The 72089-nt window shown below is 40.1% G+C and overlaps 2 protein-coding genes and 2 pseudogenes across 3 annotated transcripts; 3 read left to right on the top strand and 1 right to left on the bottom strand.

Annotated features, from left to right (window-relative positions):
- Nucleotides 1–397, top strand: part of LOC132890331 (uncharacterized) — a 1093-nt pseudogene extending 696 nt beyond the window's left edge.
- Nucleotides 398–24802: 24405 nt separating this feature from the next.
- LOC132890330 (uncharacterized) lies at nt 24803–28968 on the top strand. Its single transcript, XM_060927140.1, has 3 exons — nt 24803–24853; nt 24960–25307; nt 28607–28968. Exons 1-3 carry the CDS (start codon nt 24811–24813, stop codon nt 28966–28968), a joined length of 753 nt encoding a protein of 250 aa, XP_060783123.1. The 5' UTR covers nt 24803–24810.
- An 11832-nt stretch (nt 28969–40800) lies between these two features.
- Nucleotides 40801–42761, bottom strand: LOC132889994 (uncharacterized). 2 transcript variants are annotated; one of them, XM_060926795.1, is made up of 6 exons: nt 42719–42761; nt 42170–42550; nt 41868–41984; nt 41681–41770; nt 41555–41598; nt 40801–41218 (listed from the first exon to the last, which is right to left on the bottom strand). In XM_060926795.1, exons 1-6 carry the CDS (start codon nt 42759–42761, stop codon nt 41072–41074), a joined length of 822 nt encoding a protein of 273 aa, XP_060782778.1. In that variant the 3' UTR covers nt 40801–41071. The 2 variants fall into 2 exon arrangements, 1 of the variants encoding a protein (XP_060782778.1); XR_009655127.1 differs by lacking the exons at nt 41681–41770; nt 41868–41984; nt 42170–42550; nt 42719–42761 and having other exon boundaries at nt 41135–41218; nt 41561–41598.
- Nucleotides 42762–48251: 5490 nt separating this feature from the next.
- LOC132890329 (uncharacterized) lies at nt 48252–59094 on the top strand (annotated as a pseudogene).
- The last annotated feature ends 12995 nt before the right edge of the window (nt 59095–72089 follow it).

Raw genomic sequence — 72089 nt, 5'->3', positions numbered from 1 at the left:
TGCAGCCCACCTGGTCTACAACCTCCCTCATTTCTCCTACATTACCCCTCTGCTTGTCACCCTTCAGTGGCTACCTGTCACAGCTCACATCAGATTTAAAATGTTGGTGTGAGCTTACCAGGCAGTCAAGAGGATGGATCCAGCATACCTTTAGAGACTAATCCGACTCTACATGCCAGCCAGATCCCTACGCACCACTACTACTGGTCACCTGGCCTCTCCTCCTCTCTGCTCCTGGTCATCCTGCTCAAGACTGCTGTCTGTACTGGTTCCTCATTGGTGGAATGGCCTTCACATTGAGGTCAGAACTGCTGACTCCCTGACCACCTTCAAGTGCAGACTGAAGTACCACCTCTTCAGGCTGGACCTCTCCCCTACTTCCCTTTCCGCTGTGTAATTGCATCGTGGTCTTGGCTAACTCACGCTGTGGGGTTAGCCATTGGAGTTTTATTTTTCTCTATTTAGTTGTACTTTGTCAGCTTGTTTGTATGGTTGAATTGTTCTCCTTGGCTGTTTGCTGATTATTGTTACTTCAACAGAATATTACACTAGGTGTTATTCTGTCACTTGTTCAGTTGGTACTAGAACTTTCTTGTTTAGAAGTTCAGCATTTCTTGTACCTGACTTTTGCACTCATTGTACATTGCTCTAGAAAAGAAAGTCTGCTAAATGTCATGCAATGTCATTTAATGGAATATATTGGCCTTAAGGGAGCAAAAGCAGTTCCCTGACTTCAGCAGAGAGAAGAGTCAATTGTTGGGATGGCTGAGAGCCTTCATTCTCTTTCTGGCTTTGGTCCAGTACCACTTAGTGTCAATAGACTGGGGGTCAGGGAGCTTGGTGCAGATGATGCACTCGGCTGATCGCACCACTCTCTAGAGAGCCCATCTATCCTGCTTGGTGCCATTCCCAAACCAGGTGGATATATTTCCCATTAGGATGCTCTCAATGGTGCAGGAGTGAAAGTTCCTCAGCACCCTCAGTGGAAGATGGAAATCTCTGAGACGTCTTAGGTAGGACAGATACAAGTGGGCCTTCTTAACCAGGACATTGATGTGGCAGGACCAAGACAGGTTTTGAGTGATGTGAATGCCTAGGTATCAAAAACTATCCACTCTCTCCACTGGGGTCCCATTGATGTCGAGGGGCTTGTAGTTCCTCACCTGTTATGTGCAGAAGTCCCTGATCAGCTCCTTTGTCTTGCTGGTGTTTAGGAGGAGGTTGTTGTCCTGGTACCAGTTCTCCAGGTTTCTGACATCCTCCAGGTAGGCCTTCTCATTGTTATTGGAGATCAGGCTTACCATAACAGTGTCATCAGCAAACTTGACAATGGTGGTGGAGTCTGATGAGGTTACACAGTCATCTGTATACAGAGAGTACAACCCCGATTCCAAAAAAATTGGGACAAAGTACAAATTGTAAATAAAAATGGAATGCAATAATTTACAAATCTCAAAAACTGATATTGTATTCACAGTAGAACATAAACAACATATCAAATGTCGAAAGTGAGACATTTTGAAATTTCATGCCAAATATTGGCTCATTTGAAATTTCATGACAGCAACACATCTCAAAAAAGTTGGGACAAGGGCAATAAGAGGCTGGAAAAGTTAAAGGTACAAAAAATGAACAGTTGGAGGACCAAATTGCAACTCATTAGGTCAATTGGCAATAGGTCATTAACATGACTGGGTATAAAAAGAGCATCTTGGAGTGGTAGTGGGTCTTAGAAGTAAAGATGGGAAGAGGATCACCAATCCCCCTAATTCTGCGCCGACAAATAGTGGAGCAATATCAGAAAGGAGTTCAACAGTGTAAAATTGCAAAGAGTTTGAACATATCATCATCTACAGTGTATAATATCATCAAAAGATTCAGAGAATCTGGAAGAATCTCTGTGCGTAAGGGTCAAAGGCGGAAAACCATACTGGGTGCCCATGATGTTCGGGCCCTTAGACGGCACTGCATCATATACAGGCATGCTTCTGTATTGGAAATCACAAAATGGGCTCAGGAATATTTCCAGAGAACATTATCTGTGAACCCAATTCACCATGCCATCCGCCGTTGCCAGCTAAAACTGTATAGTTCAAAGAAGAAGCCATATCTAAACACGATCCAGAAGCGCAGACGTCTTCTCTGGGCCAAGGCTCATTTAAAATGGACTGTGGCAAAGTGGAAAACTGTTCTGTGGTCAGACGAATCAAAATTTGAAGTTCTTTATGGAACTCAGGGACGCCGTGTCATTCGGACTAAAGAGGAGAAGGACGACCCAAGTTGTTATCAGCGCTCAGTTCAGAAGCCTGCATCTCTGATGGTATGGGGTTGCATTAGTGCATGTGGCATGGGCAGCTTACACATCTGGAAAGACACCATCAATGCTGAAAGATATATCCAGGTTTTAGAGCAACATATGCTCCCATCCAGACGACGTCTCTTTCAGGGAACACCTTGCATTTTCCAACATGACAATGCCAAACCACATACTGCATCAATTACAGCATCATGGCTGCATAGAAGAAGGGTCTGGGTACTGAACTGGTCAGCCTGCAGTCCAGATCTTTCACCCATAGAAAACATTTGGCATGTCATAAAACGGAAGATACAACAAAAAAGACCTAAGACAGTTGAGCACCTAGAATCCTACATTAGACAAGAATGGGTTAACATTCCTATCCCTAAACTTAAGCAACTTGTCTCCTCAGTCCCCAGACGTTTACAGACTGTTGTAAAGAGAAAAGGGGATGTCTCACAGTGGTAAACATGGCCTTGTCCCAACTTTTTTGAGACGTGTTGTTGTCATGAAATTTAAAATCACCTATTTTTTTCTCTTTAAATGATATATTTTCTCAGTTTAAACATTTGATATGTCATCTATGTTCTATTCTGAATAAAATATGGAATTTTGAAACTTCCACATCATTGCATTCCGTTTTTATTTACAATTTGTACTTTGTCCCAACTTTTTTGGAATCGGGGTTGTACAGCAGGGGACTCAGAACACAGCCCTGAGGGTTCCAGTGCTGAGGGTGATTGGGGGAGAGACACGGTTCCCCATCCTTACTGCTTGTGGCCTATCTAAAAGGAAGTTGAGGATCCACTCATACAGTAATGGGCTGAGTCCCTGATTCTTCAACTTGATTGGATGCTTCAACTTTGAGGGAATTATTGTGTTGAATGCTGAACTACAGTCTGTGAGCATCTTAACATAATTCCCCTTCCCTTTCCCTTCCCATCAGCTGTGGATGGGGGCTTTGTTGTTAGGCTCCTATTCGTGCTGAGCTGTGGGAGCCCAACCAAGGGGCTGCTCATGCCCAAAAAAAAAAAAAAAGGGGAGACAGAGGCATGGTGGTGTAGTGGTTAGCACTGTTGCCTCACAGCAAGAAGGTTCTGGCTTCGAGCCTAGTGGCTGATGGGGGCCTTTCTGTGTGGAGTTTGCATGTTCTCCCCGTGTCTGTGTGGGTTTCCTCTGGGTGCTCTGGTTTCCCCCCACAGTTCAAAGATATACGGTTAGGTTAACCTTAGGCTGAGGTGCCCTTGAGTGAGATACCTACCCCCCCCCCCCCCCCAACTGCTCCCTGGGCACTGTTAGCATGGCTGCCCACTTCTCTGGGTGTGTGTGTGTGTGTGTGTGTGTGTGTGTGTGTGTGTGTGTGTGTGTGTGTGTGTGTGTGTGTGCTCATTGCTCATGTGTGTGCATGTGTGTGTGTGTTCACTGCTTCAGATGGGTTAAATGGAGAGAGGAATTTCATAAGTGTACATATGTGTGATGAAAGTTGTTGTTCTTCTTCTTCTTCTTGAGGGGAGCAGCTTGCAGTCTCAACCCATCACCCATCATGGCTGAACTCCATTCGAGGTCCCACTGGTCTTCCCGGAGCTGTCTGAGCTGCACCACCTGGCATGTGCTGAAGTCCACTGGTTAAGAGAAAGTTAACAAAAAGCGAACCACCAATGCACTTCAAACTCAGAATTAAAGATCCAAACAGTACTGGCTGCAGTGGGAAACATAATTGTGTTATTTTTCATCAGGAAGCTTACTTTTCAAGCAAAGTCCATTTGTTCGGGCCTGACGTGAACTTTTCAATTGCAAATTTGTTCAGCATACTTTATTTTTCTGCCCATACAATAATATATTTTTAAATGATCTTGGATTAATAACTGTAGCAAATGACTCTAATGACTCTTTATGGGTGAGATCAAGTATTTTATTCTTATGAAGCTAAAAATAAGGTTGACAAAATGGTTTTTAATCTGTAACTTTTTGTTATGGCTGTTTAACCATGTTTAATATTAATTCCATTCTTAAAATATATTGCACAAAATGATAAAAGATAATTTCGTCACAATTATTTGAACAATCATCTTGAATCGAGGTCATAATGTTTCAGCAACAAAAAGTTTCTGTTTCCACGTTATTATTTAGTGGATTAGTTTACCAAATAAACAGGAGAACAAGTTACTGAACTTACAGGACGGCTCACCCTTTATTTATTTACAACTGATGAGTTCTGTATTGCACGATCAAAGTTGACAGGAGAATGTCAGGGTGTCTGTGTGTGAGCTGAAGCTTAACCACAAGTGGGTCATGCAGTAAGACAGCGAGCTGAAGTGCACGTTAGTCTACAGAGAAATGGTTAAAGCACAAACTTTGGTTTGGGCCTTTTAGTTCCAATGAAGGGAAATTGTAAAGCTCCAGCTTACAAAGACATTCTGTACAATTGTGTGATTAAAACGTTGTGGTAACAGTTTGGGGAAGAACCGCATCTGGGTGTGATGGTGAGGTGTTCATGTACAGTACCTTTGATGATATAATAGTGTTCCTAGGAGCCATTTTAACAAGTTAAAGGCCATTAGTGTTCCTAAGAAGCCTTAAAGAAGTCACTACAAGTTCTCTCATCCACTGCTGCTGACTGTGAGCAACCTCTCTCTCTCTCTTTATCTACAGTATCTACCCATCTCTCTCTATCCATCTCTCCCTCTGTCCATCTACCCATATCTCTCTCCCTCTCTCTCTCCACCTACCCAAATCTCTCTCTCTCTCTCTCTCTCTCTCTCTAATGTTTATTAGGGAAACTGAATCAAGCACATAAAGTCTTGTGTTAGAAGTAGTATTATTCAGCTTTCCATTAAAATAATGGCACAGAACAATCGGCTCCAGTCAGCATCAAGAGTAACAGCGTTCAGACCAAAACCAGGTGAGTCGAGTCAAATTTCATCAGTCAGTATGTATTTACAGATTTTTTTTATTGTCCTACAACAACAACAACAACAACAACAACAACAATACTCTTTGTTTTAATGCCAGTTTTCAGATGTTCATAGAAAAATGATTATTATATTTATATAGACTTAAATATGGATTTTGAAATAACTTCACTGTCACTGATATTAACTGATATTAATTTATATTAGTGTAACCTTTTTACACAATTTATCATTAAAATGAATCCATTAAGCTTTAGGCATGTCTAATACCTGTTTTTTTTTTTTTTTTTCCTGAATTATGATCACAAACATGTGCAAAATGTCTGTGTGGATGTGGGTGGAGTTTTATTCAGGCCTTAATGTGGCTCCTCCTTCAGCACTGTGTAACACTAACCAATCACAATCTCTCTCTCTCTCTCTCTCTCTCTCCCCACCCCGTCTCAGCAACACCATGATACCAAAGACTCAGAACTGATAAACTAAAATGATCTTTCATCATCTACAGCATGTGCTGCAGGTTTCAAAGCGTTTTTTATGCGCTTTAATGAATTATGATCAGAGAAGTAAAAATAGTCACTGAAGTGAATTTGACAGTGTTTCATACACAAATATATTATTTCCTAATAGTTTGCTGAATCAAATTATGCAAATTAATCTAAATGTATTCAGGGTAAATATACACACTGCAGTGGAGGCAGAAATCTTTACATTTAGTTTTAAAATTATTAACAAAGTGGTCTTTATTTCAGTTATGCAAAGTTTGTGTGTGTGTTTGTGTGTGTGTGGGTGGGTGGGTGTGCACGCGTGTGTGTAAGGTGTTAGTCTGTGTGTATGTGGTTTTGTAGCTCTGTTTGTCTCTTTGCTCCTTCACACACTGCAGGCCGCTCTGACCGCCCGAGTCGCTTTTCTCACAAACACCATCAGGTTCTCGCCTCTCAAACTTTCCACAGGAAGTGCGGTTATTTATTTTTTTTCTCTCAGACCACGCTGTTGTTTTTCAGACACGATGCAAAATTAGAAACATCTTCATAGCCTTCATATAGATGTGTGATATTGTAACTCCTCTCTTCTAAAGCACCAGATTTCACTTTAATCTGCTCTAAACACACAGCAGCATGGTCACGGTGTTTATAAGCCGTCAGAATGTTATTTACACACTCAGTTACTCAGATTCACTTCATCCTCATGATGATGAGCTTAAAAATGGAGTTTTATTTACATCATTATTGTCAATTTACACATTACATAGCTCTGTGTGTGTGTGTGTGTGTGTGTGTGTGTGTGTGTGTGTGTGTGTGTGTGTGTGTGTGTCATTTGCTGCAGGCAGATTTTTTTTTTTTTGCTAATTTTATTGTTTTGCTGTTCAGTATAAATCTGTGTGCTCGAGTAAACAGGAAGGTACAGCGAGCAAAACCCACACTGACTGTTCCACACCACTCTCAGCTTTAACTTTCCACACCAGACCTGTGTGTGCATTCTGTGTGTGCTGAGGGACAGTGAAGGGGAACGAGCTTCTTATGAGGCCCAGAGCTGTGAAAGGTCACATGTCTGACTTGTTTATAGAGCCGAGTGCAAAAGTTTGCATCCCCTAAGGTTTTTGAATCTCTGTTTTACCAATTATATGCAAATATATTGGATCTTAACACATTTCCAAATAAAATAAACTCCAAAATTAAAAATAAAATTTGGATTCATCCTACAAGAAGAAAATAATCCAAAACAAGGGAAAATAAACAACAGTAAAGGATCCTTTAAGTGTCAGAATCCAGTTATTCAGAACAGAAGAAAGAGGCCTTAAAGGCAAAACCGGGCAGTTCAGTGATTAGAGAAGATTTATATCACACGCTGGAAAAGAAATGCAAACTTCTGAACAGATATTCAGGGGTTTTTTGCCACTTTTTAATTTTTTTAATTTTTAAAAATTTTCTCCCCAGTTTGGCCCACAAATTCCCACCCAAAGGCCATCAGCTAAAATCAGTTGTCGTGCTGAGAGATGTTAATATTAAACACACTGCTGATCCCCAACATGTCTGTTCATGTCTCAGTGAAAAACAGACACTCAAAAGTTTTCACCCCCTCCACGTGTCAGGCCGAGATCCAGCAGCAGCTCAGCACCCTGCAATGAACTTCCTGATTTGAGGCTTGTGGGCGGAGCTTCTTATAATCCACCAGATCAAAAGATTTTCACTTTTTCACTCATCAGCTGCCGAGTCGCCGCAGGACACAAACATCTTCAGGAACATTTATCAGGAACGTTGTCCTTGTGACCACCATCTCTTCTTTATTTATGTTTTTTGGAAAAAAAAAACTCTTAAGAGGAGAACTGGACTAACATTACATTTGCTCATGCTGGAACTTTTCTGTGGTGCAAGAGGAATTAAAAAAAAAACAGGATGTGCTTTTAAAGGAAAATAAACAACATCCGAGTGGAAACAGGAACTCTGCTTCATCACTGTGGATTGTACTGAACTGTATTGAACTGTATTTCTTTTTTTTTCCTTTCACATTGTTATCTATATGTACAGACCACATTGTCTTGTGCTATCTGAACTGAAAATACAAATTGGTATGGATTTATCTTGACTTGACTTAAAGCCACAGCCCTGCCCTGTAACCACAGACTAAACCCAGAGTAACTCTAAATAATCCCCTCATTTATCCCAATCATCATGAGGTCTATGTGGTAAAACACACTCATTGTATTTCTTTCTGACATCTTTTTATTTGAGGTAATGTTTCTGTAAGAGAATTCTTCTTCTTCATTTTCATCTCTAACTCTCTTCTTTACTCAAACTCATCAGTGCTCACTCTCTTTAACCCTTTGCTTGTCAGAGTTTCACTCTATGCACACTGACACCCCATACTGGCTCCATCTAGTGACACAGCATTTGTTTTTGTCTTATTACTTGTTACTTTTTGCAGCCAGAGCCCTCTTTTAGGCCCTATTGGGCCCTTTCACGTGATGTCATCATAACTGTAGATTTGTTTACGTGGCCATATTGCTGGGCAAGCTTTGTGTTTGACAAAGACTGGTAGAAGTGTACACGAGTGATACGGTAGTAACCCCAATTTCATAAACATTGACAAATAAATTTATAGAAGTTACATCTAAAAGAACAACGCCAGAGACCTGTAGTGCTTTTGGATGTAATAACAGACTTCGAGTCTGACAATTTTAAGGTTGACTGCCTTTCACATTTTTCAAGTGTAGGTCATGAAAATAATTTTCCCTGACACCAGTTATTTTTGTTTAGTGACTGAAAGCGACTGAATTTGAATCACAGACTTCTAATTGTATTAGTTTTGTTTAATAGAACAATTAATTAATTTATCTCCACGTGGCCCGAAATTCTCTGCTATTTTTTCCTGCTTCACCATGACGCAATTCAAGATACTACATCATGCATCACGTGGGTTTGCGCAAGGCATCGTCGGATACAAATTTGAAACAGGAGAGAAAAATGAAGGACGTGAGTGTGGAAATGAAACGTGAAAGACCGACTACGGTAACAGAAAGCGAAAAGAAAAGACATTATGTTATATATGTAGGAAAGGAAACGCAGGACCAAACTAATAAATATCGGTGGTCAGCGAGCACTTCGGTGTGATCAGCTGTTCATTTAGTGACAGAATGATGGAACTGTCAGTGCACACTCAAAGTAAACCTGTAGATGGCAGTAATGCAACACTGTGGATGCCAGCTGCTGTAAAACCCACAAGAAGAAGAAGAAGGTAAACCTGCGCATGCGCACACGGACTTCCTCTGTCTGCTTGACTGTGCAATTTCATGCACATTATTTGCTTGGGAAGCCCCTCAAATTAAATAACTTCCCAGCCACAGAATGGTCTGATATTTTTGTGAGAGATTGCAGAAATAAACATATATCACAGTGACCAAATTTCAGAGGGAATTCCATTTCACTGTTTTTATGAAATTGAAAGGCCATTTCATTTTGAGCCTGGTTTATGTTTTCACCACTTCCCGGTGAACCAGAATGATGAGAAAAATGGTGAGCTGCAGTTAAACAGGAAGACTGGATGCCACAAAACATTCCCGTGTGTGTGAATAACATTTTATATCACGTTAGTATGAAAGCTCTGTTCAACATTAAAATGTAGATCTGAATGTGGACTTTTGTTTGAACGTGATATATTTTATTAGGGGCGGCACAGTGGTGTAGTGGTTAGCGCTGTCGCCTCACAGCAAGAAGGTCTGGGTTTGAGCCCCGTGGCCGGCGAGGGCCTTTCTGTGAGGAGTTTGCATGTTCTCCCCGTGTCCACGTGGGTTTCCTCTGGGTGCTCCGGTTTCCCCCACAGTCCAAAGACATGCAGGTTAGGTTAACTGGTGACTCTAAATTGACCGTAGGTGTGAATGTGAGTGTGAATGGTTGTCTGTGTCTATGTGTCAGCCCTGTGATGACCTGGCGACTTGTCCAGGGTGTACCCCGCCTTTCGCCCGTAGTCAGCTGGGATAGGCTCCAGCTTGCCTGCGACCCTGTCGAACAGGATAAAGTGGCAACAGATAATGAGATGAGATAAATAAAAGCAGCTCACCACATAAAATATACACCATGGAATGCCACTAAAAATATGAATTAAATTTGCTTTTTTTTCAATTGCTGAAGAAAATTAAATCACTTTCTTGAATGACTTTTAAAGCCCAGATGAATCTTTTTCATGGATTCATTTATTGTAATTTACTTACATTTAGTGCCATTTATAAAGCATGTGTATTGAATACCTTTCGGCATATTTAGACCTCGCTTATTAACTTTATAACTGAACACCAGCCTTCAGTCACTTTAACAACTGATCTATTTCAGATGTTTTAATTGAATCATAATTTACAACTGAGGCAGCATGGTGGTGTAGTGGTTAGCACTGTTGCCTCACAGCAAGAAGGTTCTGGGTTCAAGCCCAGTGGCTGACGAGGGCTTTTCTGTGTGGAGTTTGCATGTTCTCCCCGTGTCTGTGTGGGTTTCCTCCGGGTGCTCCAGTTTCCTCCACAGTCCAAAGACATGCAGGCTAGACTAACTGGTGGCATAGAGGGATTAGTAGTTGACCTTTACTCTGATGATGGCTCCAAATGGGAAGAACTCCATACAGCCAATTGTCATCCATATTGTAGTCCAGGTTGTTGATGAACAGTTCAACTCCCTACAGAACAGAAGGTAAAATCAACATCCAGTGTGTTAATTAAATTCATCAAAAAGCTTGGAATTTGAGCACAAGACCTGGTCCAAAGCATAAAGTTGATAGTTTATAGTGAAGTGAAGGGAAAAGTGTAAAAAGTGTGAGTCATGGTGACAGTATGAGAGAGAGAGAGAGAGAGAGAGAGAGAGCAGAAATGTGTGAGTTTGAGATCAGAGAGAAGAGCAGTGAGGAGTGAAAGTGTGTCGCTGTCCGTGGTGTTGAAACTCTTGTGACACAATGCACTGGTTGCCAGATCATCATAAACCACAGAACCTCAGTCAGCTACAAACACACAACATGGGGTTGGGTGGGGTTTAAACTGTACTGCAGCCAGCCACTAGAGGGCCTTAGAGACATGGATTTACTTTTGAAGACCTGTCACAGTGTCCACCTATAAGGTAGATACAGTCACTGCTGAGATTCTAGAACATTACAAGGCACCTGACAACACAAAATCAGCAGTTTAATCCTCCTGTGTTTCTTTTCATCAATAAACTCACATAACTTTGCCTCATTTGGGGTCATGAACAAACTTGCAAAATGTCAACACTCTCATGTGTCGTTGAATATCTGTACAGTTTGTCCTGATGTTGTTGTTTTGACTGAGTCTGACTGCACCTGCTCAGGGGGTTAAAAGAGTTTCCCCAAGATTCTTTCTTCAATACTGAAACAGACTTTCTCTGTCAGAGCGGCTCAAAAGGACACAAAGACCAGGACGCAATAATATACTGGATATCAAAGTGAACCCAAGTATCGCGTTTCATTTAATAGATCAAATGGTTCTTATAGTACAGACTGGTTGATGTTTAAGTCCCAAGTGTGCCAGTTTACTCAGAGCTGATCGCTACTGTTCAACAATTTCTATTCAGTGATGGTAAATAAAAACTCCAGGGTTCCAGATTTACTTGCTGTTCTGTATCATTGTCTTTGGTGTGTGACAATAACAGTGATTTAAATTGTAAAATTAAGATTTATAGTGGTAGTGGGTACCATGCCACAATACTTAGTGGGAGGGGGGAGGGGAGTGAATGGTTTTATTTTTGAACTGAAAGTGGTCCCTGGCTGCAAAAAGTAACAATGAAGAAGGAACATAAAAGAAATATTGTGTCACTAGATGGAGTCAGTGCAGTGTGACAGGGTTCATAGAGGAAAACTCTGACATGGAAAGGATTAAGGAGCGTGAGAACTGATGAGTTAGAGTCACAGAAGAGGACTGAAGAAGAAGAAGAAGAAGAAGAAGAATGCACTTATAAAATCTGAAACAAAAATGATCCCTCATTCCTCACAGGACTGCAGTAAATAAAAAGTTATGATGTCAAGACAAATCCATCTTTATTACCATAAGAAACTGTATTTTCACTATTTTCACTTTTTCAGTAAGATGACAGCTTGCCTGTGACCCTGTAGGACAGGATAAGCGGCTACAGATAATGGATGGATGGATGGATGGATGGATGGATGGACTTGTCCTGCCTTCAGGACTCCACCACAAGACAGTCCATGTGTTCTGTCCATACAGTATCAATAACACTGTGAAAACACAGTGACAGGTTTAAGACAAGAAGAAATCCAGCTCAATACGGTACACAGACATGCAGAGGATTCACTGTTACCAGCCTGAAGTTGATTATTTTCCTATGACAGCACAGCCCAAAGTGTTTTATTCCTCTTACACCACAGCAAATTTCCAATGATAACATCAGCCCAGTTCTCCTATTTATAGTATTTACAAAACATGAATAAAGAAGAGACGGAGGTCACAGCGACGAGTGTTCCTGAGAAATGGCACCTGCAGATGTTTGATGAGATCAGGACAAGTGAAGAAGGATCTTTCTGCCCTGAGGATTATGATCTGGTGGATTATAAGAAGCTCCGCCCACTAACCTCGAATCAGGAAGTTCAGGGCGGGGTGTTGAGCTGCTGCTGAATCTCGGCCTGACACATGAAGGGGTGAGAACTTTTAGTGTCTGTTTTTCACTCACACATGAACAGACATGTTGGGCATCAGCAGTGTGTTTAATATTAACACCTTAAAGTAACAGCATTATAATGGATTACGGCTGCTGGCTGGTGGGTGGAGACTGAGAGGTGACCAAACTGAGGGTTAAAACAAACTAACTAACAAACAAACTAATAAATGAAAAAAATAACCTTTCCCTTTCAGTATGTAATATATGTAAATATTCTCTAATAACTGATATACCCATCATATTTTGCCTTAATAACCTCTTTCTTATCTTTTATTTATTTATTTTTTATCTCTTTAGATATATTTTTGCATTGAAATGGTAAAAACAGATTCTTATATTTCACATCCAAAAACCTAGAGGGATGCAAACTTTTGCACTCGGCTCTATGCACAAGTCAGACGTGAATTTTCACAGCTCTGGGCCTCATAAGAAGCTCGTTCCCCTTCACTGTCCCTCAGCACACACAGAATGCACACACAGGTCTGGTGTGGGAAGTTAAAGCTGAGAGTGGTGTGGAACAGTCAGTGTGGGTTTTGCTCGCTGTGCCTTCCTGTTTACCCGAGCACACACATTTATACTGAACAGCAAACTAATAAAATGAGCAAAAATAAAGTAAACAAACATTTTTGCCTTGCAAACACACAGTTTTGCATATTGACAAAATATTGATAAGTAAAACCAGAACTATAAAATTAATGTGGATGAAATAAACTTCATGTCAATAAATATACAGAATGAATGTGCAATTAGTTGTCCATTAGAAACACTGATGTCTCTGTGATCAATTAAAACTGATCCATATACAGCTGTGGTCAGAAGTTTACATTCCCTCATCATGGACATGAATATCAGGGCAATATTGGGCTTCCAGTGATTTATTTGAACTTTTCTTTTTCTGTTCACGGAAATCATTGAAAGCTTAATATTGCTATTACATTCATGTCCATGATGAGTGTATGTAAACTTTTGACTGCAGTTGTACCTTCTGCAAGGCCTCTACACACACTCACACACACACACACACACACACACAGAGTGACACAATGTGTAAACAGACAACAGTGATGTTTTCATCATCATCATCATCATCATGAGGATGAAGTGAATCTGAGTAACTGAGTGTGTCAATAACATTCTATCTGACGGCTTATAAACTCCGTGACCATGCTGCTGTGTGTTTAGAGCAGATTAAAGTGAAATCTGGTGCTTTAGAAGAGAGGAGTTACAATTTCACACATTTATAGAAAGGCTATGAAGATGATTCTAATTCTGTATCGTGTCTGAAAAACAACAGCGTGGCCTGAGAGAGAAAAAAATAACCGCACATCCTGTGGAAAGTTTGAGAGGTGAGAACCTGCAGGCCGCTCTGACCGCCTGAGTCGCTTTTCTCAGAAACACCATCAGAGATGAAACACTCAGAGCTGCAGTGTGTCAAAGAGCAAAGAGATAAACAGAGCTACAAAACCACACACACACACTTTACACACAGAAATAAAGACCAGTTTGTTCATCTTTGTGAGAAAACCTGTATTCATGCATGTATTTAACCTCCATCCAAATATTACATCATAATATATTTGTCTATAAAACGCGATCAAATTCACTGAGCACCGAATTCTTTTTATTTCGCTTCTCTGATCCTGATTCATTAAAACTCATTTACAGAAAACCTGCACCACATGGTCTATCTCCTGACAGTTCATTTTAATATTTCAGTTTTGAGTCTTCAGTATGAAAGAGTGGGTGAGATCCGGGGTGGAGCGAGAGAGAGAGAGAGAGAGAGAGAGAGAGAGAGAGAGAGAATTTGATTGGTTCGAGTCACAGAGTGGTGAAGGAGGAGCCGCATTAAGACCTGAATAAAACTCCAGCCGTATCAACACAAAAGTCTCACATCTCCTCATGATCATAATTCAGAAAAAGAGGGATGAGATTTTCCTAAATCTTTGGTCGTTGGTCAAAGTCAGGAATCAGTCGAGGAAGAAGGAGCTTGTAGAGGTTTGTAAGGGTTTTTCAAGGATTCTTTAGAATATTAAGAGCTTTTATCTTCATAAAAGTGCTGCTACTAGGAACCCTTACTGAGAGACAAATACTCAGCTGGACTTTGACACTCTATACACTATATGGCCAAAAGTATGTGGACACCCTCCCATCACATCCATGTGTAGTTTTCTCTAAGCTGTTACCACAAAGTTGGAAGCACACAATTGTACAGAATGTCTTTGTACGCTGCTATAGGATTTACAATTTCCCTTCACTGGAGCTCAGAGGCCCAAAGACCTCGAGTGTCCTGTACAGAGCCCTGACTGAACTCAACCCCACTGAACTGAACCTCAGGCCTCTTCACCAACACCAGTGCCTGATCTCAGTGATGCTCTTGCAGCTGAATGAACACAAATCCCCACAGCCACACCCTCAAATCTAGTGGAAAGCCTTCCAGAAGAGTGGAGGTTATTATAATAGCAAAGAAGGAATAAATCTAGAATGTGATGATTGGGTGTCCACATACTTTTGCTCCTTTGTGTATGTGGACAGCTGACCATCACACACATTTCATATGTGGTTCTTCCCCAAACTGCTGGAAGGCAGAAGCACAGAATTGTCCAGGATGCCTTTCTCTGCTGGAGCACTAACATTTCCCTTCACTGGAACTAAGAGGCCCAAACCTGTTCCAGCCTGACAATGCCCCCGTGCACAAAGTAAGGCCAAAAAAAGGCTGAAGTTGGCCTTGAAGAACTCTAGTGTCCTTCACAGAGTCCATTGAACACCTCTGGAGTGAATTTAATGCTGAATGAGCGCCAGGTCTTTTTGCTGAACATCAGTGCCCGACCTCACTCACTCTCCTGTGGCTGAATGCCCCGGGGTTCGGAATGGGATGTGAAACACATACGGGTGTGATGGTCGGATGTCTGAGTACTTTTGGACACACTGTGTGGAACGCCTTAAGGATGTCAGGAGGAGGATCTCAATAATAAGCGCAGAAGCTTATGGGCCTCAGGTTGACCTCAAGGTCATGAGGTTTAATTCCCCAGGAAGTCTCGTGAATTTTACCTGCAGCTGAATCTACAGGATGAAATGTACACAGTGCAGGATGTGTTAATTATTTACACAGGTAAAGATACAACTTCCCTTTATAATCACTATATTTAATTTACTTTTAATTTAGCCAGACAAAGTGGTTTACGAGAGGCAGAACGCAGAGAGCCATTAAAGGAGAACACGGAAAGATCACAGAAAGGTTCGGCCAACAAACAAAGTGCAAGATAAAGTTAGAAAATACAGAAACTTCAGATTTCAGAAACATCGTGAAAACTTCAGAATAAAACCTTGAATTAGAACTCTAATCTATTTTTGAACAATAAAATATATTTGTAAAAGCAAGAAAACAAACAAAAAAACAAAAACATTCCTTTTATAATTAAAATATTTATGTCATGGCCCGTGATAGCAGATGGAGTTCAGGAACTTGTTCTTCTCTTTTATATTCTACTTTGATTCACCAGTTTATTCAGTGAACTGATTTACTAATGAACCAGCATTTCATAATAAATAAATAAATAAATAGATTTCTTTTGTCTGATATTCTCTGTCGTATTTTTATCTCCTTCACTCTTCTTATTGAATATCAGGACTCGGTGTCACAGGGCTGCAGTGGTTATCATTGTCTCCTCACAGCGAGAAGGTTCTGGGTTTGAACCTCACGGCCTTCCTGTGTGGAGTTTGTACGTTCTTCTCGTACCTGAGAAGGTTCCCTCTGGGTGCTCTGGTTTCCTCCCACAGTCCAAAGACATGTATTGAGGTCAGCTGGCTTCTCTAAATGATCCCCAGGTGTGAATGTGAGTGTGATTGGGCGTCTGTCTCTCTGTGTGAACCCTGAGATACAGTAGATTAGTGACCTGTCCAAGGTGAAGCCCATCTCTCACCCAGAGTCAGCTGGGATCAGCTCCAGCTTCCCTCCCGACCCTGAGGGATAAACTCTGTAAATAACGGATGGAACGGAAATACTTTTACTGAAGTCTTTAAAAATGATAGAAATGTGATCTAAATTTAATCACAAGACTCATTCATGACAATCATTATTTTTTTAAATTATTAAACTTGCCTTTATAAAGCTCAGTTACATATGAGAGTATTAGTCACTGCATTATGATGCAAAAAAACAAAAACAAATAAACAACAACAACAATACGCACAGGGGAAAAAATAGTGATTGGTCACAGGGTTGCAAAAGAGAGAAAAGTTCAATCAAACAGGAATTGATTTGCTCAATATCCTGACATGAAAACAGAAATAAAAAGAGGATTGTAGGCCTCATTTCCTCATCCTTGAAGAGGATGTTGAAAGAGTTGTGAAGCGTGTGTTCAAATACCTTGAGGAGGGGCCACAGTCTACTATCTACTGCTTTGCTTTCTAGTCTAGATTTGTGTCTCAAAAAAAAAAAAATAAAAATACCCTGGAAGTCTGTGATGTCAGAGATGTGATGTGATGTCACACCATCAGTCTTTGCCCAAAGTGAGCAGTGCTCAGTTTGACCGTCGATCAGTGCAGCGAGAGGAGACATGCTGTACACAGAGCTCACACTGAAGATGATCACACTGATGTGGATCACAGTGATGCTTTTTAATCAAACTCGTAAGTGTGGATGGTTCATTATGTTTCTGCTCATCAGTGTGCTGCTGTAATAAGGATTACTGACACAAAAACAGTCTGTGATCTTAATATTACGGGGTTGTGTCTGGATGAAGAGCTGTTTTAAGGGAAATCAGAATTTTTTAAATCTTAAATTGTTCCTATGAAAGATTTTTCTCTTTGAAATTTGATGATAAAACATAGAAGCAATACACATTTCTGTGCAACACAAACATAAACACACTTTACACATCTCCTCTCTGACCTCCAGTCGCTGGTTACACTGGAAATTCAGTTTATTCAGCACATTGCATTGAGCTTTATAATGTCAGTAAGATTTAATGCTCATGTGATCTCATGTTACTCACAATATTACACCAATCTCTGTGAATTACTGGAAGAAAAAAAAATTATTTTATTTTTTGCTCATGTTTCATTCTTTAATCATTTATATTAGATTCTGCACAGATAAATGATCTCAATCAGCCGAACCCAGTGATCGCTGCTGGTGTTGGTGAGAACGTGACTCTGCGCTGCTTTAAAAAGCGAGAGGATAACCCTGGAACCATCATTTGGTTCAAGCAAAAAATTGGACAGGAGCCTTCCCTAATGGTCACAGTTCAACATGAACCCAAATATAAAGATGAGTTCAAGCCACCAAAATTCAGCATCGAGAAAGAAGAAAAAACGGGCTTCCATTTGAAAATTGTTAATGTGGAACCATCAGATGAAGCCTTGTATTACTGTGGACTTTTGTATTATTGTGGACTTTCAACAAGTTTTGGAAAAGGAACCTTTTTATCAGTGAAAGGTAAGAACTTTATTTTGAGGTTTTCTCTATTTGTATGACTGAAGCGATCTCTCTATTGGCAGGAGATTGTGATTTGATGTTTGCTCAGATTAGAATGAGCACTTTAATATATTACACTATAGATGTGATTTAACCACATTTGGAAATACCTTTAGTGCTGCTGTTCTAGAAAATTAATCAACAAAACATCTCAACTGCGTGTTGCATCGAGTATAAAGATATTAGTCCAAAATGAACCAAACTCAGATCTCACTCTGTCTCTATCACTCTGAACAGGTGATGGAGATGTAAAAGTGTCAGTGATCCAGAGCGGCGTGTTGGACTCGGTTCCTGCAGGAGCGTCAGTGACTCTGCAGTGCTCGGTTCTCTCTGAGAGCAGAGCAGCAGAACACCAAGTGCTCTGGTTCAGAGCTGCTTCACCACAATCCCATCCTCAAATCATTTACACTCATCACAACAGCAGCCGTCAGTGTGAGAGCGGCTCTTCTACACACACCTGTGTGTACGACTTCTCCAAGAACATCCTCAGCATCAATGATACTGGAACTTACTACTGCGCTGTGGCCGTGTGTGGGAAGATCATTTTTGGGAACGGGACTCGAGTACAGTTGGGTAAGAACATGTGTGAGATTTTATCAGTAACTCAGAGGAAATTGGAGTTATTTTATCTACTTTATCTCTATCAAGTTGTCCATCAAATTCTGGCACAATGGTGTCTAATCACAAAGATTATTGATTGATTGATTGATTGATTGATTGATTGATTGATTGATTGATTGATTTTGATATTTATTTATTTTACAAAACATACATATCAAATCTTTATTCTCTCTTTTTCTCAATGACTTGAAATCGATTGTATTATGAAGCCACATGACCAGAGGTCGAAGGTGGACGTGGTGGAAATTCCAAACCCATCAGTTTTATGTTCTGGTTACTTGATCTCTTTACATCATTGCTCAGAGTGTATCAAGTTATTTATGTCTGCATGTTGTACCGATATTTAATCCTGTGATATTTCCTGTGTAGCAGAGAGATCTGCCGTGGATCCTGTAGTGATCTGTCTCGCTGGAGCTTTGGGAGTGTGTGTGGTTGTGATCTTTGCTTTGATCTTTATCATAACCTATAAAGGAAGAAACAGAGGTGAGTCTGCATTTTGGCATTTATTAAAGTTATTATATTCTTATAAATATAAATATTTTAACATTACACCAACTAGCCAAAAGTATCTGGACAGTGGCGTGCACAGACATTTTGGGGGGCAAGTGCTCTGGGCGGAAAAAAGGGCACTTTTTTTGCGCATGTGGAACACCTTATTATAAAAGTCTGAGATTTAACCCTCCTCTTGTGTTCATAATCATATCAAAGTTTTGGGTATTTTTCTGTAGTTCCATCTTTAAAAAGTCTGATAAAGTCTGAAAGTCTGATCTTCCCGTCACTGACTTGAGTCTCAAGACTGTGTTTATTCACAGATTTCCGTGAGATCATCTTAAAATTTGTAACGAAATATACACACTCAATGGGCTCAACGGAGCTCTCCTTTATTTGCATAACAGCGTGCATACTTGCATAACGTGATATTCTTAATCATGTTATAAAAACAGGTCGGAATTGATGGAGAGTGGGGTTGCCTCAATGGTTTAGGCTACATTTAAAATGTTCAGTGTGTTTCTCCATATGGAAAGGGAGCAAATAAGCTGGCAAAGGCTGCCATGTGCAGTTGTTTCTGTATGCGACGGGCTACTTCATGACAAAATAATTACAGCTTGGGCTTAGAGGGCAAACGATACATTTTCACTCGATTCATGTGTTAGCTGGCTGGTGGGGCAGGGGAAGAGCTGACTGACTGCCCGATGTGTTGTCTGCGCTACGACAAGGCCGTGGCTTCCAGGACGCTATGCTGCTGCAACCTCACATTGAATGCACTGCACGCTTGTTCACGTGACAGAGCAAGAGAGACAGAGGTCCGGCGTGTGTGCGGAGGAGGCACACATCGGGACATTATTTTCACACACGCTTTTAATGCCGCGGCTTTTCTAAAAGATCATGTCGACATTGGCCTCAGTAAACTGTAAAAAAAAAATTCAAAAGGGCACTTTTTTGGACAGAGGGCAGAGGGGCAGGTGCTTGAGCACCACCTCGTGTCTATCTGTGCACGCCACTGTATCTGGACACCCAACCATCACACCCATCAGAGCACCCATCGTTTAACATTTAAAAACCCTGGGCTTTAACACAGAGTTGGTCCTCTTTTTACTCTTATAATAACCTCTAATCTTCTGGAAGGCTTTCCACTCGATTTTGGAGTGTGTCTGTGGGGATTTGTGTTCATTCAGGTACAAGAGTGTGAGTGAGGAGGTCTGGGGTGCAGTCAGTGTTCCAGTTCAGTGGGGTTGAGTTCAGTCAGGGCTTTGTGCAGGACATTCGAGTTCTTCCACTCCATGTCTTCATGGAGCGTGCTTTGTGCACAGGAGCATTGTCATGCTGGGACAGTTTTGGATCTCTTAGTTCCAGTGAAGGGAAACTGTAATGCTCCAGGACACAAAGACATTCTGTACAATTGTGTGCTTCTGATATTGTTTCAACAGCTTGAGGAAGAACCACATGATCAGGTGTCCACATACTTGTGGCTTTATTGTGTATATAATTCCTATTACATACAGTACACCGAATGGACGATTTATTAGTTATCAGATCATGACTTCCATCAAATTGACAAAATGCCCAAAGTTCCTGTTCATTAGATGTCCTGATGTGGTATGAAGCAGAGCTACTGTTCCCACCTCATCATCTCCTGAAGTGTTTTATTCCTCTTATACCACAACTCACCTCTTATCTTTACCTCTGACTGCGACAAAGTGTTCACACTGGAGACTCCTTCCAGAAATGTTCTAGAAACATCTCCTCACGTACAATTTCACCATCTCAACAATTACACACACGTTTTTAAATCTGTTTATGAAGAACCAAAAAGTGTGACCATAAAATAAAACATAAAAAGTGTGTCTCACTATAGAGACGTCCTCTGATCTGTCCATAAAACACATTTTGTTTTCAACAGTGAAACTCAAACAGAGTTCTGTGATGGACAAAACCCCAAATCAGGTAAATATTCAGCATGTGTGAGTCCGTTACTTAATAAAAGGACAAACGATTAGTTTTTGTACTAAAAGTGTAATAATTGAGATCTCTGTTCTTTGTAATTTCGTATCTGTTCCTCCAGGACTGTGACACTGTGGAGCTGAATTACGCTGCTTTACATTTCAGTGAGAGGAGAGCCAAAAGAGGAAGAGTAAAGAAACAACAACCTCAGGATATTATATATTCTGATGTACAACGTCCTTCTAAGACTTAGAGTTTAATGATGAAAAGCCACAGTATGGAAGGAATAAAACAACCTGAGTGTGTCTCACTGGAGTTGATTATATTTCTATAACAGCACATCCTGAAGTGTTTTATTTCTGATTTACTGCAGCAATTTCAAACGATTACAGTTTTTTTTCATTGTTACTGTTGCATCCTTTCATCATTTCGTACTTTAACCATCAAAAGCCAGGACATTTCTGGTCACATGACTGAAAAATCGAAGCAATATACGGGAGCTGTTAGAGAAATGTCTAACATCTCGTTGTTGTTGTTGTTGTTGTTGTTTTGCTGACAATTTTGATTCACTGACTTTAACCGAGTAACACTGAAAGTAACAGAGTTGAACACGGAATTAGAAAATACACACAAAAAAAAGTTTAACTCCAGCATTCATGATAATGGCGTGATGATGTTAAACACTCTCTAACAATTAACTAATGATTTAATTAATAATTTATTTGTCATTTATAACTTGTGCCAAAGAGTTTGTGTTTTCACAGTGATCTGGTGAGTCAGTATTACAATATGACTCGAAATAAAGGTGGAAAACAAAACAAGACTTTTCTTCAGAATGATCTTCAGGAAGTTTGAGTTCAATAGAGACTGTGACTAAAGTCACAGTAATTTGCACTTGCTCCTATAGACCGGGACGTCTGGTCACTGTATCCTATAGATCTGGAACGGTAAGAGATAGAGAATGACGCTTAGTGAGGAAAAGTTGTGCCCTGAACAAAATAATAATAAAAAAAACTGATTGAAAAAAATCATGAAAAGTGACAGAGTTATAAGTGATTGAAAAAAAATCCTGTTTTTCATGGATCATTTGGGCTCAGTGATCCAGATCAGCACCAAAAGTCATAGCAGCTTAATTCAGCCCAGAGATTTCTTCATGTGAAATTTAGTGATCATGGTTGAAAACTCAAGGAGAAATAGCATCCTAAAAAATGTTAGGATAATAATAATAATAATAATAATAATAATAATAATAATAAAGAAAGAGCCTGAGTGAGAGAAACAATTTGTGCCAGCGCTGCTTGTGCAAATTAATGATCCAACTTCCTGTTGGACATGGGATTTGTGGAATATTCCAAATATTCCATTGGAGTGAATGTGTTCTGGTGAAGGCGTTGAGTGTGTGTTGTGGGAAACACTGGTGACGGCAGCCATAATCCTGTACGCAACACAGTTATGGTGATTCTGTGACTGTGTGTGAGAGATTGTGTGCAAATACGATCAATGAAAATAATTACACCACAATATTCACTTAAATTTATAATAAATATCAGCAGATTAGACCTTCGAGAGGAGAGGAGAGGAGAGGAGAGGAGAGGAGAGGAGAGGAGAGAAACAAAATGAAAACACAAGAAAGGAGAAAGGAGTATAGAGGAAATATAAAATAAGTTATGCTATCCATATTCACTGGATATGAGCAATCACATGCTCTGATTGGCTACTCTATGACTAGGATATCAGCTCATATACCGTGAGGAGAGAAAAACAAAATGGCGGACTGTGTTGCTGAATCAACCGAGGACGAAATAAAAACTCGACTCGAAAATAAAACCACAAAAAATACAAAAAAGCAACAAAATAAGGAGAAAAAGTATTTGATCGTATGAACATATCTTTTTTTTATTTAATTTTTTTCGAGAATTATAATTATAGCTTTTTTTTTTTTTACAAATTGCTCCTGTCATTTCACTGGTTTGTTTACATTCTAAGTGGAAATTATTTTGTCGGACATTTTGTACGAAGTTTTTATTTATTGAATTTGCAAAAAAAATAAAAAATAATAAAATGCTCTGTTATTCCACTCAATCTCGTCGTACATGGCTTATGAGCAACTTGGTGCTACGCAGCTCATCAGCTATCAGCTCATGTACGACTCGATTTCATGGAATAACTGTTAAATATAGACAGATTGTGACTTAAGATGTAGATATAGTATACTGTATATACACACACACACACACACACACACACATTAGACACAGATACAGTATATGGGGCGCAACTGTTCCGCAAACTTCATATATACGTAACTGTGAGGTGATCCGGGAAACGCATCATTTGTGGTCATGACTAAAAAAGATGGAAAACAAAAACAAACAGTTTTACCACATTTTTGTCATCCTGTAATGTACCTTCATACCTTCACAATAATATTTTACAAAAATGATGTGGAAATGCTTTTATGCTGGAAGCCATGGCCTAAAGGTCAGCAAAGCAGCTTCAGGACAAAAAGGTCACCAGTTCAATTCCCTGGACCAGCAGGAAAGGCTGAAGTTCTCTTGAACAAGGCACCGAACCCCCAACCGCTCCCCAGGCCGCTCTGTATGTTCTGTGTCGCTCTGGATAAGAGCATCTGCTACGTAAATACCTGTAATGTAATGTGTTTAATGTGTAACTTTGCTTTAGAGTTCTGTAAAGATCATGTTGGTAAGGAGCCAGTTTTAAAAAACGCAGGAGCAAAAACAGTCAATTTGCCGTAAAAATGTCTGAAACCTCACCAAGGCCTCATCTGTCTTGTTTGAAACTGGAGGTTTTATTCCTCAGATTTCAAAAAATTCCCACAAATAGCAGTTTTGAGAAAATTTCCCACCACATGAAAATGATTTGAAATCTCTCACATGAGCAGGTCAAACAATTCAGTGGTGACAGAAAGCCTTCAACTGCTGTTAACATGGAGCATCATCTTCATTAATGTTCTTCATGTTTTCACACGGGGTGGCACGGTGGTGTAGTGGTTAGCGCTGTCGCCTCACAGCAAGAAGGTCCGGGTTCGAGCCCCGTGGCCAGCGAGGGCCTTTCTGTGTGGAGTTTGCATGTTCTCCCCGTGTCCGCGTGGGTTTCCTCCGGGTGCTCCGGTTTCCCCCACAGTCCAAAGACATGCAGGTTAGGTTAACTGGTGACTCTAAATTGAGCGTAGGTGTGAATGTGAGTGTGAATGGTTGTCTGTGTCTATGTGTCAGCCCTGTGATGACCTGGCGACTTGTCCAGGGTGTACCCCGCCTTTCGCCCGTAGTCAGCTGGGATAGGCTCCAGCTTGCCTGCGACCTTGTAGAACAGGATAAAGCGGCTAGAGATAATGAGATGAGATGAGATGAGATGAGATGAGATGAGATGAGATGAGATGAGATGTTTTCACACTGGTCAGCATCACATTTGACCAAAATCCGTACTGTATATGAAACGAAAAATGACCAACACAAGGATCCGAGTGGACTGATGTTCAGGAGGAACGACTGATTAAACTCACACTGATCTGAAATCTGTGTTTGCAGTGCGGTTTGTCAGATCTGAGGGTTGGATTCCGGAGCACTGCAGGACAGATTATATTCTGGTGCACAAAGATCTACTGAAAAGCCGAGCAATGCTTCAACTTTTAATTTTCAAAAAGTTTTCTTCTTATTGATGTTTTTGTCCTGGTTTAGTTCCATCTCACTGGACATGCAGAGGAAATGTCACACAAAAACCACAGACTTCTGATGAACTAGTGTGTGGTTCAAAAATAGAAACTTACCTGAAAAGGAAATTTAACTCGTGACTTGAAGCAGCCAATCAGATGAAAGTCTCAAGAACAAAAACACGGCAGCTTTTCAGCAGCTCGAGCTGAGTGTGACTTCACCTCTGAAGATGACATCACTGTGGATTCTTCTCTTATCTCTGAACATCATCAGTAAGTTTTAAAGAGGTTTTAATAAAACTATTATTATTATTATTATTATTATTATTATTACTATTAATTAGTTTGTTTATTTGTTTATTTATTTATTATTTTCTAGCTCCAGCCCAATCTGTGGATTTTTCCAAACCATCATTTCTCTCAGTGAAGTCTGGAGAACGTGTGACTCTTAACTGCTCATTTACAGACACTAATAAGGGTGAAAGTTTGTTCTGGTACAAAGAAATATTTGGAGAAATGCCTCAAAAAGTGGGAGGAAAATTAGCTTATCAAGATATCAAAATTTCCTCCATGTACAAGACGTCAGGAATTAAAATGGAGCAGACTGAGAATGGCGTTTCTCTGACAATCTCACATGTAAAAAAAGAAGACGGAGGATTTTACTACTGTGGGAAAGTTTACTTGGACAAAGCTTCGTTCATCACAGGAACTGTCTTGGCTGTAAGAGGTAATTAACTAAATTTAAACTGTTTGTACAATACACACTCAATTTCTGAACACTGTATATTTAATTACCATCATAAATAACAAGTTCATACATTCTGGAAAGGGTTAGGGTTTTTAATTCTTTATTTTAATTACTATTTTGTGGTGTTTTTGTTTTGGTCTGTGGTCATCAAGTCAAAGTCCCTCTGATGCCAGAATCTGGTTTTCCCAGTCAGTCTCCTGTCCCAGTACTAACCAGCTCTTTAAGGCGTATGGGTGCGGCGCCGAACTCTGTTTCGATAGCCTTCGGCCTCTCACCTATACAGCTAGGGTTACAGTGGGGGGCGGGGGGTCGTCTCTGGTAATCATGGTGATTTAACTGTAAAAAAAAAAAAAATAAAATCCCCAGCAGTGTGAATTGAAATTAATACATTCTGGAAAGGGTATATTATTATTATTATTATTATTAGTAGTAGTAGTAGTAGTAGTAGTAGTATTAAATTGTGATTAAACTATAAATAAATAAATACCACATTATTTAAAATGAATGAATGAGTGAAAATCCCCGGCAGTGAGAATTGAAATTAATACATTCTGGAAATGTTTATTTATTTTTTCTTTTTAAAAATTATTTATTGGTGATTAAACTGCAAATTAATAAATTAATTTTAAAAACAGCTTGTTAAAAATTAATTAATTAATAAAAGTCCCTGTCACAGTGAATTGAACCAAATTTATGGCCAGATTTAAACAAAAAAAAATCAATTCAATTATATGATATTATTTTATTCATATCACACTTTTAACAATTGGCAGCTTTACAGATCTCCAAATATCACGATCGATTGAGTTCTATCCCTAAAAACATAAACATTCTTCACTGTAGAGGTTTTAAGAGGTCCACACTGCACTGTAAAAAAAATTGGTTTGCTGTTTTAACTTAAAAAATAAAAAGTTAGTACCCGGGCTGCCTTAAAATTTTGAGTTCATTGAAATTCATATCGGAAGTTAAATTGTTCGTCTCATTGTGTTAATTTACAAAATGAATTTCAATGAGCTCAAAATTTTAAGGCAGCCCGGGTACGAACTTTAAGTTAAAACAACAGATCATTTTTTACAGTCTGGACAACATTGAAAACTTCACTGTAATTGACGACTCTGTGTGAGAACCAGAAGTAATTTGGACCAAAACAGTGAGTTTGTGAATTATATCTCTGTTTTATGTCCAAAAAACCCAACCATTCTGGACTAAAGACTCAAAAGTACAATGAGAAAAGAACTCATGAAGCTCATATCCACCAGGTGAAGGGTTTCATTCATTGGTGGCCACAGATACAGTATGTGCACGATGGAGGATTTTGGTAAAGAGCCTTTTTTTCAACATTTTATTGCTTTGATTTAACGATCCCAACTTTGACTAATATTAAATGGAGTTTTAAAAATGTTGGTTGGACAAACAGTGGAACAACAGGGCTGATCGCGAAAGACATCTCTTTAGACAGGTGTTTGGGGAATATGAATGCACTGGGGATGTGGTTTATGGATTATTAATTGTGTTTTTATCCCTCGCCCAAACAAAGTTTGGGTGGGGGATATAGAAATGGGTTCCGTCCATCCGTCCGGTCACGTTTTCATTTCTGGGCCATATTTTGAAAACTACTGAAGATATCTTCATGAAACTTTGTAGACATATCAAGCAACATGTGAACTGGTGTCTTTTGCTATTTTGGATTTTTGAAGAAAAAAAGTATTTTTCAAATATATACATAAAAATAGATTTTGACTTTGTTTCTAAGTGCAATGTTCATTTCCAGAGCATCTATCCAAAACTATTCATGATACGGATTTGAAACTTGGTTTACATGTTAACAAGGTGATGTAGATTTGCCTTTTCATTCTCAGGAATTTTAAAAATTTTCATTTTAGTCTTCAGGGTAGGTTTTGTTTCCATAGCAGAACTAGAAAACTATGAGTGGTTTGGTCTTGAAAGTTGGAATATGTGTTGATTGAGTAATGTATATACATATGTGCCTTTTGATTCTAAGAAATGTAAGAAATTTTCATTTTTACCTCACTTGGACCAAAGGTCCAATGGGTTTATGCCATGGGCTGCTGAGGTCAGTGTAAAGAGGTCGGGTTGGTTTCCTGCAGCAGAACTTGAAAAAATGTGACAAATAATATCTTGAAACTTGGTATATCGTTTAATAGATGATGTAGATGTGCCTTTTGATACGAGAAAATTGAATAATTTTTCATGTTTCTATAAAAATACATTCTGAATATGAATGAAAAGGAATTTTTGAGCGATATTACCATTTCACACATTTACTTGTTTTGATGTGTTTGTAAAGTGACATTTCAGACCTTTTATATTTCATGAACATTTACAAAAGCACAGCTGCAGTAGGGTAGACGACTTCCTCAATTAATTAAGAATACAACCTTTATGGATACCGTGAAAGGTACTGATTATAATTAGGGAATTAATTATAATGCTTTGGGGCATTAGACATAGACCTGAAGATCTTTCAGTCTCCACCCCTGATTGTCACATATTGTACTGAATGTGATAAATCCCTGTTATTTTTTAATGCTAAAGAAGAAGAAGAAGAAAAAAAAGGAAAATGTGTAGATTGGCATCTGCACTTGTTGCAGTTCTACAGGTTTTTGTTGAGTGGTAGCTGATTGGAGCAGGGCTCATATTATATCCAATACAGTACTTCCATGTGTACTGAAATGAACATGGTAGTTATACAAGTAAAACACCTTCACTGCTTAACAGAAATGAACCAATTTCCTTGCACTGGAATGAATTTATGAACTCCGGCTATGACTGAATTAACACTAATTTGAAACTGTAAGCATTACTGTTTGCATGATAAAGAGTTTTATCATACAATGGAGTGGTTTCTTGGCTGGATAAAGCCAATGGATAGAAACTTCCAACAAATCTGCTGGCAGGGTGGGGGATATAGATGAATCTGTCTGCTTGTTAGTTTTATAAGTCTTTGAAATGCATAGCTCTGGTGGTAACTTCATCATCTATTCTTTTTGTTTTTATGCTGTACTGTAAAATAGCTCTTGTTAAGCACTTTGTGATGTTTCTCTGTGAAAAGCATGATATAAGCAAACTTTCATTCCTTACTGACTTACTTTATCACATCAAGACTGTTTTTTTTTTTCTTTTTAGTCGAGCGATTCTGTAGCCGTGATTCTTCTACTCTTGTCCTTTCAGTTTGAGAACTTGTTTGAAAAACAGTTTACTGGTAAATGTACAGAAAAATGCCTGAGATCTCACCCCATCTCTGTCACTCTGAACAGGTGATGGAGATGTAAAAGTGTCAGTGATCCAGAGCGGCGTGTTGGACTCGGTTCCTGCAGGAGCGTCAGTGACTCTGCAGTGCTCGGTTCTCTCTGAGAGCAGAGCAGCAGAACACCAAGTGCTCTGGTTCAGAGCTGCTTCACCACAATCCCATCCTCAAATCATTTACACTCATCACAACAGCAGCCGTCAGTGTGAGAGCGGCTCTTCTACACACACCTGTGTGTACGACTTCTCCAAGAACATCCTCAGCATCACTGATACTGGAACTTACTACTGCGCTGTGGCCGTGTGTGGGAAGATCATTTTTGGGAACGGGACTCAAGTACAGTTGGAGAACTCTCCAAAATTTGGTTGGTAATAAAAGTTCTGTCATCCATCCATCCATCCATCCATCTATCTATCTATCTATCTATCTATCTATCTATCTATCTATGAAATTGTTAATATGATCGGTGTTCTTTCGGTCCTGAAGTGATCTACCTCGCAGTGGTGGTGGCAGTGTGTGTGGTTGTGATCTTCGCTCAAGCTTTTATAATCTGTAAAATGAGGAACTGTGAACAAATCAGAGGTGAGCCTGAATCATACAGAAGTGCATAGAATTTTGCTAATTAATTTGTCTGTCTACTTCAGTATTTCCGAATGCTTTGTTTAGATTTCTAACATTCCAACAAATATCCCTTACGTTCTAGAAAACATATATATACGCATGTAATCAGTGTTTTATATATATATATACACAGTGGGGCAAAAAAGTATTTAGTCAGTCACCAATTGTGCAAGTTCTCCCACTTTAAAAGATGAGAGAGGCCTGTAATTTTCATCATAGGTACACTTCAACTATGAGAGACAAAATGAGAAAAAAAAATCCAGAAAATTACATTGTCTGATTTTTAAATAATTTATTTGCAAATTATGGTGGAAAAGAAGCATTTGGTCAATAACAAAAGTTCATCTCAATACTTTGTTATATACCCTTTGTTGGCAATGAAAGAGGTCAAACATTTTCTGTAAGCCTTCACAAGGTTTTCCCACACTGTTGCTGGTATTTTGGCCCATTCCTCCATGCAGATCTCCTCTAGAGCAGTGATGTTTTGGGGCTGTCGCTGGGCAACACGGACTTTCAACTCCCTCCAAAGATTTTCTATGGGGTTGAGATCTGGAGACTGGCTAGGCCACTCCAGGACCTTGAAATGCTTCTTACGAAGCCACTCCTTCGTTGCCCGGGCGGTGTGTTTGGAATCATTGTCATGCTGAAAGACCCAGCCACATTTCATCTTCAATGCCCTTGCTGATGGAAGGAGGTTTTCACTCAAAATCTCACAATACATGGCCCCATTCATTCTTTCCTTTACACGGATCAGTCATCCTGGTCCCTTTGCAGAAAAACAGCCCCAAAGCATGATGTTTCCACCCCCATGCTTCACAGTAGGTATGATGTTCTTTGGATGCAACTCAGCATTCTTTCTCCTCCAAACACGACAAGTTGAGTTTTTACCAAAAAGTTCTATTTTGGTTTCATCTGACCATATGACATTCTCCCAATCCTCTTCTGGATCATCCAAATGCTCTCTAGCAAACTTCAGATGGGCCTGGACATGTACTGGCTTAAGCAGGGGGACACGTCTGGCACTGCAGGATTTGAGTCCCTGGCGGCGTAGTGTGTTACTGATGGTAGCCTTTGTTACTTTGGTCCCAGCTCTCTGCAGGTCATTCACTAGGTCCCCCCATGTGGTTCTGGGATTTTTGCTCACTGTTCTTGTGATCATTTTGACCCCACGGGGTGAGATCTTGCGTGGAGCCCCAGCTCGAGGGAGATTATCAGTGGTCTTGTATGTCTTCCATTTTCTAATAATTGCTCCCACAGTTGATTTCTTCACACCAAGCTGCTTACTGATTGCAGATTCAGTCTTCCCAGCCTGGTGCAGGTCTACAATTTTGTTTCTGGTGTCCTTTGACAGCTCTTTGGTCTTGGCCATAGTGGAGTTTGGAGTGTGACTGTTTGAGGTTGTGGACAGGTGTCTTTTATACTGATAACGAGTTCAAACAGGTGCCATTAATACAGGTAACGAGTGGAGGACAGAGGAGCCTCTTAAAGAAGTTGTTACAGGTCTGTGAGAGCCAGAAATCTTGCTTGTTTGTAGGTGACCAAATACTTATTTTACCGAGGAATTTACCAATTAATTCTTTAAAAATCCTACAATGGGATTTCCTGGATTCTTTCCCCCCATTCTGTCTCTCATAGTTGAAGTGTACCTATGATGAAAATTACAGGCCTCTCTCATCTTTTTAAGTGGGAGAACTTGCACAATTGGTGGCTGACTAAATACTTTTTTGCCCCACTGTGTGTGTATATATATATATATTCCCCTTTCTTTTGACAGTGAGATCTCAACGAGATTGTGTGGTCGAGGAAACACCCAATCAGGTAAATAATCTTAAATAATGTCTCCATTCTCTCAGGAACAAACTCCTCGATTTCTCAGTGTCACTGTGATGATTGAGATCTCTGTTTGTCTGTTCGTTCTCACAGGGTCGTGATGCAGTGGAGCTGAATTACGCGGCTTTACATTTCAAAAAGAACAAAACGAAAAGAGTGACAAGAAAGACAGAAAAACCTGATTGTATTTATTCTGAAGTGTCTTCTGGTACCTAGATTATATTTCTAATTTATTTCATTTAATGTATTAAAGAGTTCTGTTTTAAGGTTTACTTTTCAGAAGTGAAATTTATTCCACGTGTGGTGAGTTTTCTCTTGTGCACTGATTCGGACTGTGAGATTCGATCTGAGGACTAAAACCTAATGTCAGTGAAATAAAAATCCAGGTGTGTGATTCTTTCTGCGTGAAATTCCGCACAGTCAAAAATCAATCTGTTCTTGGAGTTCACTTTGTGTATGATGATGTTCAGTGACAAAAAATCTACAGACTTGTCCTTGAAGTGTATTTTATATCTACACTGGGACATTTTCAAAGAGCATGTCCTGTAGTGTTAATGCCAGAATTACGCACACTGTTATAAAACTCACTACAAGTGCTTTTTCGATAACAAGTGAACACGTGTTAGTGACAAATTTCATTTCCTGCACTTGTGGCTAACTGCTGTGACTGATGATGATGTGTTAAAAAAAAAAAAAACATCTTCATGCACATCTTATTTATCTAAACTATTTTGTCAGTAATACATCACCAAACAAGTGCACTCACTTTTAATAAAGCGTGCATTTAGAGTCACATGACAATCCGAGAGTGGAGAGCAGACGATGAAGAAATCCTTAAAGACAGAAATTTTGCAATGTCATGTCAGATGGTGGAGACGGTTGGAATTACAGGTGATTTTTATTAAATTCAAGCAAACAGTCTCACACTTGAAATAAGATCAAGGTCAGAGATTCAGGTGATCAGTGAACCACAGAGACAAAGCAGAATCCAGGAAGTGCAAAACCAGTAAACAAGCAAAGGCAAACAATCAAAGAGGTTGGTAAATCAGACAGTGATACTCTGAGCGTTGCTGTATGTCCGCGGTCTGTTTGTCCAGGTGTAGGTGTGATTGGGAACATGATCAGAAGTCCAGTGAGTGAGGGTGAGCCATGTTTGTAGCCTACAAGTTGTGATGTGAACTGGAGTTGACATGACAAAAGTCTTGTTCTTGTTTTATCACGAGTGTTAATTGTTCATGAAGGTTAAACTGTACGTACACACTTCTTTAAACACATGTACAGAAGTAAAAACATGGGATCATTTTTGTTGCATAAAACATTTTATGTAATTTTATTTCACATCAGAGTACACACACTTCTCCGAGAAGCCAGTTTTCCTTTTCTCAGCTTTGGCTTTCCTCTTGGTAAAACGCAAAGGTGTGTAATTCAGTGTTTCAGTGTCAGAATGCTGGAAAAAAAAGAGGCTTTGTATAAAGCTGTAATGAACATAGTGAACAGTATTCGACTGTCTCAGCATGTTAATAAAATACATTAGGAGTGAAGAGCGATCAGTTCGGAGACTCATACACTACCGTTCAAAAGTTTGGGGTTACTTTGAAATGTCCTTATTTTTGAAAGAAAAGCACTGTTCTTTTCAAAGAAGATCACTTTAAACTAATCAGAAATCCACTCTATACATTGCTAATGTGGTAAATGACTATTCTAGCTGCAAATGTCTGGTTTTTGGTGCAATATCTCCATAGGTGTATAGAGGCCCATTTCCAGCAACTCTCACTCCAGTGTTCTAATGGTACAATGTGTTTGCTCATTGCCTCAGAAGGCTAATGGATGATTAGAAAACCCTTGTACAATCATGTTAGCACAGCTGAAAACAGTTGAGCTCTTTAGAGAAGCTATAAAACTGACCTTCCTTTGAGCAGATTGAGTTTCTGGAGCATCACATTTGTGGGGTCGATTAAATGCTCAAAATGGCCAGAAAAATGTCTTGACTATATTTTCTATTCATTTTACAACTTATGGTGGTAAATAAAAGTGTGACTTTTCATGGAAAACACTAAATTTTCTGGGTGACCCCAAACTTTTGAACGGTAGTGTACATGGCTAAAGTAGAGATTGTCATCTCTATAGAAAATACAGACTTTATAAACAAAATTACAGAATTATAAAACAGACACGATATTTTTTTGCACATGTGCTGTACCTGTCTCGTTCCTGCTGAACCTTCTGTTGAAGCCTTCACTATTAATATGGAACAAAAGCCGATTAGTGACAGAAGTGAACTGAAGTCATCATTATCTGATCACAGAATCACTTACTTTTATCCCATTTTCTTCTCCTCAGTATGAAATAAATGAGACAGAAAATCAGAAGTGCACACAAACCCAAAGCCGTTCCCAAACCGAGCACTGAGGAGTGGAGAGATCTGGTCACTTCTGAGAATGTTACCATTTTATTTTATCACACTATATTATAAATGATGGCATTACCTGTTTTCTCTTGTGTGTTCATGTTAGTGCTGTTTCCATACAGTGTTGGTTCACAGCCCACTGAATTATCACACAGAGCTGGTTTAGATGTTTCTGATGAAATAGCATCATGAACATTTTTATCATTCACGGACTAAATATGTGGAACTCTGTTTTGTTCAAGAAAACACAGTTAGTGTTAACCTGCTCCCTATAAACATTCATCACAGTTCACTTTTTCAGCTTGAACATGCTCATTGTGATAAAAAGCACAACACTGCTGCATGGTACAAAACCAGTTACAAAATCAAATTGAACAGAAATCCTACCTTTAATTTTTAAATAAGTCCCATCTCCAAACACCGTGTCTGGGGATCTGCGTGCACAGTAGTACATGGCTTCATCAGACCGGGTGGTTTTTAAAATCGTCGTATTGAAACAGTTTCCATACGTTTCGATTTGGAAAGGAGTGTTTTGGGATTTTGTGTAAAACTTGTCTTCGGCACTTTTATACAGCATGACCATCGTCTGAGGTTGTTTTCACTTTGGTTGCTTAAACCAGACGATGATCCCGACAATGTTTTCAGAAACACAACACCGTAGAGTCGCTGAGTCTCCGATATTCACACTGAGCTCTTTATCAGGCTGATAAACTGGTGGCTCAGTGAGGGATTGTCCAGTAACCCAGCATCTACCAGGTTGGACTGGATCTAGAAATAAAGAATTAATTAAATTAATTTCATGAGGTAATGAATGCAATGATGGTATTTTTACATACGAATAATTATTAAAGATAAAATGAAATTAAACTTGAACAATGTGAAAGGAATGATATCAGTAAGTCCTGATATCAATGTTTTGCAAAAGTATTAAATGTCTTGGAACAACCAAGTCAAAGCCCAGACCTCAATCCGATTGAGAACCAACACAACTTGAAGGAGTTGGAGCAGTTTTGCCTTGAGGAATGGACAACAATCCGAGTGGCTAGATGTGCTAAGCTAATAGAAACATACCCCAAGAAACCTGCAGCTGTAATTATAGCAAAAGGTGTCTCGACAAAGTATTGACTTTGGGGGGTGAAAACCTATGCACACTCCAGGTTTCTTTTTTTTAATCTTAATTATTGTTTGTGTCACAATTAAAAAAAAATGATGGGAATAATTGACTCGTATTACTTACACATGGTGCTGAAGATCAGAATTAAATTCCCAAAACAAGTCATTTTTTCATTCCTTATAAATTCTACACTGTTTGCGTCTCATTTCTCATCAGAATATGAATGCACTTGAAGCAGGGCTTGAGTTTATACGCTGTGTGCTGAACACGCCCAAGAATATGGTGTGATCAGCAAGTATACTGTATTCTGACCTACATCTCCACCACATTGGTCCAGATACTGTGTATGTTTCAGTGCTGCACAGAGATATCATGACATACAGTTGTGGTCAGAAGTTTACATACAGTGACATGAATGTCATCTTGGAGATGAATGTCATGGTGATATTTGCGTTTTCAGTAATTTCTTTGAACTGTTCTTTTACTGTGGCCGAATGTCCAGCATACATCTTTAATTTAAAAAAAATGAAAAAAAGAGAACCCAGGGTCAAAATTATACATAGAGCACACCTAATATTTGGGTAAAATGTCTTTTTGCAAGATTCACCTTGAACAAACATTTTTGTTTACCATGAACAAGCTTCTGGCAGAACTCTGGTTGGATATTTCATGACTCTTCCTGGTCGAATTGGTACAGTTCAATTTATTATTATTATTATTATTATTATTATTATTATTATTATTATTATTATTATTATTATTATTTTCTTGGCATGGACTCGATTTACCACCCCGATTTCAAAAAAGTTGGGACAAAGTACAAATTGTAAATAAAAACTGAATGCAATGATGTGGAAGTTCTCAACAACTGATATTGTATTCACAATAGAACATAGACAACATATCAAATGTCGAAAGTGAGACATTTTGAAATTTCTTGCCAAATATTGGCTCATTTGAAATTTCATGACAGCAACACATCTCAAAAATGTTGGGACAGGGGCAATGAGAGGCTGGAAAAGCTAAAGATACAAAAAAGGAACAGCTGGAGGACCAAATTGCAACTCATTAGGTCAATTGGCAATAGGTCATTAACATGACTGGGTATAAAAAGAGCATCTTGGAGTATTGGCGGCTCTCAGAAGTAAAGATGGGAAGAGGATCACCAATCCCCCTAATTCAGCGCCGACAAATAGTGGAGCAATATCAGAAAGGAGTTTGACAGTGTAAAATTGCAAAGAGTTTGAACATATCATCATCTACAGTGCATAATATCATCAAAAGATTCAGAGAATCTGGAAGAATCTCTGTGCGTAAGGGTCATGGCCGGAAAACCATACTGGGTGCCCGTGATCTTCGGGCCCTTAGACGGCACTGCATCACATACAGGCATGCTTCTGTATTGGAAATTACAAAATGGGCTCAGGAATATTTCCAGAGAACATTATCTGTGAACACAATTCACCGTGCCATCTGCCGTTGCCAGCTAAAACTCTATAGTTCAAAGAAGAAGCCATATCTAAACACAATCCAAAAGCGCAGACGTCTTCTCTGGGTCAAGGCTCATTTAAAATGGACTGTGGCAAAGTGGAAAACTGTTCTGTGGTCAGACGAATCAAAATTTGAAGTTCTTTATGGAAATCAGGGACGCCGTGTCATTCGGACTAAAGAGGAGAAGGACGACCCAAGTTGTTATCAGCGCTCGGTTCAGAAGCCTGCATCTCTGATGGTATGGGGTTGCATTAGTGCGTGTGGCATGGGCAGCTTACACATCTGGAAAGACACCATCAATGCTGAAAGGTATATCCAGGTTCTAGAGCAACATATGCTCCCATCCAGACGACGTCTCTTTCAGGGAAGACCTTGCATTTTCCAACATGACAATACCAAACCACATACTGCATCAATTACAGCATCATGGCTGCGTAGAAGAAGGGTCCGGGTACTGAACTGGCCAGCCTGCAGTCCAGATCTTTCACCCATAGAAAACTTTTGGAGCATCATAAAACGGAAGATACGACAAAAAAAGACCTAAGACAATTGAGCAACTAGAATCCTGCATTAGACAAGAATGGGTTAACATTCCTATCCCTAAACTTGAGCAACTTGTCTCCTCAGTCCCCAGACATTTACAGACTGTTGTAAAGAGAAAAGGGGATGTCTCACAGTGGTAAACATGGCCTTGTCCCAACTTTTTTGAGATGTGTTGTCGTCATGAAATTTAAAATCACCTAATTTTTTCTCCCTAAATGATACATTTTCTCAGTTTAAACATTTGATATGTCATCTATGATCTATTCTGAATAAAATATGGAATTTTGAAACTTCCACATCACTGCATTCCATTTTTATTTACAATTTGTACTTTGTCCCAACTTTTTTGGAATCGGGGTTGTATAAGCATGGTCCATATATTTTCAATAGGGTTGGAGTCAGGACTTGTTTTAAGCTTAATGTTAGCCTGCTTTATCCTCCACAACCAGCTCTGATGTGTGTTTGGGTTCACTGTCCTGTAACTCCCACGTCCCAAGTCATGTTCAAGTTTCTCATGGTTTATGCTGAAGAATTCTGAGGTAGTCCTCTGCGCCAGTAATAGAACATAACTTTTGTTTAAAGCCAGAAATTATCTGATAATGTTGAAGATTTTTGTTATGTCTTTAGTTAAATTGTGAATAAATTTATTTTGTCTTGAGCAAAACTCACAGTCATACAGATAACATGACAAAATCCACACAAAGTGCAACATGGAAGCGTCCTATTAAACAAACAAAAAACAATCAAACAAAAAATTGAGGTAACTATGACAATTTAGTGAATGTTAATAATAGGACAGTTTAACCCCAGTGTGAATGGTTGTCTATGTGTCAGCCCTGTGATGACCTGGCGACTTGTCCAGGGTGTACCCCGCCTTTCGCCCGTAGTCAGCTGGGATAGGCTCCAGCTTGCCTGCGACCCTGTAGAAGGATAAAGCGGCTAGAGATAATGAGTTTAACCCCTTCAGACCCTGAACTATAACCCCCTTTTTTTTTTTTTTTTGAACAAGTGTTGCCAGGCAAAACAAACCTCACCTGGCAGCACTTATTTTATACCTATATGCTGATAATGGTAATACTTCTCAATCTTCAGCTGTCAGGGTATAGTCCTATGAAAGCCCATGACCTTCAGTTTGATCTTTCAAGGTCACTCAAGGTCAAAGATCATGGTGTCAAATGAAAGCCCATATGGCACTTCCTACATGTTGATAAGGCTAAATTTCTGTCGACCATCAACCGTTTTCAAGTTATAGCACTCTGAAAATCCGTGACCTTGAGTTTGACCTTTAAAGGCCACTCAAGGTCAAAAGTCACGATGCCAAATGAAAGCCCATGTGGCACTTCCTACACAGTGATAAGGCTAAATTTCTGCCTGCCATTAACAATTTTCAAGTTATAGCTCTCTGAAAATCTGTGACTTTCAGATTGACATTTCAAAGTCATTGAAGGTCAAAGGTTATGGTGGCAAATGAAAGCCCATATGTCACTTCCTATAAGTTGATAAGGGTTAATATCTGTCTACCATCAACCGTTTTCAAATTACAGCCCTCTAAAAATCCATGAGCTTGAGTTTGACCTTTCAAGGTCACTCTAGGTCAAAGATCATGGTGCCAAATGAAAGGCCCTATGGGGGAGTTCCAATATGTTCATAAGAGTAAACATCTGTCTATCGGCAACCGTTTTTGAGTTATAATGGAACATGTTATTTTGACTGAAATATTAGATTAGATTAGATTAGATTAGATTAGATTAGATTAGATTAGATTAGATTAGATTAGATTAGATTAGATTAGATTAGATAAAACTTTATTGATCCCTTTGGGAGGGTTCCCTCAGGGAAATTAAGATTCCAGCAGCATCATTACAGATAAACAGAGAAAATAAATAGAGAAAACTTCAAGATAAATTAAAATAAATTAAGTATTTACATATACAAATATAAAAAGAATAAGATATGGGGAAGAGAGGAAGGGGGAGAGAGGGGAGGGGGAAAGGGGGGCAGCAGGAGAGATATTGCACTTTATGTTGCACTTTATATTGCACATTGCCCGGTATTGCTTATTGTCAGGCTAGGCTACTGGTCCTTCCCATCCTCTGTCCTCCTGTTACCCCTCCTCCCCCCCAGAGAGGAGTTGTACAGTCTGATGGCGTGAAGGACAAAGGAGTTTTTGAGTCTGTTCATCCTGCACTTGGGAAGGAGCATTCTGTCACTGAACAGGCTCCTCTGGTTGCTGATGATGGTGTGCAGAGGGTGACTGGCATCGTCTAGGATGTTCAATAGTTTGTCCATAGTCCTCTTCTCCACCACCATCACCAGAGAGTCCAGCTTCATGCCGACCACAGAGCCGGCCCGCCTGATCAGTTTGTCCAGCCTGGATGTGTCCTTCTTGGATGTGTTGCCCCCCCCAGCACACCAAGGTGTAAAACAGGACACTGGAGACCACACACTGATAGAACATCCACAGGAGTTTCCTGCAGATGTTAAAGGACCGCAGCCTCCTAAGGAAGTATAGCCTGCTCTGTCCCTTCCTGTATAAGTGATTGGTGTTGCAAGTCCAGTCCAGCTTGCTGTCCAGCCACAGCTCGATTCCAGTGACCTTGACCTTCACCTTGATCCGATCACCCCCAAAATTTAATCAGGAAATCTCCAAACCATTGCCCACCTACGCTGGCAATATGAATTCAATCAGTGCAACCGTCTACATGCTAGATTGTTAGACAGACAAACAAGCAAACCATTCTGATTACAATACCTCGCCCCACCTACTCCATCGTGGGCGGGGTAATAATGCTTGGTCACTGATTGGTTCCTGATTATCCAATCACAATGAAGTTATGACCTGTAACTTGCTCTCAGAAAGTTTCAGCCATCACACAAGACAAGCATGGCTCACCATGTGGACAAGAGGAGGAGCCAAGCACCTTTCTCACCTTTCGATATTAATTTATGTCTATGGTAGTGTAATATATTTGCTCTAAATATAATCTTAATCTTATCAAGTGATTGTATTTAAAGTTAACTTGAATATATTTCAAAGCTCTAAAGCACAGGATTTAAGTTTAATGTCCATCACAATGGACTTCAGGTGCTGAAAGACAACAGCAGGAGCTTGATGATTTAGTGTTCGTATACCAGGCTGTGAATTTCTGGAAGCATTTCAGAGCCAAAATGTAGTTTGACAATATACTAATCCTCATCAAAGTTTTTTTTTTTTAAATAATGATGTACTTTTAGAGTATAAAATCACAGACTTTCTTGAACCTCTGAATGGAGAACTGTCTGTTCTTGACTGCTTGGATTCAGGAAATGAGGCAGATGAGACCAGGAGTAAGGGAGTAAAGTGAGTAAAAGATGATGTTTTATTGGTTTCAGAGAAGGACAATGACAATGGAGAGGTTTCACTGTCATTGAATACCAGAAGAATTTGAGGTAGCAGCTGAGGTTGAGGTAGAAGACAGTGTAGGGACAGAGGAGCATGAGGATCTAACAGTTACCAGGAAGGAAGAGATTAAATAGCATTGTAGGCCTTTCACTACCATCCTGGATCTGCTTCATTTCTAAATGAATGTCTTGTGAGAGTGGAAAAACCAGTGGGGGTGAAACGTGGAAGGTCCAGCACGTCTCCTGAGCCAGTTCACATCCATCAACCCAAACATGATCAGAATATAAGGCTCCGACCTGAAGTACAGTTAGACATGATGGACCACATGCCGAATTATGATGACAAGAAAGAAGCTACCAGATGCAAGAGGATCTACGGTATATGTATATATAAGTCTTTTGTGACAAATGCAACATTCAGCTGTGCTTTGTACCAAACCAAAATTGTTTCAATGCATTACTCATATAAAATATAATATAAAATAATACTAAATAAATAAATAAATAAATAAAATGTTACTTAAATAATATGGCAAGTTGTTCTGAAGGTTTCTTGAGATTTTATGTTCATTTAGTCCTGGTGTCTGTTGCAATGGACAAAAAAAAAAGAATAAAAATATGAGTTGGCAAAAAATTTATATTTGGACTTCATTTCTACATTGAAGAAAAGTAAAAATCAGCTGTGGAAACATTTTTTTTTTCCCAGTAGAAAAAAAAAAATCAGGTCTGAAGGGGATAAAGAACATTTTGCAACAGTGAATAAAAATATCATGATTATGGGCAAATTTATTTAATATGGATTATTATTTAGCTATTGTGAACAAATATAAAAATATTATCAGCTTTCTGTTTTTTCCCTTTTTTTGTACTTTCACCAAATACAGTCATTTTGCTTCTAGAAATCCGTTCATCATTCTGCAGATCAATTATCTGTCCAGCTGAAATGAGCAAAAATATTTAACAATAGTTTAATAATCTTTGAGTGATTAAAAGCTTGTAATGAAAAATATGGAATAAATTGACACACAGTCGAGATATTTAACCTGCTAAAACATTTTCACTGCTTCTGTCGTGTGTTTCTCCATTTATTATGAATCATTTATGTTACAGCGTGCAGTTTTATTCACATCAGCGTACACACACTCATCTGATGAACCAGATTTCTTTGTTTCAGCTTTGGGTTTCCTCTTAGAGAAATGCACAGCTGCATAATTCAGTGTTTCAGCTTCAGATTCCTTTAAAAATATTAATAATAAAGCAAAAACAAAATAAGAATTTCAGCTCACAGTAAAAACCAGACAATCTGTGGAACTGCACGATACACACTCACTACACAGTTAATGTTCATCAACATTAAACATAAAAGCTGGGGATTGTTGTGAAATCTGATCAAACTGACTGTATAAATGACATCGAGAACATTATCAGGAAAAATATCTGAATGGAGCAACATTTCACATGTAGACTAATGAGTAAATAAAGGAGACATAGTGATATCTACATTTTAAAAACAACATGATTAAAATGTAGAGTATATAATAGAATAAAATCCAGTGCTATTTTTATTGCACACGTACCTGATTCATTCCTGGAGAATTTTCTACAGAAGCGTTTACTATTAATACAGAAACACACATTAGTGTCTTTGATAAGAATAAAAGTCACTGGAATTTTTATCTGATCAGAGAATCACTTACTTTTATCCCATTTTCTTCTCCTCAGTATGAAATAAATGAGACAGAAAATCAGAAGTGCACACAAACCCAAAGCCGTTCCCAAACCGAGCACTGAGGAGTGGAGAGATCTGGTCACTTCTGAGAATGTGATTTCACTATATTATGAATTAAGGATGATTAATTAATAGTGAATTATCAGGCATCTGACCTGTTTTCTCTTGTGTGTTCATGTCCGTGCTGTTTCCATGCAGTGTTGGTTCACAGCCCACTGAATTATCACCCAGAGCTGGTTTAGATGTTTCTGATTCAATAGTAACATGTTCACCTGGAAACATTTATCATCATTCACTGACTAAAAGTCTGTAACTCAGTGTAGTTGAAGAAGAAAACACAGTGAACATTTCACTACTTCAGGATTATTTGTCTTCCAGGTTGAACATGTTAATGATAATAAGGAAAAATATCACGACATTAAAGCAGGAGTTTAAGAAAGTTTAGTGGAAATCCTACCTTTAATTTTTAAATAAGTTCCATCTGCAAACACAAGGTTGGGTCTCGTCAGTGCACAGTAGTACATGGCTTCATCAGACTGAATGATGTTTAAAATGGTCAAATTGAAGCAGTTTAAATGTTTTTCTGTCTGAAAACCAGGATTTTGGAATTCAATGGTAAATGTTTCATCAACATCTTTAAAGAGTTTGACTATAATCTGAGGTTTTTTTCTGTTCGGTTGCTTAAACCAGGCGATCATCCCAACTACATTTTCAGAAATACAACACTGCAGAGTCGCCGAGTCTCCGATATCCACACTGAGCTCTTTATCAGGCTGATAAACTCCTGACTCTGTGAGGGATTGTGCAGCAACCCAGCATCTACCAGGTTGGACTGGATCTAGAAAAGAAGAAACAAAAAACACATTAATTAGATAGTGAATGCATTTCAAAAACATCAACAAAAATGCTTCAACATACAGCTTCACAAAGTGGTTGAGAGTAATAAGCTCAATAGACTTCTTTTATTTTTGAAACTAGATGTGAATAATTGACTCATATTACTTACACATGGTGCTGAAGATCAAAATTAAAAGCCAGAAACAAGTCATTTTTCATTTCTTCGTACTTCTACAGTGTTTGTATCTCATTTATGAACAGAATATGAATGCACTTGAAGCAGGGTTTGGATTTATATTTATACTCCAGGCACTCTGTACTGAACACGCCCCAGAATATGACGTGATTGGGTGCAATAAAAAAAAAAAGACATGATCAGAGAGCACATGATATTCTGATCTGTCTACATCGACCCCACATTGTTCCATATTTGTGTTTTGGTGTTGCACAGTGAGGTCTTGACAAAAATGTTCTGACAGAATGGAAAATGTGGTTTACTCGTACACTCTCGTGCGCCTACACCAATGCCTTATTGTTTATTTTAGTCACCTTCTTAATTTAACTTGTATGAACAAAATTCCAAATCATTAAATGTAAATGCTGTAAAAGTGAATGATCTCGTGACACATTTGACCCAATAGTGACCATCCTGGAACATGGGCGTGTCAGTGTTGTGCTCTTCTGAGATATGAAGCACAAATGTAACCTCAAGGTCAAGATTCAAGATTCAAAGTATTTTATTGTCAATTCACTGTATATCCAGGACATATAGGAGAATCGAAATGTGAGTTTGAGCCTTCTTGGCCAGGAATGCGGTGTTGTTGGACCAGGAGACGTCCTCAGTGATGTGCATCCCTAGGAATTTGGTGCTGCTCACCCTCTCCACTGCATCACCGTCAGTGGTCAGAGTGGGATGCTGTGAGTGACCTCTTCTGAAGTCGACCACTATCTCTTTGGTCTTCCCCACATTCAGGAAGAGATTGTTGTCTTTACTCCACTGGACCAGTTGGCTCACCTCATTCCTGTAGTTGGCTTCATAGTTACAGGGTTAAACTGTCCTATAATTAACATTCACTAAATTGCGCAGAATTATCTGGAGGTACTTACCTCTTGCAAATATTTTATGTGTACATACATCACTTAATATGACCATATAATGGTAAACAAGGATTTCCCAATTTATCATTGATTATAATTCTATTTGCAGGCTCGCGCTGCTGTGGCTGCAACAACTACGGAGACGACTACTGTACCAACCCACCATTCATCTGATTCAGAAACCAGAGACAGCTGTTAGCTCTTTCACTGTGAGAATTTCGATTATTGAATACTGGTTCACCATTAAATATTTTCTAGAGCCAGAACAAAAATAATGGTTGGCATGTGTGTAAATATTGCAGTCAGTCTCTGTAGGTTTTTATGCCATTTTAGTGTAATGTAATATCTGACCAGCGGCCATCATAAAAGTGCAGAATAATACCTTTAAGTTCCTTTGCATATTCATGATTACATTTGATTCAGGTAATGCATGTATTAATCTTCTATTTCATCCTGTGAAACTACAACACATGATCTGTTATGTTTGTCAATTGTACTAGTTTTATATATATTGTTCACATTTCTAATCTAACCTGGCTGATGCAGCTATTTTTTTTTTTTTTTTAAATAAATGCACCGACTATACAAAATATTGTTGCTTTTTCCATGTTTTCTGCATAATATTACTCGGGTTTTGTAAGGTAGTAGAAAGGATGTGAAAATGTAAGGTGGTGAGAACGTGACCATAGGAGTGTGAAAGTATCCATAGTATAGTGGGAAGGTCCCCATAGTGGGAAGGTGCCCATAAGGTGGTGGGTATGTAGTTTCTCTACGTAACTTCACGACGTAGTAAAAACGTTGCTGGTAGTCCAGAATTTTACGTAGTAACTATGTAAAAACACTACGTAACATCTACCAAACCACTATGTTGTAAGTACATAGTTACTACATAAAATTGTTACCTGGGAAGGTGTGAAAACCATCACAGGCCACAATACAAAGACCAGAGTCATTGAGGGGACAGTGGAGAGGGCGAATGGGTTGAATGACTTCTTCAACCGGTTCAACCAGCCCACGTCCCCCACCCTCCCCCTCAGTGCAGCCATCTCTCCTTCTTCCCTCAACACACCTCCCCCCAGTCATTGCAGCAGCCCCCTCCTCCTCTCCTCCCCCACCTCAACACAGACTCCTCCATGCATTACTGCAGACCAGGTCAGAGGTCAACTGAGGAAGCTTCACCCAGAAAAGCAGCAGGCCCGGACAAGTTGTGTCCCCGACAACCAAAGACCTGTGCTGCTGAACTGGGTGAACCACTCCAATGCATCTTCAACCTTAGCCTGCAGCTGGAGAGAGGTCCCACCCTCTGGAAGACATCATGTATCATTCCGGTTCCCAAAAAGAATCGGCCCAGGTACGACATGCCCAGGACTGTCTCCAGTTTGCGTATCGGGCAGGTGTTGGTGTGGAAGACGCCATCCTCTACCTGCTACACCGAGCCCACTCACATCTGGATAAGGGAAATGGCACAGTGAGGATCCTCTTCTTGGACTTCCCGAGTGCCTTCAACACCATCCACCCCCTTTGGCTTCAGGACAAACTGAACAGGATGCGAGTGGACCCCTGCCTGGTCACCTGGATCTCCAGCTACCTCACCGACAGGCCGCAGTACGTCAGGCTGAAGGACATCACGTCTGACACTGTGATTAGCAGCACTGGACCATCCCAGGGCACGGTGCTGGCCCCTCTTCTCTTCACTCTGTACACCGCAGACTTCTGCTACAACTCGGAGCTGTGTCACATTCAGAAGTTCGCTGATGACACAGCCATTGTTGGGTGCATCAGTGACGACAGAGAGGAGGAGTATAGGAGCCTGGTGAGGGACTTTGCTGTGTGGTGCAACAGGAACCATCTGCAGCTCAACACCTCAAAGACCAAGGAGCTGGTCATTCACTTTGGGAGGTCCAGACCAAGGTCTCAAACAGTTCTGATTGAAGGAGTCGAGGTGAAGGCTGTGGATTCCTACAAGTACCTTGGGCTGTGGCTGGACAGCAAGCTGGACTGGACTTGCAACACCAATCACTTATACAGGAAGGGACAGAGCAGGCTATACTTCCTTCTCTGTCTCTGCTTGCAGAGAAACTTCTTTATGAGTTTAAGCTGGATTTCAATACTGTTGGATGGATTTTAGATTTTATGACACAGAGGACACAATGTGTTAGAGTAAATGGTGTACTCTCTGAAAAACACTGTTCTTCCACTGGATCCCCCAAGGATGTGTTCTTTCTCCTCTTCTGTACATACTGTACACAAACAACTGCAGAAGTCAGTATGATAACAGAAAAATTATTAAATTTGCAGATGACTCTGTTATAGTCAGTCTGCTGAAGGGGGGAGAAGCAGAGCATGGTCAGGTGGTAAATGACTTTGTCAGTTGGTGTAAAGACTCATACCTTGAACTCAATGTGATCAAAACTAAGGACATGGTTATTGATTTTAGAAAATCGGCACCTATCCCTAAGCCCACTGAGATGGGGGGGGAATTGAACAGGTGGAAAGCTATAAATACCTTGGGACTGTCCTAGACAGTGACTTGTGCTTTCAGCCTAATTCATAGGCCATATATAAAAAGGTCCAGCAGCGTCTCTATTTTTTAAGAAAAATGAACACTTTTAATGTATGTACTAAAATGATGTCTTTGTTTTACAAATCTTTTATTGAATCGTTCCTGTCTTTTTCTATTATTGTGTGATTTGGTAACCTAAAACTTGCTGAACGCAACAAGCTGGGTCGACTTGTTACTGTTGCGGGGAAGGTCATAGGGGAGAAGCAGACTCCCCTTTGTGAACTGTTTAACCGCCATGTTCTTAGGAAGGCACTTTCAATTATAGACTGTGTTGATGACCCTCTCTATGGGGAGTTTGAATTTCTGCCCTCAGGCAGAAGATTTAGAGTTCCCACCCATAGGACCAAAAGGCACAAATGCTCATTTGTTTGCACAGCCATAAACATGTTGAATTTGCCCAAATAATGCTTCCTCCTGCACTTTCTGCATTTTTGCACATTGGACTCCTGGACTGGACTACTCTCCATGTTTTGATCTTATTTTTACCCTCTTATCCTTTTTATCTGTTTATATTTTTATTTTGTGTATTGGTCTCAGTCTATATGGTTGGGGGCCTTATGTCTACGTGCCTACCTGTGTCCCTGTTTTTATGTTGTTTTTATTATTTGGTGTTTGTTTGTGTTTTTAAATACCTGCTACAAACTAATTTCCCCTTGGGGACAAATAAATTAACTTGAACTTGAACTTAGGAGGCTGCGGTCCTTTAACATCTGCAGGAAACTCCTGTGGATGTTCTATCAGTGTGTGGTCTCCAGTGTCCTGTTTTACACCGTGGTGTGCTGGGGGGGCAGCACATCCAAGAAGGACACATCCAGACTGGACAAACTGATCAGGAGGGCCGGCTCTGTGGTCGGCATGAAGCTGGACTCTCTGGTGACGGTGGCAGAGAAGAGGACTATGGACAAACTATTGAACATCATGGACGATGCCAGTCACCCTCTGCACACCGTCATCAGCAACCAGAGGAGCCTGTTCAGTGACAGAATGCTCCTTCCCAAGTGCAGGACGAACAGACTTAAAAACTCCTTTGTCCCTCACGCCATCAGACTGTACAACTCCTCTCTGGGGGGGAGGAGGGGTAACAGGAGGACAGAGGATGGGAAGGAGCAGTAGCCTAGCCTAACAATAAGCAATACTGGACAATCTGCAATATAATGTGCAACATAAAGTGCAATATCTCTCCTGCTGCCCTGCCCCCCTTTTTCACCTCCCCCTTCCTCTCTTCCCCATATCTTATTCTTTTTCTATTTGCATATGTAAATCCTTAATTTAGTTTTTCTTGAAGTATTTTTTCTCTATTTTCTATTCTCTGTTTATCTGTAATGATGCTGCTGGAATCTTAATTTCCCTGAGGCAACCCGCCCAAAGAGATCAATAAAGTTTAATCTAATCTAATCTAATCTAATCTAATCTAATCTAATCTAATCTAATCTAATGTGAAGGTCGTGTGCTGGATTGTGGTTGAGGCGAAGTAACTATAGATTACATAATACAAAAATTGTTAAAAATTGTATTTAAAATTGGATTTTGTCAGACATTGTAGACAGGGATTATCTATCACTCACTTCGTTAATACACTCATGTATACACTTGGTCACTTTATTAGGAACACCCAGACATCCACCTGCTGTTTTCTGCAGTTCTCTCATCAGCCGATCACTCGACAGCAGCACGATGCATCAAATCATCCAGATCCAAATCAAGAGCTTCAGTTAATGTTCACAATGTTCAAACATCAGAACAGGAAAAATTGTGATCTCACAGTGAAGTGTGACTTTCTTACACTGCAGCATGGGGGTTGGTTTGGTTCTTCTTATTGATGTTTTTGTCCTGGTTTAGTTCCATCTCACTGGACATGCAGAGGAAACTTCACACAAAAACCACAGACTTCTGATGAACTACAGTGTGGTTCAAAAATAGAAACGTACCTGAAAAGGAAATTTAACTCGTGACTTGAAGCAGCCAATCAGATGAAAGTCTCAAGAACAAAAACACGGCAGCTTTTCAGCAGCTCGAGCTGAGTGTGACTTCACCTCTGAAGATGACATCACTGTGGATTCTTCTCTTATCTCTGAACATCATCAGTAAGTTTTAAAGAGGTTTTAATAAATCTATTATTATGATTATTATTATTATTATGAATAATATATTTGTTTATTTATTTATTTATTATTTTCTAGCTCCAGCCTAATCTGTGGATTTTTCCAAACCATCATTTCTCTCAGTGAAGTCTGGAGAACGTGTGACTCTTAACTGCTCATTTAGAGACATTGATCCGGGTGAAAGTTTGTTCTGGTACAAACAAATATTTGGAGAAATGCCTCAAAAAGTGGGAGGAAAATTAGCTTATCAAGATATCAACATTTCCCCCATGTTCAAGACGTCAGGAATTAAAATGGAGCAGACTGAGAACGGCATTTCTCTGACAATCTCACATGTAAAAAAAGAAGACGGAGGATTTTACTACTGCGGGAAAGTTTACTTGGACAAAGCTACGTTCATCACAGGAACTGTCTTGGCTGTAAGAGGTAATTACTCTCGGCTCTGTTCTGTGGGTGACAGGGCTTTCAGTGTAAATGGCCCTAAGCTGTGGAATGCCCTGCCACTAGCGTTGCGCCAATGCTCAACACTGTCCTCTTTCAAAAAACAGCTAAAAACACATCTCTTTAGCTTGCCTTTTTCTCTTTGATTTTTAATAACGTTGTTATTATTATTATTATTTATTTATTATTATTTTATTGTTGTTATTTTATTGTTCTGCTTTTATTGTTTGTTTTTTACTGTTCAGTGTCCTTGGGTACCTTGAAAGGTGCTTATAAATAAAATGTATTATTATTATTATTATTATTATTATTATTATTATTATTATTAACTAAATTTAAACTGTTTGTACAATACACACTCAATTTCTGAACACTGTATATTTAATTACCATCATAACAAGTTAATACATTCTGGAAAGGGTTAGGGTTTTTTTAATTCTTTAATTTAATTCCTATTTTGTGGTTTGTTTGTTTTTTGTTTTGGTCTGTGGTCATAAAGTCAAAGTCCCTCTGACGCCAGAATCTGGTTTTCCCAGTCAGTCTCCTGTCCCAGTACTAACCAGCTCTTTAAGGCGTATGGGTGCGGCGCCGATCTCTGTTTCGATAGCCCTCGGCCTCTCACCTATACAGCTAGGGTTACAGTGGGGGGCGGGGGGGGGGGGGTCGTCTCTGGTAATCATGGTGATTTAACTGGAAAAAAAAAAATATATATATATATATATATATATATATATATATATATATATATATATATATATATATATATATATATATATATCCGTCAAATTTCTAAAAAAATAAAAATAAAAAAAAAAAATCCTTGTCAGTGTGAATTGAAATTAATACATTCTGGAAAGGGTATATTATTATTATTATTATTATTATTATTATGTGATTCAACTGTAAATAAATAAATAAATAAATACCATCTTGTTCAAAATAATAAAAAACACAAGTAAATAGACAAATTGATAGATAAATAAATAAATAATTTCTAGCAGTGAGAATTGAAATTAATAGATTCTGGGAATTTTTTTTTTTATTTTTTAAATGTATTTATTGGTGATTAAACTGTAAATAAATCAATCAATAATTTAAAAAAACAGCTTGTTGAAAAAAATAATTAATAAATAAAAATCCCTGTCACAGTGAATTGAACCAAATTTATTGCCATATTAAAAAAAAAAATCAATTCAATTACAAGATATTATTTCATTCAAATCACACTTTTAACAATTGGCAGCTTTACAGATCTCCAAATATCATGATTGATTGAGTTCTATCCCTAAAAACATAAACATTCTTCACTGTAGAGGTTTTAAGAGGTCCACACTGCACTGTAAAAATGATTTGCTGTTTTAACTTAAAAAAAAAAAGTTAGTACCCGGGCTGCCTTAAAATTTTGAGTTCATTGAAATTCAAATCGGAAGTTAAATTGTTTGCCTCATTGTGTTAATTTACGATTTGAATTTCAATGAACTCAAAATTTTAAGGCAGCCCGGGTACAAACTTTAAGTTAAAACAACGGATCATTTTTTACAGTCTGGACAACATTGGGGGGCGGCACGGTGGTGTAGTGGTTAGCGCTGTCGCCTCACAGCAAGAAGGTCCTGGGTTCGAGCCCCGGGGCCGGCGAGGGCCTTTCTGTGTGGAGTTTGCATGTTCTCCCCGTGTCTGCGTGGGTTTCCTCCGGGTGCTCCGGTTTCCCCCACAGTCCAAAGACATGCAGGTTAGGTTAACTGGTGACTCTAAATTGACCGTAGGTGTGAATGTGAGTGTGAATGGTTGTCTGTGTCTATGTGTCAGCCCTGTGATGACCTGGCGACTTGTCCAGGGTGTACCCTGCCTTTCGCCCATAGTCAGCTGGGATAGGCTCCAGCTTGCCTGCAACCCTGTAGAAGGATAAAGCGGCTACAGATAATGAGATGAGATGAGATGGACAACATTGAAAACTTCACTGTAATTGACGACTCTGTGTGAGAACCAGAAGTAATTTGGTCCAAAACAGTGAGTTTGTGAATTATATCTCTGTTTTATGTCCAAAACCCCAACGATTTTGGAATAAAGACTCAAAAGTACAATGAGAAAAGAACTCATGAAGCTCATATCCACCAGGTGAAGGCTTTCATTGGTGGCCACAGATACAGTATGTGCACGATGGAGGATTTTGGTAAAGAGCCGTTTTTTTCAGCATGTTGTTGCTTTGATTTAATAATCCCAACTTTAATATTAGATGGATCAGGATGAACATGACGGAGAACGAAGTTTTAAAAATGTTGGTTGGACAGACAGTGGAACAACAGGGCTGATCGCTAAAGACATCACTTTAGACAGGTGTTTGAGGAATATGAATGCACTGGGGATGTGGTTTATGGATTAATTGTGTATTTTTAGTTTTGTAAGTCTTTTAAATACATGGCTCTGGTGGTAACTTCATCATCTCTGTTATTCTTTTTCCATTTTTATGTTGTAAAATGGCTCTTGTTAATCACTTTGTGACATTTCTCTGTGAAAAGCACAATACAAGCAAACTTTCCTTCCTTACGACTGACTTTATCACATAGAGATTTGTTTTTTAGTCGAGCGATTTTGGTGCCATGATTCTTCTTCTACTCTTGTCCTTTCAGTTTGAGAACTTGTTTGAAAAACAGTTTACTGGTAAAAGTAGATGAAAACACCTGAGATCTCACCCCGTCTCTATCACTCTGAACAGGTGATGGAGATGTAAAAGTGTCAGTGATCCAGAGCGGCGTGTTGGACTCGGTTCCTGCAGGAGCGTCAGTGACTCTGCAGTGCTCGGTTCTCTCTGAGAGCAGAGCAGCAGAACACCAAGTGCTCTGGTTCAGAGCTTCACCACAATCCCATCCTCAAATCATTTACACTCATCACAACAGCAGCTGTCAGTGTGTGAGCGGCTCTTCTACACACACCTGTGTGTACGACTTCTCCAAGAACATCCTCAGCATCAATGATACTGGAACTTACTACTGCGCTGTGGCCGTGTGTGGGAAGATCATTTTTGGGAACGGGACTCGAGTACAGTTGGAGAACTCTCCAAAATGTGGTTGGTAATAAAAGTTCTGTCATCCATCCATCAATCTATCTATCTGTGAAATTGTTAATATGATCGGTGTTCTTTCTGTCCTGAAGTGATCTACCTCGCTGTGGTGGTGGCAGTGTGTGTGGTTGTGATCTTCGATCAAGCTTTTATAATCTGTAAAATGAGGAACTGTGAGCAAACCAGAGGTGAGCCTGAATCATACAGAAGTGCATAGAATTTTGCTAATTAATTTTTCAGTCGACTTCAATATTACAGAATGCTTTGTGTAGATTTCTAACATTCCAACGAATATCCCTTACGTTCTAGAAATCATATATGATATAAACATATCATCAATGTTTTGTATATATAAACAAACATTGATTATCTCATTACAATGTGGGTGGGATATATTCGGCAGCATGAGAATAGTCAGTTCTTGACGCTGATGTGTTGGAAGCAGGAAAAATGGGCAAGCGTAAGGATCTGAGCGACTTTGACAAATTGTGATGGATAGATGACTGGGTCTGAGCATCTCCAAAACTGCACATCTTGTGGGGCGTTCCTGGTCTGCATTGGTTAGTACCTACCAAAAGTGGTCCAAGGATCCAAAGGACAACCGGTGAACTGGCAACAGGGTCATGGGTGTCGAAGGCTCATTGATTCACATGAGGCATGAAGGTTAGCTCATGCAGTCCAATTCCACAGCAGAGCAACTGGAGCACAAACTGCTGAAAAAGTTCATGCTGGCTCAAACAGACAGGTGTCAGTATGAACGTTTTCAGCAGTTTGTGCTCCAGTAGTTCTCCTGTGGGATTAGACCATATGAGCTAACTTTTGTGCCCCATGTGAATCAATCTGCCTTTGACACACACGATCCTGTCGCTGGTTCACTGGTTGCCCTTTGGATCCTTGGAAGACTTTTGGTGGGTAAAAATCATTGCATATGAGGAACACCCCACAAAATGTGCTGTTTTAGAGATACTCAGACCCAGACATCTAGCCATATAATATATCCATGGTTAGGGTTAGTCTTTGGGACATAATGTAAAGAAATGCTGTCAACCAAAAATGGCTTAAAAATAATGAAATGAAATGTTTCAACATTCAAAAAACCCAATACTATAAACAGTAATTAGTAAGCCAGAGTAAATGACACAAAGTCAATATTTGGAGCAAGATGAAATTGCCTTTGCTTTAAAATAAATAAATAGTAGTCTCAGGTCAAATGAGTGCAGTTTTATGCGGAAATGAGCTGTAGGTTTTACTGAACATTTTACAGAACCAGACACAGTTCTTCTGGACGCTTTGTCACACTCGATTCTTAATTTTGCCACAAAACCCAGAAGTCTTCATTATGTTTTCTTGTTTTAATCTGAAAAGAAAGTGCTCTCTTATGGAATATGCTGCTCAGAGACAAAAGTTTATTCATTATTTATTTATATATATATTTTTCCTGTAACATTTAACTTTGTGCTGGAAAAAAGTGAACTTTTGGAACTCTAAAATGTTTTTGTAATGTTTTGAATCAATAATGTAGAGGTCACAAAATAGAAATCTATAGCAAAGTTAGTATGAAAGAAACAATAGGGTGCCAAGACTTTTGTACAGTACTGTGTATAATAAATATATATATTTTTCCTTTCTTTCAACAGTGAGATCTCAACGAGATTGTGTGGTCGAGGAAACACCCAATCAGGTAAATAATCTTAACCCTCATCCTACCGACATATTTCACATACAAATCTTACCGACTGGGGTCCGTTTGGACCCCAATTACAATATGTGAATTTTTTCAATAAGTATTGATGACAAACAACATTTTTAGTGAGAACTTATTTTATTAATTAAAAACAAACAGGATTACAATAAAAAAAGCTCATTATTAACAGTTTATTTACTCTAACTAAGCTATAATCGGCACATACTACCCTAAAAAATCGGCACAGTTTGAGATATTTTGCCGATTTTTTGTAACTGAATTACCTGAAATTCAAATGGAGTTGTATTTGTGTCAGACAGAGTCTAAATGTGAAAAAATATAAGCATATGCAAGAATGTTATATGAAAATAAACATTTCTGAACACAGAATCTATGTTCTGTACAAGGTTTACTGACTGGAGTCGTTTGGGTTGGGTTGAGGAAGCTGGTTAGCATTAACTTGTTCTCCATTCCCTGGGTCTACGGATTCAGCGTCACTATATTCTGACTGTTCTGAAATATAATCCTCTTCTGCATCTGATAGGTCTGAAACCTCTAAATCAGACCCATCATCTACCTCTAGGATAGCTCTTAAGGCTTGAGCGGCAGTGTATCTTGCCAATCTTCTATTCTTTGCCATTATTCACTGTAAAAAAAAAAAATCAGTATGATATATGCATCAAAAATGTTGACAAATTCACATTTCTGACTGGGGTCCGATCGGACCACAAAGGACTATTGTTTATTATTGCCGCAAAGCAATTAGAAACCTGAAATAAAATGTTGTATTGGAACAACCTGACAGAGTCTGACAAAGTCATGAAATTAAAAAAAAAAAAAAATTGCGAATAATAATTGTGTGGCATATGAAAAATGCCCTCTGGGGTCCAATCGGACCCCAGTCGGTAGGATGAGGGTTAAATAAGGTCTCCATTCTCTCAGGAACAAACTCCTCGATTTCTCGGTGTCACTGTGATGATTGAGATCTCTGTTTGTCTGTTCGTTCTCACAGGGTCATGATGCAGTGGAGCTGAATTACGCGGCTTTACATTTCAAAAAGAACAAAACGAAAAGAGTGACAAGAAAAAGAGAAAAACCTGATTGTATTTATTCTATAGTGTCTTCTGGTACCTAGATTACAACCCCGATTCCAAAAACGTTGGGACAAAGTACAAATTGTAAATAAAAACGGAATGCAATAATTTAAAAATCTCAAAAACTGATATTGTATTCACAATAGAACATAGACAACATATCAAATGTCAAAAGTGAGACATTTTGAAATTTCATGCCAAATATTGGCTCATTTGAAATTTCATGACAGCAACACATCTCAAAAAAGTTGGGACAGGGGCAATAAGAGGCTGGAAAAGTTAAAGGTACAAAAAAGGAACAGCTGGAGGACCAAATTGCAACTCATTAGGTCAATTGGCAATAGGTCATTAACATGACTGGGTATAAAAAGAGCATCTTGGAGTGGCAGCGGCTCTCAGAAGTAAAGATGGGAAGAGGATCACCAATCCCCCTAATTCTGCGCCGACAAATAGTGGAGCGATATCAGAAAGGAGTTCGACAGTGTAAAATTGCAAAGAGTTTGAACATATCATCATCTACAGTGCATAATATCATCAAAAGATTCAGAGAATCTGGAAGAATCTCTGTGTGTAAGGGTCAAGGCCGGAAAACCATACTGGGTGCCCGTGATCTTCGGGCCCTTAGACGGCACTGCATCACATACAGGCATGCTTCTGGATTGGAAATCACAAAATGGGCTCAGGAATATTTCCAGAGAACATCATCTGTGAACACAATTCACCGTGCCATCTGCCGTTGCCAGCTAAAACTCCATAGTTCAAAGAAGAAGCCGTATCTAAACATGATCCAGAAACGCAGACGTCTTCTCTGGGCCAAGGCTCATTTAAAATGGACTGTGGCAAAGTGGAAAACTGTTCTGTGGTCAGACGAATCAAAATTTGAAGTTCTTTATGGAACTTCATATTTTGATTCGTCTGACCACAGAACAGTTTTCCACTTTGCCACAGTCCATTTTAAATGAGCCTTTAAATGTGGTCAGGATGACCTGAGTTGTTATCAGCGCTCAGTTCAGAAGCCTGCATCTCTGATGGTATGGGGTTGCATTAGTGCATGTGGCATGGGCAGCTTACACATCTGGAAAGACACCATCAATGCTGAAAGGTATATCCAGGTTCTAGAACAACATATGCTCCCATCCAGACGACGTCTCTTTCAGGGAAGACCTTGCATTTTCCAACGTGACAATGCCAAACCACATACTGCATCAATTACAGCATCATGGCTGCGTAGAAGAAGGGTCCGGGTACTGAACTGGCCAGCCTGCAGTCCAGATCTTTCACCCATAGAAAACTTTTGGAGCATCATAAAACGGAAGATACGACAAAAAAGACCTAAGACAGTTGAGCAACTAGAATCCTACATTAGACAAGAATGGGTTAACATTCCTATCCTTAAACTTGAGCAACTTGTCTCCTCAGTCCCCAGACGTTTACAGACTGTTGTAAAGAGAAAAGGGGATGTCTCACAGTGGGAAACATGGCCTTGTCCCAACTTTTTTGAGATGTGTTGTTGTCATGAAATTTAAAATCACCTAATTTTTCTCTTTAAATGATACATTTTCTCAGTTTAAACATTTGATATGTCATCTATGTTCTATTCTGAATAAAATATGGAATTTTGAAACTTCCACATCATTGCATTCCGTTTTTATTTACAATTTTTACTTTGTCCCAACTTTTTTGGAATCGGGGTTGTATATTTCTAATTTATTTCATTTCATGTATTAAAGAGTTCTGTTTTAAGGTTTAATTTTCAGAAGTGAAATTTATTCCACGTGTGGTGAGTTTTCTCTTGTGCACTGATTCGGACTGTGAGATTCGATCTGAGGACTAAAACCTAATGTCTATGAAATAGAAATCCAGGTGTGTGATTCTTTCTCCGTGAAATTCTGCACAGCTAAAAATCAATCTGTTCTTGGAGTTCACTTTGTGTATGATGATGTTTAGTGACAAAAAAATCTACAGACTTGTCCTTGAAGTGTATTTTATATCTACACTGGGACATTTTCAAAGAGCATGTCCTGTAGTGTTAATGCCAGAATTACGCACACTGTTATAAAACTCACTACAAGTGCTTTTTCGATAACAAGTGAACACGTGTTAGTGACGAATTTCATTTCCTGCACTTGTGGCTAACTGCTGTGACTGATGATGATGTGTAAAATAAAAACTCAACACCATCTTCCATCAACCACCAACACAACACACACTCCCTGGTCAAGAAAGCCCAGCTCCACCTGCACCGTCTCAGAAAGCTGAAAAAGTCAGAGCTGTAATCAGCGTTTACCCCTTTATCAGGAATTGTAATATTCTCTAGTATTGGAAAGCAAGAGGATGGAGAATAATCAGAGTTTCTATCCATCCCAACCACAGACTCTTCTGCCTACGAGCTTGTGGTAAGAGATACTGCAGCGTTTGAGCCACAACAACAGACTCTCGAACAGCTTCTTTCCTCAGGATGGAAACGTCATAAATGTTCAGCTCTCAGGACTCAAAAGCAGATTCACCACTCGGCCTCTTTACATGATGTGTTGGAAAACCAGCACCATTTACAATGCTCATTTTATACCTTCAGACATTTTGTAAGAAAGCAACAAGAACAAAACAAATTAAAATCCTGGACTCTACAATACATGATTAGGAATCACTTTCTGGAAGGATCCATCTTGCTTGTTTGATGCTTCACTTCACTTTTCTTCATGTAAAATGTGTTTGAAGAGGTTTTACTCAACACTCAGTGATCAAGAAAAAAACTACCTTGGTATTTCTGGGCACCACATTCACAGCACCTGATTTTCAGTGTAATTTCACTCGAACCCGGAAACACAAGCAGCACAGAGGTTCATGAATAAACAAGCCCCGCCCCCAGGGAATGGACTCAGTCACAGTCCTTGACTTCAGTTGAAGGCAAACACACATCATTTTTATAAACACGCCAGTAATTGAACATAACTTTTGTTTCAACTCAGAAATTTTCTGATAATGTTGAAGATTTTTGTTACGTCTTTAAGTAAATTGTGAATACATTTATTTTGTCCTGAGCCAAACTCAGAGACAGACAGATGACACCCCTTCAGACCCTGCGTCCACTGGAATGGACATGACATACCGTATTCTTTGTTTTAAACCAATAAAACTGCATTTTTTTTTAATTTGAACAAGTGTTGCCAGGCAAAACAAACCTCGTCCGGCAGCACTTATTTTATCCCTATACCGGTATGTTGATAATGGCAATATTCCTCAATCATCAGCTGTCAGGTTATAGTCCTATGAAAACCCATGACCTTGAGTTTGACCTTTCAAGGTCACTCAAGGTCAAAGCTCATGGTGCCAAATGAAATCCCATATGGCACTTCCTAGAAGTTGATAATGGTAAATATCTGTCAACCATCAACCATTTTCAAGTTAAAGCCCTTTGAAAACCCATGACCTTGAGTTTGACCGTTCAAGGTCAAAGGTCATAGTGCCAAATGAAAGGCCATATGTGAGTTCCTATATGCTCATAATAGTAAACATCTGTCTATCAGCAACAGTTTTTGAGTTCTCATGGAAAATATATTATTCTGACTGAAAGGTTGACCTTTCCAGTGACCTTCACCTTCACCTTGATCCCCTAACCCCCAAAGTTTAATCAGGTAATCTACAGATCATTGCCCACCTACCCTGAAAATTTTAAGTCAATCGATGCAACAGTCTAGACACTAGATAGTTAACATACAGACACACAAACAAACAGCTCTGATTACCTCACCACACTTACTCCATCGTGGGCGGGGTAATAATGCTTGGTCACTGATTGGTTGCTGATTATCCAATCACAATGAAGTTATGACCTGTAACTTGCTCTCAGAAAGTTTCAGCCATCACACAAGACAAGCATGGCTCACCATGTGGACAGGAGGAGGAGCCAAGCACCTTTCAATATTAATTTATGTCTATGGTAGTGTAATATATTTGCCCTAAATATAATCTTAATCTTATCAAGTGATTGTATTTAAAGTTAACTTGAATATATTTCAAAGCTCTAAAGCACAGGATTTAAGTTTAATGTCCATCACAATGGACTTCAGGTGCTGAAAGACAACAGCAGGAGCTTGATGATTTAGTGTTCGTATACCAGGCTGTGAATTTCTGGAAGCATTTCAGAGCTAAAATGTAGTTTGACAATATATTAATCATCATCAAAGTATTTTTTTTATTTTATAATGATGTACTTTTAGAGTATAAAGTCACAGACTTTTTTGAACTTCTGATAAATGGAGAACTGTCTGATCTTGACTGCTTGGATTCAGGAAATGAGGCAGATGAGGCCAGGAGTAAGGGAGTAAAGTGAGTGAAAGATGATGTTTTATTGGTTTCAGAGAGGGACAATGACAATGGAGAGGTTTCACTGTCATTGAATGCCAGAAGAATTTGAGGTAGCAGCTGAGGTTGAGGTAGAAGACAGTGTAGGGACAGAGGAGCATGAGGATCTAACAGTTACCAGGAAGGAAGAGATTAAATAGCATTGTAGGCCTTTCACTACCATCCTGGATCTCCTTCATTTCTAAATGAATGTCTTGTGAGAGTGGAAAAACCAGTGGGGGTGAAACGTGGAAGGTCCAGCACGTCTCCTGAGCCAGTTCACGTCCATCAACCCAAACATGATCAGGATATAAGGCCCCGACCTGAAGTACAGTTCGACATGGTGGACCACATGCCGAATTATGATGACAAGAAAGAAGCTACCAGATGCAAGAGGATCTACGGTATATGTATATATAAGTCTTTTGTGACAAATGCAACATTCAGCTGTGCTTTGTACCAAACTGAAATTGTTTCAACGCATTCCTCATATAAAATATAATACAAAATAATGTAATAATAATATAAAATAATAATAAATAAATACAAATAATATAAAATGTTACATAAATAATATACAAAGTTGTTCTGAAGGTTTCTTGAGATTTTATGTTGATTTAGTCCTGGTGTCCATTGTAATGGACATGAAAAAAAAGAAATAAAAATATGAGTTGGCAAAAAAAAAAATTCATACTTCATTTCTACATTGAACAAAAGTAAAAATCAGCTGTGGAAACATTTTCTTGCTCAGTAGAAACAATAAATCAGGTCTGAAGGGGATAAAGAGCGTTTAGCGACAGTGAATAAAATATGATTACGGGCAAATTTATTTAATATGTATTATTATGCAACTATTGTGAACAAATATAAAAATATTATCAACTTTTTTTTTTGTACTTTCACCAAATACAGTCATTTTGCTCTAGAAATCCGTTCATCATTCTGCAGATCAATTATCTGTCCAGCTGAAACGAGCAAAAATATTTAACAATAGTTTAATAATCTTTGAGTGATTAAAAGCTTGTAATGAAAAATATGGAATAAATTGACACACAGTCGAGATATTTAACCTGCTAAAACATTTTCACTGCTTCTGCCGTGTGTTTCTCCATTTATTATGAATCATTTATGTTACAGCGTGCAGTTTTATTCACATCAGCGTACACACACTCATCTGATGAACCAGATTTCTTTGTTTCAGCTTTGGGTTTCCTCTTAGAGAAATGCACAGCTGCATAATTCAGTGTTTCAGCTTCAGATTCCTTTAAAAATATTAAGAATAAAGCAAAAACAAAATAAGAATTTCAGCTCACAGTAAAAACCAGACAATCTGTGGAACTGCACGATACACACTCACTACACAGTTAATGTTCATCAACATTAAACATAAAAGCTGGGGATTGTTGTGAAATCTGATCAAACTGACTGTATAAATGACATCGAGAACATTATCAGGAAAAATATCTGAATGGAGCAACATTTCACATGTAGACTAATGAGTAAATAAAGGAGACATCGTGATATGTACATTCAAAAACAACATGATTAAAGTGTAGAGTATATAATAGAATAAAATCCAGTGCTATTTTTATTGCACACGTACCTGATTCATTCCTGGAGAATTTTCTACAGAAGCGTTTACTATTAATACAGAAACACACATTAGTGTCTTTGATAGGAATAAAAGTCACTGGAATTTTTATCTGATCACAGAATCACTTACTTTTATCCCATTTTCTTCTCCTCAGTATGAAATAAATGAGACAGAAAATCAGAAGTGCACACAAACCCAAAGCCGTTCCCAAACCGAGCACTGAGGAGTGGAGAGATCTGGTCACTTCTGAGAATGTTATTTCACTATATTATGAATTAAGGATGATTAATTAATAGTGAATTATCAGGCATCTGACCTGTTTTCTCTTGTGTGTTCATGTCCGTGCTGTTTCCATGCAGTGTTGGTTCACAGCCCACTGAATTATCACCCAGAGCTAGTTTAGATGTTTCTGATTCAATAGTAACATGTTCACCTGGAAACATTTATCATCATTCACTGACTAAAAGTCTGTAACTCAGTGTAGTTGAAGAAGAAAACACAGTGAACATTTCACTACTTCAGGATTATTTGTCTTTCAGGTTGAACATGTTAATGATAATAAGGAAAAATATCATGACATTAAAGCAGGAGTTTAAGAAAGTTTAGTGGAAATCCTACCTTTAATTTTTAAATAAGTTCCATCTGCAAACACAAGGTCGGGGTCCGTCAGTGCACAGTAGTACATGGCTTCATCAGACTGAATGGTGTTTAAAATGATCAGATTGAAGCAGTTTGAAGATCTTTCTATTTTGAAACGTGACTTTTGAGATTTATTGTAAAATGTTTCTCCAGCACTTTTATACACCGTGACTATAATCTGAGGCTTTTTTCTGTTTGGTTGCTTAAACCAGTCGATCATCCCAAGTACATTTTCAGAAATACAACACTGCAGAGTCGCCGAGTCTCCGATATCCACACTGAGCTCTTTATCAGGCTGATAAACTCCTGACTCTGTGAGGGATTGTGCAGCAACCCAGCGTCTACCAGGTTGGACTGGATCTAGAAAAGAAGAAACAAAAAACACATTAATTAGATAGTGAATGCATTTCAAAAAAATCAACATAAAAGCTTCAACATACAGTTTTGCAAAGTGGTTGAGAGTAATAAGCTCAGTAAACTTTATTTTTTAATTTTTTTTAAATCTATGAAACTAGATGTGAATAATTGACTCATATTACTTACACATGGTGCTGAAGATCAAAATTAAAATCCACAAACAAGTCATTTTTCATTTCTTCATACTTCTACAGTGTTTGTATCTCATTTATGAACAGAATATGAATGCACTTGAAGCAGGGTTTGGATTTATATTTATACTCCAGGCGCTCTGTGCTGAACACGCCCCAGAATATGACGTGATTGGGTGTAATAAAAAAAAAGACATGATCAGTGAGCACATGATATTCTGATCTGCCTACATCGACCCCACATTGTTCCATATTTGTGTTTTGGTGTTGCACAGTGAGGTCTTGACAAAGATGTTCTGACAAAATGGAAAATGTGGTTTACTCGTACACTCTCGTGCGCCTACACTAATGCCTTATTGTTTATGTTAGTCACCTTCTTAATTTAACTTGTATGAACAAAATTCCAAATCAGTAAATGTAAATGCTGTAAAAGTCAATGAACTCATGACAGATTTGACTCGATTCACACTATAGTGACCATCCTGGAACATGGGCGTGTCAGTGTTGTGTTCTACTGAGATATGAAGCACAAATGTAACCTCAAGGTCTGATCAACAACACTGACCACCTGCTTATTTATTTATTTATTTATTCCATCCATCCATCCATTATCTCTAGCCGCTTTATCCTGTTCTACAGGGTCGCAGGCAAGCTGGAGCCTATCCCAGCTGACTACGGGTGAAAGGCGGGGTACACCCTGGACAAGTCGCCAGGTCATCACAGGGCTGACACATAGACACAGACAACCATTCACACTCACATTCACACCTACGCTCAATTTAGAGTCACCAGTTAACCTAACCTGCATGTCTTTGGACTGTGGGGGAAACCGGAGCACCCGGAGGAAACCCACGCGGACACGGGGAGAACATGCAAACTCCGCACAGAAAGGCCCTCGCCGGCCATGGGGCTCGAACCCGGACCTTCTTGCTGTGAGGTGACGGTGCTAACCACTACACCACTGTGCATTTATTTATTTATCTATCTCCAGACTTGTGTGCTTTCTCCCAAATACAGAATAAAATAAACCAGACAACAGAAAACATCTGTACAAAACACAACAGGAGAGTATAACATTTATTATTGAAATTTTTCAAGTGATTACAGTCATGTACAGATTTGTGTTTTTTATGTAATTGATTGTTAATGATCATTTTGATGGAATAAGAAGAAGAAGAATAGGACATAATTGTATAATATTTTACAGTTTCATATACATCACTTCAGAGTACACCAACTTGTCTGAGAAACAAACTCCACTTCCCTTCTTGGGAAACTGTAAAGCTGCGTAAGTCCAGGAGTCGACATGAGAGTCCTGGGAAAGATAAATAAATAAATAAATAGTCCAGAGTAACAGATGGGATACAGCGTGTCAGTGGTTTGTATAATGTGAGTGAATCTTAAATCTAAACCATTATAATTAGCACTGAATGAATGTAGCAGCATATAAAGAGGATGAATGAGTCAGGAAATGTGATTGGAGGTGAGATTTCTCCAGAACTAAAGGACACATCGACATTTAACCAGAATTATAAAAGAGTATATAAATACTATATCACCTGTAATCTACAGACTCACCTCCCTCGTTCCTGCTGAACCTTCTGTTGAAGCCGTCACTATTAATATGGAACAAAAGCCGATTAGTGACAGAAGTGAACTGAAGTCATCATTATCTGATCACAGAATCACTTACTTTTATCCCATTTTCTTCTCCTCAGTATGAAATAAACGAGACAGAAAATCAGAAGTGCACACAAACCCAAAGCCGTTCCCAAACCGAGCACTGAGGAGTGGAGAGATCTGGTCACTTCTGAGAATGTTATGAACCATGAACGCAGTTTATTGTGAATTATAAAATTATGAGACATCTGACCTGTTTTCTCTTGTGTGTTCATGTTCGTGTTGTGATCACACAGAGCTGATTTCGATGTTTCTGATTCAGTGGTAAAACTCTGACCTGTAAACATTTATCATGAATCACGGACTAAAAATAAACCCTGAATGCCGTGTTGTTAAAGTTACCAAACACAGTGAACATTTCACTCCTTCACACACTAACAGTCATGAAGAATGAAACATTTCTACATTTAACCAGCACATTATTCATTTCAGTAGAAATCCTACCTTTAAATTTTAAATCAGTTCCTTCTGCAAACACAGGGTCGGGTCTCGTCAGTGCACAATAGTACACGGCTTCATCAGACAGCGTGGTGTTTAAAATGGTCAGATTGAAGCAGTTTGTATGTTTTTTAATCTGGAAACAAGGATTTTGGAATTCATTGTAAAACGTTTCTCAACTAGCGTTAAAGAATCTGACGATTATTCGAGGCTGTTTTCTGTTTTCTTGCTTAAAAAATATCATTTCTTCAACTTCGACTTCAAAAATATAACACTGCAGAGTCGCCGAGGCTCCGATATCCACGATGAGTTTCTTTTCAGGCTGATAAACACCTGTCTCTGAGGATTGTGCAGTAACCCGGCGTCTACCAGACTGGACTGGATCTAGAAAAAACACAACCATTAATTTTGTGAAAAATGCAACAAATAAATTTAACATCATTTGCCGAAGGCTAATCAGTTCCAGGATTTTTTTTTTTTGAGATATAGTCTGGTTCTTAAAAGTGATCCTAAAGAACCAATAAACAGAATGAGAAAAAATAAAATACTCACACATGGTGCTAAAGACCAAAACTGAAATCCAGAATCCAGTCATTTTAAATTTCCTTTCGATCTCATTTATAATCAGATTATGAATGTGCATGAAGCAAGGATTTTATTTATACTATCACTGGTCTGGACTGAGCACGCCCCAAATACACCATGTGATTTTTTTTTCTAATAAAAAGGAAAAAAAAAAAGCAGACACAATAAGCCACGCAGTGTTTTGACCCAACCACATCTCACCCCATTCAGCTCCAGTGGTTTCTGTGCACTCACACGTGGAATGGAAACTTCACTGAAGTTTATTTTCAGGCCCGAATCATAACCAGCTTTAAAGAAAATCTTGCGTGAGTCGTTCAATCAGCATTGTTGATAACATCAGAAGAAAATCTAATTAATTTATATTTATTTCATCCATGTGCTTTTATCGAGAGCAACTTCCAGATTTACAAAACAAGATGTGAAAGAAACAAGTTACAAGCTACAAATGTAATAAACAAAATCCAGTGAATCTACACAGCATTACGATTGAGCATTTTAGCCTTTCAGACCACTGAACGTCTTTTAAATCAGTAATATGTTCATATGATTAGAAATAAAGTATGAGATTCTGAATTGGCTCAGTGTTATGTGATTTTTTTTATCCTTTTATAGTTATGTGTAATGTTATGGGATGTCCATGAAATGAGTAAGTTCCTGTTATCACTTCGCAGCGTAAACTGGAGTTATTTCACCAGCTTTGTATCACGCAGCTTGTCATGTGACTGAGAAACTACATCACATAAACACTGCTGTCCTGACGAGCTCTGAAAATGTTAAAGTACAGCTTTATTTAACAGGGATTTGAACATGTGAGTGCTGCGTGAGGGAAGCTAAGGACACTGTGGGTGGTAAAAAGAGCAACTGGACTTGCTTGAAGATTCTTGAAGACGTTTCACCTCTCATCCGAAAGGCTTCTTCAGTTCTGTCTGACTAATAGGGAGTATCGGGTATTTATACACCTGATTAAATACCTGATACTCCCTATTAGTCAGACAGAACTGAAGAAGCCTTTCGGATGAGAGGTGAAACGTCTTCAAGAATCTTCAAGCAAGTCCAGTTGCTCTTTTTACCACCCACAGTTTACTATGACCTGGATGACTGAGAATCTTCACAGACATGAAGGTAAGGACAGCTACAGCAGAAAGGTGGAGCAGAAGCTGAAGGAGAACATCATGAGGGAGGTCTGAGAACCCAGCAAACATACAACATATATACAAAATAGTGGTTTGGTAGTGGTTTGGTAATGTCAGGGAAATACGTCGTCGTTACGTAGTAGGCACATCCTAATACAACGTTGTGCCAATACGTAATGACAATGTAGTGGTAATATGTAATCTGGTGACCATCCAGTGACGTATGTCCTACTACGTAGTCAACATGTTGTGTGTATTTTCTATTTGATGATCGATGTATTAATAATTTGCTTTCGTACATTTTGTTGTATGTCTCTATGAATAACATTAACAATGTGATCTTGGTCTTTTGATGAATTTATCGTATTTTAACTTTAAAATAGCGCTGAATGAGGTCATTTCAATGAAATAAAAGTTCGTAGATTCATGATTTTGCAGTTAGGCATGTCTTTTTCAGTTTATCTGCATTGTAACCCTCTAATATAACTATTAGTGGTATTTTTTTTAAATCCAAAATCATGTTTGGTGCACGCAAAACTTTAGCTGAAGGGGAGGACTTTCTCATGATCCGTGACTGCCAACAAATTATTTCCGTGACTGGTGATTTGAGCCTGTTTCTATTCCTGTGATGTGTGATTGAGAATGTTTATGTTTGTGACCCCCAGGGGCGGATCCGGGGGAGGGGTTTAACCCCCCTTCAGCGACCAGGGGAGGGGGGGGGGTATAAAAGAGTAAACACAACAGAAAGCTTGAAGCAAACAAAATTATTCAAAATATGCTCAAATTCACTGAATGAACATGTACAGTTTCATTTCCCAGCGTGCCTTCGGGCCGCTCGCCGACGCTTTTCGTAGAAATTATCAATCCAATCCAATCCCCGCCCCTCTCCCTGACCCCCTCCACCCTGTTAACTTGGTGGGAAAAGGGCATATGCTGGCTCACCTCTATCCCATCATGCTTTGCAGGTCTGGATCGCACCAGTCTTTCAAAACCCATTGGAGCAACTTCCGGCCTCCCAGTTTGTTTTTATTGGTGCGAAGGTAAGGTGTTTGGTTATAATTGGAGAGCTTTGATCGGCAGAATCTTTCAAGGTAAGAATGTTACCCTTGCTATTCTCGTCACTATGTGAATGTAAGGTGATTAAGTCTGACGATATATTATATGCAAATGTTTTCATTAAATGTTAATTTTAATGAATGTTAGTGTGTGAGTCTCCACCGCAGGAAAGCCCGCGTGGTGCCATGTTGTTTGTGGGGGATGATGCGCGCGTGGTGGAGATCATTTTATGAAAAGATAGAAACACTACTTGAATAAATGACTTACATTTGTGATCTGTCAGTCTGAATATCTGTGTAGTGACATCCAGTACTAATAATATTACTTATGTGTGGTATTTTATTATAAAATCCAACCATTTTTTAAATGTATGTCTTTAATTCATAAATGCATAATGTTTCTTTTATGTGGCCCATGACACTAACCATTTCCTTTTTATGTGTTTTTATAGATTATCAGAGAAAGGTTCTGATGCACGTAGATGAAATTGTGCAGAATTATCTGGAGGTACTTACCTCTTACAAATATTTTATGTGTACATACATCACTTAATATGACCATATAATGGTAAACAAGGATTTCCCAATTTATCATTGATTATAATTCTATTTGCAGGCTCGCGCTGCTGTGGCTGCAATAACTAAGGAGACGACTACTGTACCAACCCACCATTCATCTGATTCAGAAACCAGAGACAGCTGTTAGCTCTTTCACTGCTAGAATTTCGATTATTGAATACTGGTTCACCATTAAATATTTTCTAGAGCCAGAACAAAAATAATGGTTGGCATGTGTGTAAATATTGCAGTCAGTCTCTGCAGTAGTCTCTGTCTTATTGTGGTGGAGGGGTTTGTGTGGTTGAATGATCCTAGGAGCTATGTTGTCGGGGGCATTATGCCCCTGTTAGGGTTTCCCAAGGCAGACAGGTCCTAGGTGACAGGCCAGACCAAGAGCTGTTCACCAAAAAACCCCTATGGAGAAAAAATCCAGGACCGTGACGTCGCCCGGTAGGATGCAGCCGGGGCCCCACCCTGGAGCCAGGCCCGGGGTTGGGGCTCGTATGCGAGCGCTTGGTGGCCGGGCCTTTGCCCATGGGGCCCGGCCGGGCTCAGCCCGAAGAGGTGACGTGGGCCCGACCTCCTGTGGGTTCACCACCCACAGAGGTAGCAGTAGGGGTTTGGTGCAGTGTGGATTGGGTGGCAGTCGAAGGCAGGGGCCTCGACGACCTGATCCCCGGACACAGCGGCTGGCTGTTGGGACATGGAATGTCACTTCGCTGGGGGGGAAGGAGCCTGAGCTTGTGCGGGAGGTTGAGAGGTACCGGCTAGAGATAGTCGGGCTCACCTCCATGCACAGCTTGGGCTCTGGAACCCAGCTCCTCGAGAGGGGCTGGACTTTCCACTTCTCTGGAGTCGCCCATGGTGAGCGGCGGCGGGCTGGTGTGGGCTTCCTTATAGCTCCCCAGCTCAGCCGCCATGTGTTGGAGTTTACCCCAGTGAACGAGAGGGTCGCCTCTCTGCGCCTTCGGATTGGGGAGAGGGCTCTTGCTGTTGTTTGTGCCTACGGGCCAAATAGCAGTATAGAGTATCCAGCCTTCTTGGAGTCCCTGGGAGAGGTACTGAGGGGTGCTCAGACTGGGGACTCCATTGTGCTACTGGGGGACTTCAATGCTCACGTGGGCGATGACAGTGACACCTGGAGGGGCGTGGTTGGGAGGAACGGCCTCCCCGATCTGAACCCGAGTGGTGTTTTGTTATTGGACTTCTGTGCTAGTCACAGTTTATCCATAACGGACACCATGTTCGAGCATAGGGGTGTCCATAAGTGCACGTGGCACCAGGACACCTTAGGTCGGAGGTCGATGATCGACTTTGTAGTCGTGTCATCTGATCTCCGACCCTGGACACTCGGGTGAAGAGAGGGGCTGAGTTGTCAACTGATCACCACCTGGTGGTGAGTTGGATCCGCTGGTGGAGGAGGAAGCTGGACAGACCTGGCAGGCCCAAACGTATGGTGAGGGTCTGCTGGGAACGTCTGGCCGAGCACTCTGTTGGGGAGGTCTTTAACTCCCACCTCCGGGAGAGCTTTTCCCAGCTTCCGAGGGAGGCGGGGGACATTGAGTCTGAGTGGACCATGTTCTCTACCTCCATTGTGGACGCAGGTGTTCGGAGCTGCGGCCGCAAGGTCTCCGGTGCCTGTCGTGGCGGCAATCCCCGAACCCGGTGGTGGACACTGGAAGTAAGGGATGCCGTCAAGCTGAAGAAGGAGTCCTATCGGGCCATGTTGACCTCCGGGACTCCTGAGGCAGCCGACGGGTATCGGCAGGCCAGGCGTGCTGCAGCTCGGGCAGTTGCAGAGGCAAAAACTCGGAACTGGGAGGAGTTCGGGGAGGCCATGGAGAAGGACTATCGGTCGGCCTCGAAGAAATTCTGGCAAACCATCCGGCGCCTCAGGAGGGGGAAGCAGTACTCTGCCAACACTGTTTACAGTGCGGGTGGGGAGCTGTTGACCTCGACTGGGGACATTGTCGGGCGGTGGAAGGAATACTTTGAGGATCTCCTCAATCCCACCGTCATGTCTTCCACTGAGGAGACTGAGGCTGATGACTCAGAGGTGGACTCGTCCATTACCCAAGCCGAAGTCACTGAGGTGGTTTGCAAGCTCCTCGGTGGCAAGGCACCAGGGGTGGATGAGATCCGCCCTGAGTATCTCAAGTCTCTGGATGTTGTGGGGCTGTCTTGGTTGACACGCCTCTGCAACATCGCGTGGCGGTCGGGGACAGTGCCTCTGGAGTGGCAGACTGGGGTGGTGGTCCGTCTTTTTAAGAAAGGGGACCGGAGAGTGTGCTCCAATTATAGGGGAATCACACTTCTCAGCCACCCAGGGAAAGTTTACTCCAGGGTACTGGAGAGGAGAATTCGACCAATAGTTGAACCTCGGATCCAGGAGGAACAATGCGGTTTTCGTCCTGGTCGCGGAACACTGGACCAGCTCTATACCCTTCATAGGGTGCTCGAGGGTTCATGGGAGTTTGCCCAACCAGTCCACATGTGCTTTGTGGATCTGGAGAAGGCATTCGACCGTGTCCCCCGTGGTATTCTGTGGGGGGTGCTTCGGGAGTATGGGGTTCGGGGCTCTTTGCTAAGGGCTGTCCGGTCCCTGTACGAACGGAGCAGGAGTCTGGTTCGCATTGCCGGCAGTAAGTCAGACCTGTTCCCAGTGCATGTTGGACTCCGTCAGGGCTGCCCTTTGTCACCGGTTCTGTTCATAATTTTTATGGACAGAATTTCTAGGCGCAGCCAGGGGCCGGAAGGAATCCTGTTTGGGAACCACAGGATTTCATCTCTGCTTTTTGCGGATGATGTTGTCCTGTTGGCTTCTTCAAACCAGGACCTTCAGCATGCACTGGGGCGGTTTGCAGTCGAGTGTGAAGTGGCTGGGATGAGAATCAGCACCTCCAAGTCCGAGGCCATGGTTCTCGACCGGAAAAGGGTGGCTTGCCCTCTCCAGGTTGGTGGAGAAGTCCTGCCTCAAGTGGAGGAGTTTAAGTATCTCGGGATCTTGTTCACGAGTGAGGGAAGGATGGAGCGTGAGATCGACAGGCGGATCGGTGCAGCCTCCGCAGTGATGCGGTCGCTTTACCGGTCCGTCGTGGTGAAGAAGGAGCTGAGCCAAAAGGCGAAGCTCTCAATTTACCGGTCGATCTACATTCCGACTCTCACCTATGGTCATGAGCTTTGGGTAATGACAGAAAGAACAAGATCGCGGATACAAGCGGCTGAAATGAGTTTCCTTCGCAGGGTGGCTGGGCGCTCCCTTAGAGATAGGGTGAGAAGCACAGTCACTCGGGAGGAGCTCGGAGTAGAGCCGCTGCTCCTCCACATCGAGAGGAACCAGCTGAGGTGGCTCGGGCATCTTTTTCGGATGCCTCCTGGACGCCTCCCTGGGGAGGTGTTCCAGGCATGTCCCCCCGGGAGGAGGCCCCGGGGAAGACCCAGGACACGCTGGAGGGACTATGTCTCTCGGCTGGCCTGGGAACGCCTCGGTGTTCTTCCCGAGGAGCTGGCCGAGGTGTCTGGGGAAAGGGAAGTTTGGGCTTCCATGCTTAGACTGCTGCCTCCGCGACCCGGTCCTGGATAAGCGGAAGAAGACGAGACGACGAGACGAGTCTCTGTAGGTTTTTATGCCATTTTAGTGTAATGTAATATCTGACCAGCGGCCATCATAAAAGTGCAGAATAATACCTTTAAGTTCCTTTGCATATTCATGATTACATTTGATTCAGGTAATGCATGTATGAATCTTCTATTTCATCCTGTGAAACTACAACACATGACCTGTTATGTTTGTCAATTGTACTAGTTGTATATATATATTCTTCACATTTCTAATCTAACCTGGCTGATGCAGCTATTCTTTTTTGTTGAAATAAATGCAACAACTATGCAAAATATTGTTGCTTCTTCCATATTTTCTGCATAATATTTCTCGGGTTTTGTAAGGTAGTAGAAAGGATGTGAAAATGTAAGGTGGTGAGAACGTGACCATATGAGTGTGAAAGTATCCATAGTATCATGGGAAGGTCCCCATAGGGTAGTGGGAAGGTGCCCAGAAGGTGGTGGGTACGTAGTTTCTCTACGTAACTTCACGACGTAGTAAAAACGTTGCTGATAGTCCAGAATTTTACAGTAAAAACACTACGTAACATCTACCAAACCATTACGTTGTAAGTACATGGTTACTACATAAAATTGTTACCTGGGAAGGTATGTAAACCATCACAGGCCACAATACAAAGATCAGAGTCATTGAGGGGAAAGTGGAGAGGGTGAACGGGTTGAATGACTTCTTTAACCGGTTCAACCAGCCCACGTCCCCCCCACCCTCCCCCTCACTGCAGCCATCTCTCCTTCTTCCCTCAACACACCTCCCCCCAGTCATCGCAGCAGCCCCCTCCTCCTCCCCCTCCTCCCCCACCTCAACACAGACTCCTCCATGCATTACTGCAGACCAGGTCAGAGGTCAACTGACAAAACTTCACCCCAGGAAAGCAGCAGGCCCAGACAAGTTGTGTCCCTGACTACTGTAGACCTGTGCTGCTGAACTGGGTGAACCACTCCAACTCATCTTCAACCTTAGCCTGCAGCTGGGGAGAGTGCCCAGCCTCTGGAAGACATCATGTATCATTCCAGGTCGCAAAAAGAATCAGCCCAGTGAGCTGAATGACTTCCGACCGGTGGCACTCACTTCAAATCTGATGAAGACGTTGGAGCAGCTCTTCCTCAGCCTCCTCAGACCCCAGGTATGACATGCCCAGGACTGTCTCCAGTTTGCATACCGGGAAGGTGTTGGCGTGGAAGACCCCATCCTCTACCTGCTACACCGAGCCCACTCGCATCTGGATAAGGGAAATGGCACAGTGAGGATCCTCTTCTTGGACTTCTCGAGTGCCTTCAACACCATCCACCCCCTTTTGCTTCAGG

Source organism: Neoarius graeffei, chromosome 8, assembly GCF_027579695.1.
Source record: "Neoarius graeffei isolate fNeoGra1 chromosome 8, fNeoGra1.pri, whole genome shotgun sequence".
Classification (NCBI taxonomy): domain Eukaryota; kingdom Metazoa; phylum Chordata; class Actinopteri; order Siluriformes; family Ariidae; genus Neoarius; species Neoarius graeffei.
This window is presented reverse-complemented; position numbering and strand designations above follow the sequence as displayed.

What these genes read in the sequence shown, in the direction of transcription:
- LOC132890330 (XM_060927140.1), top strand. Translation starts at nt 24,811, where the DNA reads ATGACATCACTGTGGATTCTTCTCTTATCTCTGAACATCATCA. An exon ending in CTTATCTCTGAACATCATCA is followed by an intron (nt 24,854 to 24,959) that starts GTAAGTTTTAAA and finishes ATTATTTTCTAG; the next exon opens with CTCCAGCCCAATCTGTGGAT. An exon ending in AACTGTCTTGGCTGTAAGAG is followed by an intron (nt 25,308 to 28,606) that starts GTAATTAACTAA and finishes CACTCTGAACAG; the next exon opens with GTGATGGAGATGTAAAAGTG.
- LOC132889994 (XM_060926795.1), bottom strand. Translation starts at nt 42,761, where the DNA reads ATGACTTGTTTCTGGCTTTTAATTTTGATCTTCAGCACCATGT. An exon ending in AACTTATTTAAAAATTAAAG is followed by an intron (nt 41,985 to 42,169) that starts GTAGGATTTCCA and finishes AAATGTTTCCAG; the next exon opens with GTGAACATGTTACTATTGAA. An exon ending in GAGAAGAAAATGGGATAAAA is followed by an intron (nt 41,599 to 41,680) that starts GTAAGTGATTCT and finishes CTGTATTAATAG; the next exon opens with TAAACGCTTCTGTAGAAAAT.